General features: G+C 52.8%; 2 protein-coding genes and 1 long non-coding RNA gene across 5 annotated transcripts; 2 read left to right on the top strand and 1 right to left on the bottom strand.

Moving 5' to 3' along the window:
- Positions 1–27,474: 27,474 nt before the first annotated feature.
- Tekt4 (tektin 4) lies at positions 27,475–32,661 on the top strand. 2 transcript variants are annotated; one of them, XM_003478433.3, is made up of 6 exons: positions 27,475–28,106; positions 29,181–29,251; positions 29,457–29,600; positions 29,912–30,134; positions 31,239–31,393; positions 32,395–32,661. In XM_003478433.3, exons 1-6 carry the CDS (start codon positions 27,573–27,575, stop codon positions 32,609–32,611), a joined length of 1,344 nt encoding a protein of 447 aa, XP_003478481.1. In that variant the 5' UTR covers positions 27,475–27,572; the 3' UTR covers positions 32,612–32,661. The 2 variants fall into 2 exon arrangements, with proteins under 2 accessions (XP_003478481.1, XP_023416649.1); XM_023560881.2 differs by lacking the exon at positions 31,239–31,393.
- Positions 32,662–37,425: 4,764 nt separating this feature from the next.
- Positions 37,426–41,964, top strand: LOC134470703 (uncharacterized). Its single transcript, XR_010039780.1, has 3 exons — positions 37,426–37,503; positions 40,273–40,359; positions 41,451–41,964. It is a non-coding gene; the product is annotated as an uncharacterized LOC134470703 (long non-coding RNA).
- A 2,545-nt stretch (positions 41,965–44,509) lies between these two features.
- On the bottom strand, positions 44,510–57,499 carry Sstr5 (somatostatin receptor 5). Of its 2 annotated transcripts, none has more exons than XM_063226254.1 (2): positions 57,209–57,499; positions 44,510–47,874 (listed from the first exon to the last, which is right to left on the bottom strand). In XM_063226254.1, exon 2 carries the CDS (start codon positions 47,862–47,864, stop codon positions 46,752–46,754), a length of 1,113 nt encoding a protein of 370 aa, XP_063082324.1. In that variant the 5' UTR covers positions 47,865–47,874; positions 57,209–57,499; the 3' UTR covers positions 44,510–46,751. The 2 variants fall into 2 exon arrangements, with proteins under 2 accessions (XP_063082324.1, XP_063082323.1); XM_063226253.1 differs by lacking the exon at positions 57,209–57,499 and adding an exon at positions 52,354–52,586.
- Between the last annotated feature and the right edge of the window lie 4,889 nt (positions 57,500–62,388).

Here is a 62,388-nt window from a genome sequence, read left to right as displayed (position 1 = left end):
AAGGCCAGCTGCCAGCACTGTGTACTGCCCACTGGCCAGCTCTTGACGTGGAGCCTGCGTTGATTTGAAGAAGCCCAAGAGGGAGCCAGGTGGGAGGTGTAGGTGTCATTCTGGGGACCGTTGACATTCCATAGGCCATCAGATGGTAGGCTGTGCACTCCTCAAGAAAAAGGTACCCACAGGCCTCACTGTTTCCCTCCATCACTCCTCCTTCCAAACCAGGAAACCTGTTCTTCTGGCCCCTCAGAAAAGCAGCTTTTCCTCCCAGGTTCCCAGAAGTGTCAGTGAAGGACCACACATCTGGACAAGGTGGGGTGGGGCACCAGGTCCTGTAGCCTCCTGGCCTCACAGTCTCTCCATGACCAATAGTGGCCCCAGCCTGCAAGACTTGGGAAACCCACTGCCTTCAGTGGGGCAGCTGTCAGTCCCTGAGCTCTCAGAAAAGCCTCTCCCTGTTGGGATCTCTCTCTCTCTCTCTCTCTCTCTCTCTCTCTCTCTCTCTCTCTCTCTCTCTCTTTTTTTGTCTATCTCTGAATGAGTCAAAAAACTGCTCTGGGCCTCTGTAGTACTTGGTGGATCATGCCCCATCCCCCTCTGCCTAGTGACAGGACCCTGTAACTGTGGGCCCCCGAGGTGTTTGCTGGGGTCAGGTCGTTATGGGTGGCAGCTCCCCCCACAGAGCACCCCACGTGGCTGGCTGTGCTGGGCCTGGGGAATGTCAGCTCAGCGTGGAGGAAGTAAAGCATGAAGCAGCCCTCCTGACATCTCACAGACTCCAGAAACCTGGAGAGACCAAGCCCACAGCCTGGGCCAGGCCTACGGCTGCTTTCTGAGACCACCCTGGGCCTGAGGGTCCTGGGTTGGGCCCCAGGATACGAGCAGGGCAGGAGGATTAACAGGACAGGGAAGAAACTAAGATAGGAAGCCTGACCCTGGAGTACTCTAAGGCAGGCAGCTCATCCCCTGCCTAGGGAGTTCTGTGAAGCCAGTTCTGTCGGGCCTCCTTCAGGCCACTGGAAGTGAGGTCAGATGGATTTACCAGCTGTGTGACCTGGGCAGGTGAATTCACCTCCACCCAACTGCTTCCGTCACCCTGTCTGTGTTCCCTGAAGAGGGAGGCACAGAGAGAGGCAAATTGAACAGAGCCAGAAGGTGCAGAGCCTGGATGCTGGGGGTCTTCTGTGGCCTGGAAGGCAGCTACACAGCTGGGAGGAAGCCTGACCCAGATTCCTGAAGCTGCTAGTCTCAAGCAGGGAGACAGTTGCTCACTGTCCTTTGGCTGGCTCTGCACAATGAGGACCATGCCTTTTATGGAAGCCTCGCCCTGGTTCTGGGTCAGGCCCTCCTTGAAGAGGCTGGCCTGGGGGTCTGGCCCTCAGGCTGCCCACAGACACAGAGAAGGAGAGATAGGAGGTTGCCTGCCTAACCCCATCAGTCCTCTGGGCAGCAATCCAGCCAGGCCTGGGCTTCAGTCCTATCCAGAGGGGATCTACCCAGGCCCTGGAGCGAGGCCAAGACAGCTGGGGAGCTCCAGGCTCACCCAAGAGACTCACTGAAGTTGGGGGAGGGAGTCAAGGCAGGACATTTGGATGAGGCTAATATTGTGGCAAGTAGGTGCCCATGGTGCTAGAGCACAGCCTCCTCAAGGACAGGGCTGGGATGCTCTGTCTGGTTGGCATGTAGGGGAGCCCCAGCCAATATGCTTGGATAGACAAAGGATAGAGTGGGATGGGTGGGTGGACTGATGCATGGATGGAAGATGGGTGGATAGAGGGAGGGAGGGAAGGATGGTGGAAGTGAATGGATTCTCATCACCATGGCTGCAAGTCCCCCACAGGGAACGCTGTTGGTGGTGCATTTAGACAACAGGTGAGGGCCAAGCTTCCCCCAAGGACCTCCGCTAGGGTCTGTGTCCCTCTAGTGGTCAGCCCCAGTCTCAGACTTCAGAGGCCAGACAAGAGAGGCCTGGGAGCAGTGGCCTGTAAGCAGGAGTTATGATGGGAATCTCTACTGTCTGTTCCACAGGACTGCCTCCTGCAAAACTTGGCTTTCCTCACTCTATCTGGTGACAGATGCAGGTTTTAGAGGCAAAGGGCCCAGGTAACATGCAACCTGTTGTTCAAACTTTCTTGTGTTTGTATGAAAGTGCACAAGGTCAGTTTGGGTAGGCTAAAAGCCAGTCCAAGACACTGACTGAGGCATAGACAAGGTGGGTACCCTCCAGGTGGGCCACTGTTTGAACTTCCTCAGTAGATCTTGGTCCCCAGAGGCAGTCAGGGATGGTAGGTGAATGGTAATGCTTAGCTGGCCCTGCAGCAGAGCTAAGAGCAGCCATGAGGCCACATCAGCGTGTCAGCATGAAGCAAGCACCAGAATGTGTTAATCCTGAGGGCCCCCACACACAGTGAGCACATGAGTGGGTACCCAGGAGCTGAAGCCCCATCCCGAGCCTCTCTCTACTTCTGCTAGACCTGAGGGACAAGCCTGCTGTTAATCTGGTGGTTTCTGCATCAGGAGCACCCCCGCCCCCGGCCAGGCTCTTAATGAACTGTTTGATCTCATGGTTCTCTTTGATCAGACTGAGGAAACAAATCTCAGAATTAAGCAGGTGGCTCAGATACAGTACATCTTCTCTGCACAGCCACGTTGGGTGAAAGAAGTGGTCCAGGCAGACAAAGGGGATCCACTGGTGGGTTCCCAGGCTGGAGGCTGAGGGTGGGACGCACTGCTAGTGGGCTGTCTTGTAACAAGAAGGAGCAAATAGAGCACTGAGGACTGACACTTTTCTCAGAGTCATTCCTGGCCCTGTAGGGGTGCACTACATGGGACATGGAAGCTGGGGCATCTGTAGTGCTAGATCCTTCAAGGCTTAGATATAGATGTCAGGCCCTGGGCAGGGGACTCCCAGTCCCTGAATCCACCCTGCCCACAAGTGAGCTACCACAGAAGTGGATTTGGATCAAATCCCAGACACCTTAAGATTGTCTCCAAACCTGCCAGCTGGTCCAAACTGGGGACTGGAGTCAGAACCCTGAAGGGCACAAGGGATAGGAAGGCTGTGGTGGCCAATCCTCTCACCTTGACCACACTAACCTCCAGCTCCATCTGAGGATGCCTTGGCCCAGTCTGTGGCAAGAAAGATGATCCCCAAACCTGGTCCTAGGGGTATGGCTGGTGTCTCTATCCACAGACTGAATTCCTGTAGTGTTTATGACAAATGGCCATGAGCTTTGTGGACTGCATGAGCAAAGATGTAGTCTTTCCATCCCTAGAAGCCAGAGGTTCCTCACTGAGTCAGGGTCAGGGTTGGGCTTCTCATCAGGTGCTAGGGACTGAGGGAGGCTCTTGTCTGCCTTTCCCAGCTTCTTCTGGCTCCAGGTGTCCCTGGACTTGTGGCCATATGAGTCCCGTCTCTGTCTTTGTCATCACATGCCATCATCCCTCTGTCTGTGTCCTCTTCTGTCCTTTCTGAGGACACTGTCATTGGATTTAGGGCCCACTCAGATAATCCACATGATGATCCAGGATGATCCTACCCTAAGATCCTTAACTTAATTACATCTGCAAAGATCCCTTTCCCAACAAGGTCACATTCCCAGGCCCTAGGGGTCAGGATGTGCATGTGTCTGTCTTGCAGTCATCATTCAGTGCTCCGATGCTTCCCATCAGGGATGACACCCCAGAAGGTGCAGTCTTCAACAGCACCAGAGGCCTCCTGGCTTCAGACTTGGAATTGCTGTCTCACAGATGATTATAGTAGGCAATGGACACTAAAGCTCTATGACCCAACAGTCACTTGCAGTGGGATAAGGGGAAGGAAAGATATCACATGGCTTCTGGAAAGACTGGGAGATTTTTTTCCTTGATTTTCACAGACTGGCCTGTCATCATTTATGAAATATTATTTCATTAACTTTTTTTTTGTCTTTTTCATTTTTATCGGTACCAGGGATTGAACTCACGACTGCCTGCTTGCAAGGCAGGCGCTTATGCCACTGAGCTAAATCTCCAGCCCCATTTCATAAACTTTTTTTTTATTTTATTTAAGGAGAAAAAAGAAAAAAAAACAGAAAAAGGGTACAAATTATACAGAATTTCAGAAAAAGTAAACAGTAGGAAATCACTAGTTATTTACATTGTCATCTTAGAAATAGTTGTTGAAGTTACAAAATTAAAGCATATAGAGGGGACTTTCAAACAGTGAGACTGCAAACAGTTTTGTTCAATGATCCAACAAAACTCAGTAATATGGTTACCTATCTTATACACTTAAATATATACGCAGTTATATCTTTTAGAGAACTTTCTTTTCCTTTCTTTTGTACAATAACAATTATACATTTTGGGTTTTATTACTCCCACAGTTCTTACTACTTTTTTTTTTTGAAGAAAGTAAAACCAAATGTGACATGCCAGGACAGAGTCAGTCAAATCAAAAGGATGGACATAATACATAATGTAAAAACAAAATACAAGGTGATCAACAATGGTTACCATAATGCCTCTTGTTATATTAAAAAGAATTGCCTATATCATCAGTTATAATAAAATTGTACAAAACAGTAAAGAATAAGACCAATAAAACCAAAACATTGGAGACATTAGAGGACTTCAAAACAAGATAATAGTCAACCAAAATGGGCGTCACGATGAATCTTATTGTCTTCATAGTTGTTGCCTATACTTTCAAACTTGGTACTATCAAGCATAACAGAATAGAGGAAAACCAGTCAAAACAAGATGGTGAGAGCAATACAGAGTTTCAAATCAAGTTAATAGGAAATCAAAGTGGATTACTATAATATATCCTGCTATTTTTATTTATTTTTCCCTTAATTAAAAGGATAAAAATGAAACAGTAGATAATACAAAGGAGATTGAGATAAAAAAGAGGGCATAACAACAAAACAGCGCAGGTCAAAAAAAATAGCCATTTAAGCAAAATAGTGTTTCACCACAAGATAATCTCGACATAATAGTAGTTACCATAGTGTCTCTTCCCTTAAAATCTTTGGGTATAACTTTGTATACTGTAGCATCAAACATATCAAGACAATGTAAAACCATTCAAAAGAATGACAGTATTACAGTGTATTTAGAATCAACTAACAGAAAATGAACAATGGTTTCTGTATAACCTCCTTGTCTATAAAAGTTTTTGTTTATATTATCACATATAATAAAATCCAATAAGATACAACACATTAAAACCAATGGAGACAGAAGAACAAAAGCTTGATGGGACTTCAAAACAAGAGGCTATTAAATCAGCACTATCTATTATGATGTCTTGTTTTCTCCAAAATGGCTGTTCCTACCATCCAACCTTCTCTGCCTCATTTCTGTTGAGCTCTTTTTCTGTCATTAGTTGTCAGTTTGTCCTCTTCATTTCACTTTCTGCTCCATTCATTGTGGCCGCTCTGCCACTGTTTCTGGAATCTTGGTATTTTTCATTTTTAGAATATCCTGCAGTAATCTCTGTAGAGTTGAATTGGTGATTGCAAATTCCCCTAGTTCTTCTTTATCCTGGAAGCACCTTGTTTTTCCATCAATTTCTAGGGACAGTTGTGCAGGATATATCAATCTTGGCTGGAGGTTATTATCTTTCAAAGCTTGAATTATCTCCCCCCATGCTCTTCGTGATTTGATGGTTTGTGCCAAGAAGTCTGCTGTAATTCTGATGGGTGTTCCCTTGTAAGTGATCTGTTTCTTGTCTTTGACGGCTTTTAATATTCTGTTCTTATATTGGATTTCTGGAATTTTGATTATTACATGCCTGGGTGTAGCTCTGTTTGTGTTGTAGATGGCTGGGGTCCTGTATGCCTCATACATCTGAGTATCTTTACCTTTTGCTAAATTAGGGAAATTCTCCTGGATTATTTCTGTGAATAGCTTTTGTAGTTCATTTGTTTGAGTCCCTATTTCTTCTTTTATGTTCTTAATTCTTAAGTTATAGATCCTCTTATCTTCTTCTAGTCTTTGTATTATTGCTGTTTGTTTTCTTGTTATTTTTAAGAAGTTTTTCATTTCATGCTCCCACCTTACAAATCTGTCCTCCAGTTCTGATAATCTATCCTTAGTTTCTTTCAAGCTGTTATGCCAGCTTTCAATAGAGTTTTTAGTTTCCTGGTAATCTCTTTGAACCTGCTTCATGTATTCTGTTTTCTCTATTTTCTCCATCAAACAATTCTCCCCTTTTTTTCTGTTCTTCCATTCCACCATCTGTTTTTTCTTGGGTGGTTCTTAGCATTTCTCTAGCTATTCTACTGATTTCTTGCTTTATTTCATTAAATACTTCATTTTTGAACTTGTCTATGAGGCTCCAGAGATACCGTTTTATGTCTATAGGTGCCGTGTCGGATATTGCATGTTTTCTGTCTTCATTCTCTTTTGCATTTACCTTTTCTGGATCAGTATTCTCAGGATTGGGGCCTGAGGACCCTTTCTTGTTGCTCCCTTTTCCCAAACTTTTGTACCTTCCATACAAGTGTATGTAGCAGGCCAGTTTTTTTTTTTTTCTCTTTGTCTGTTACAGTTTGTTTGAATCTGCCAGCTAAGTGTTCCCGCCCACTGCAGTGTACTAGGGAGACACAGACCTGGGCAGCCTCTGCTGGGCCCACCCCTCCAGGTCAACCTACTGAATGCTTCACTACTAGGGTGCGCCGCCAGGCACAGGGACCTGATTTGGGCTAGCCTACTGGATCTTAGTCCATGGCGTCACCAGGCCAAGTGCTCCCCATCACTCCCGCTTGAGAGGGGAATATGCGACTAAAGTCACTGCAGGGCCCTTTTCCTGCTAGTCTGCTCGTCCCCAGAATGTCCTCTGTTGGAGCCTCCTGGTCTATGAAAGGGTCCCCGTTTCTCTCACTCACCGCAAGTCGATGCAGGGCTCCCTGCCAGTCCTGCTCTCAACACCATTTGGTTGGCTGATTCCAGCTCTCAGAGCTTTCGCGCGTCTTTCCCCCTGCCATGCGGATTGGGACACAGTAGCGGCAGCAGGAAATTCAAATCACGGCTTCCAATGGCGCAGGATCCAGCTTCCGCATTGAGATTTTATCTGTTCCTGTAATAGCATCAGGATTGCATTTCCAGTTGGTTTCTCTCAGCTTAGTTCACTCCTGGGTCGGCAGGGTACATCTCCCCTCGCGTAGGACTCCTCACACGGCACCGGCACCGCTCCTGGATTCTAAACTGGTAATCTCAGAGAGCCTCCATGGCTGCTGTTATTTGTCCACCATGTTCTCCCGGAACCATTTCATTAACTTTTGAGTGGTGCTCTTTGATCATTAGTAAATCTGTCTCATAGCTCACGTAAACAGTGACCACAGAGGGACATGTGTATTCAACACAACCTCCCTTTGCTCACACCAGCAAACTGATCTGCTGGTGGTTCCTTTCTGGAAAGAATGTTCTTTCAAATTCTTATTCAGTATGCAAACCCCCATGAGATCTGTACCCTTAAAATTTAGCATTTTACTGCATGAGGCAAAGAAGACTACAGAGATGAAGACACTGGGGAAAAAATATCGGGCAGAAAGTGACCTCTGTTCCTGGACTGAGGTTAAGTAGAGCAATGGACACCAGGGGCCTCAGAGGGAGGGACTGACTGGGTGACAAATGCTCATTTAACTTGTTATTGTTCTGGAGGTGTTAGGGACCAGACGGGGCTCCTGCTTAATGGTTAGGTGCTGTTTACAGGGGTCCTGGGCTGAGCTCAAACCAGGTACTGAAGGTAACCAATATAGTGCACCCTAGACAAAGGAGGCTTGGTAGTCATTCCATGTCCCCCAGAGCTGTAGAAATGCCAGCCTAGCGTCTACATCCACCTGCACCTCTTCCATGAGGCCCTGCTGCTTCATCTTCACATTCCTGGCTGTTCTGTGAACAGAACTGGAGTAGCCTTGTTGAGGAGGTCTCCACAGAAATTGCCAGCAAGTAACCAGCTCATGGGCAGCTGTGGTGAGGTGATCCTGACACCATCTTGGAGCAGCAAGTTGACCAGAATGTGGTTAGCCCAGGAGTTTGTGCCCAGAGTCCATGGTGGACCAGGGAAGATTGGGCAGGGGGCTGGAGGAGGCAGGCAGAGGCCCATAATACACAGTCTCTTGCCCCAGACCCAGGGAGTCCTGCCAGAGGGTGAAGGTCCCCATGTCAGCCTGATGGTCTGGTGTTGCTGATACCTCTGCACTTCAGAAGATGCCTGAGTGCAATGACCCAGCAAAGCCTCCTAGTGACCCAGATCCCAGCCCTCTTGGTGAGCTCCATTGAGAAGGAACATGGACTAGAAGGGAAAATGTAGCCACTACAGGCCCTGCATGCCCCTGGCTAGCAAGGCTACATGCCTAACCTGGGGCCTACAGGATGGGGCTCGGGGTCCCCAAAGAGCACCTTCTCACATGCTACATGTAAACAGGTGGTCCCTCTGGTCCCTTGGGAGAAGATGGTCTAGTGTCCCAGGGAATAGACCAAGCTGGCCTCAGAGGTGAAAGCAAACTCACTGAATTGTTGCAGAGCAGGGAGGCACTGCTACCCCTCCCTTTCTGGGAAACAGGCAGGGCTATGCTGGACTAGGCCTGGAAGTGGAGGATAATGAGGAGATTTGAACTTGCAAAGTCTAAATGGGGTCCCAGGCTGTAGAGTTGTAGAGCAAATTTCCCAGGATCTATAGTTCTGCCTGCTGTAGACAATGACATGAATGCGCTGGCCCTGTCTTCTTGGGGCTTGGGGCTGTAGAGATTCCCTGTCCTCCAGGACCCAGGACAAGGCTGAGCAAAAAGTGCCTATTGGCTCCCATGAGTTTTTGCATATTGGCTATGGAGCACTGGATGCCAAGTCTCAGGCCCATCTAGGGCTGCTCAGCCACAATATGGCCACATAGGCTGAACTCAATCTTAGGTCAAAATGCCGCACTCATCCACACACTCTGGAAGGAGATGACTTTTTAACCAAGCCACAGCCTAAGGACTAAGCAGATAACACTGCTGGGCTGGGGTGGGGGATGTCGTATCCCTCCCTTCCCTATAAACAGCATGTAACAGCCTTATCCTGACAATATACAGTCACTCATCAATCAGGCTTGGAGGACCCCTGAGTCCTGGGCTGTTGGAATTCACCATATGACCCTACTGTGGCCTTAGAGGTAAAAAACGGCTAAAATCTATGACGGGTTGGTTTTGGGTCAGCCTGGGCCACTTGAGAACTTCCAAGGACTACCTCAGGATTTCCAGGAAGGTATAGTTAGAGACCTGCGCCTGAGACCTGTCTCCAACCCCTGCCCCTCAGCTAGACCCCACAGACAACAGATGCACAACCAGCAGTACAGTCTGGACCTGGGTTTTGACTGCCCTGGAAATATGAGAGCTAAGGCTTGGGCAGACAGAGAAGCCACAAGGGAAGACATTCCCACTGCCCTTCTGACTACTATCAGTAGTCAGGGTGGGAACTCCCCCACTCCTCTCTATAAAGCCACTGAACCCCTAAAAGCAGGGAGGTGCTAGGGCATTGCAGGAATGCCAGGGGAACAAGGCTGGGCCATAGTGGCCACCCAAAGCCCTGCTGCTCCTCACCATGCCATCTTATATCTGCCCACTCTGAAGTCTTGACCTCCTGGAAAATTTCTTGAATTGGGGAAAACCCATGGTGGTCTCTGCTGGAGGGGCCACAGTGAGATTTAGCCCTTGGATCCTTGGACATTCTTCTGAGGATTCTGGAAGAAATGAGATGTCATTGGCATGTTCCTCAAAGGAACCCGAGGGATACTTTGATAGGTATCAGGCCCACAGTGCAGCCTGTGGCCCCTCTGTCCTGAGGCCCAGTGTGACTGACCTGTTTTCCTGTAATTACCAAACAAGGGACTAATCTCCCTAATTTCCAAATTGCCCAGTTCCCTGTCCAGGCCCCAGGAGAGGGAGGCTTCTGAAAGTTCCACATACTTGGGCTGTGTGCCAGCTTAAGAAAGTTGGCCTCCAGAATGGCCCTTAAAGCAGAGGGGAGGCCCCTGCAGACTGCCATCTCAGAGAGGCACTGCCTGTGACTGTCCTCCCCGCCACTGCACCTGGGAGCCAAGATATATTCATTCCCCTCATGGCCATAGCTGCCTCTGCCCAGGGTTAGCAAAACACTCCGATGCCACAGGTGAGCCTGACTACCCCACATGGACTAAACCTTGAGGAAGAGGTAGGAGAGCCTCCTGTCTGAGGTCTAGGAGTACCACACATACATCCTCAACTCAGAGGAGTCAGCCAAATGCCTTCCTCCCTCAACATTCTGCATCCTCCTGAGCAGAATCACAGTCCTGTGACTTGTCATCTGGTTTATTCCTGTGTCTCCATGGCAGTACTGCACCTGCTCTGTGCCCAAAGCATCTCCAGGTCCAGACTAGAGGATAGGGCAGCCCAAGGACAGTGGATGATGGGAGGCTGTGGAGGTGAACAGAGGCAAGTGCAGTCCCAAGCTAGGAGTCCTGGGGTGGGGAGGGGAATGTCTCTCCCTAGAGCCTCTTGGGATGGGTGAGACATGTCTGACCTGCATCTGGATTCTGGCCCTTGCTCAGTGTTGTTACTTCAGGTGACCTTAATCATCAACTGAGTGTGGGGTCACTTTCCCAGCTGAATCACCCCACCCCCACTGGGATGATGTCATTATCTTTAACTGGGAGCATCACACTGGACCAGGTGAACCTCAGACCATCACGAGGGTGGGGCATGTCACTCCTAGTCTAAAATTGGATTTTTCTCTTCTCAAAAAGCTGTTCAAGCTCTGTAGGCCAACGGCTGTGTGATCTTGGGCAAGTACAACATCTCTTCACTTCAGTTTCCATCTGAGGATGGTAAAGCAGCCTTCCCCAGGGGTATTTGGAGAGCTAATTGATGCCAGGGGCTCTGGGCAATATAGGGTCCCCATTTGCTCATCTTTTTAGGTCAGATACTCCAGACATCAGGATGCTGTCAATGTGAGCTTGATCTGCAAATGCCCCTACCTGCCCAGGTGGATTTGGCAGAGGCCTCCTCCCCTCCTCCATCAGGGTAAGCAACCTAAAACCTATCTAAGGGACAAGATTGGAGTCTGACCAAGGAAAACACTGGAGTGTCTTATACCCGCTCCCTCCAGCTGGCCTGGTGAGCAGGAGCCCATGGGCAGGAGGTGCTGAGCAAGGCAAGGACAGCTGCGTGGGCGAAGGGGCTCAGGCGCAGGCAGGGGGTTGCCAGGCAACCACCACGCGCATCCGGCGCGTCTCCGCACCGTGGGGCGGATAAGCCCCAGGTTCCAATATTTATGCTTTGCTGCTTGCTAAAGCACTGCTTCCGCTCTGAATGGGGGAGTCTGCCCAACCTCCCTTCCTCCACAATGGTCAGGGAGCCCTCCCCTGGAGGGGTGGGAGGCAGGCCCACAGCCAGGACCAAGGCTCAGGCTCCCTGGGGGTGAATAGAGCCTGCTGGTCAATAAGTTCTGCTTTCAGGAGAGGGATCTAAATTCTCTGAGCAGCTGCCTGTGACTTAAAGCTGCCCATGGCTTAGAGAAGATGTGATGGTGGACTCCCAGGCACAGGATGGGGATGAAAGGGGTCTTCCTCTTGGACTCAACACCAGAAATAAAATGAGAAGACACAGCTGGAGTTCAGCCTCTCCTGTCCCATCTAGTCTGGAATCAACCTCACTAAATTGCCCCTGCATAGTGCTATGAGCTCAACTCTGCAATGGGGACCTCTCCATAGGCCTCAGTTTTCCCAGAAGTCCAAAAGGGATGTTGGGTGGCTTTGTGATTCCTTCCAATTATGGGTGATCCACAGCCCAGGACCCCTGCAGACTGAGGACTACAGGGCACCATGGGCTCCAGAAAAATCAGCCTTACTCCGACAGCCCTCACCATCCTGACACACTGCCTGAGGCCTCTTGACGGAGAGAGCATCAGGATCTCCAGCCAATGTGGGAGGCACAGGATAGGGCATTGCCAAGCTCCACCCTGCTCAACTCTCACAAATCTGCACCTGGCCATATGAATGGGCCCACCAGCTGTGTTCACTGGGGAATGGACACCACCTTCTGTGGCTTGTCTCCTCCCCAACCTGGAAGGATCGGCACCTCCACGCACTTTGTGCTGACCCACCAAAAAGTGTTCAGGGCTGGATGGGAGGAGATCCTCACGTGGGTGGGGTTATGGCTGACCACAGGAAGTACCTAGCCTTTATTTCCCCACCCACCTCCTCCAAGTGGCTGTGAATGTGACTTCTTCCCGAGTTAGCCTCTGCCCTGTCTGCTCTGGGTGTGCCCACAGTTCTCAGTTGTCTGTGCTTTGATGACACATGGGCAGGTTATCCCCACTCCACATCTTTCTGCAAACTAGGCACCTACTAACCTCGTGGAGAAGCAGAATAGAAGAAAATAGAGGGCAGAATGGGCAGAAGGAGATTCTAAGGGGACCTAGACTTGAAAGAGATCAGAGAATGGGAACCCCTTTTATCCCGGAGACTCAGGTTTCTAGGCCTGGGTATGGGGCTGTCAGTAGGGATCTGTTCTACAGAAGAACAGCCTGCACAGCAACTCATGGTGTGACATTATTTCTCTTCCCACCTGATTGTCAAAGCTCCTACATTGGCCATCCTTCCCCTCCATAAATTTAAATTTTGAAGTTCCAGAGGCCATTCAGTCTCAGGATAGAGGCTAGAGCCAAGCCTCTCCCCCAGCCTTGCATCTCCTGCTGGAGGAACTTGAACTTGAACTTAGCCCTATCCTGGGAAGATCTGCAGAGCTGTCTCCCTTCCTGGCCTTCTCCAGCTCCACAGTCTAGCCTGGCACCAATCAGATGGATACCAGGAAGACACCCTGGTATTGATGGGGATACAGCTGTCTTGATGAGGATAGTTATAGGAGTAAGGGGATGTCCCTAGAGTGCTGCTGTACCTGGAGGGGATCCTGGCCTGGATTGGGCACTGGGAAGGGGATTTTATCAGCACAGAGTACCCATTGATCAGGAGCTCATCAGGGACCTTCTCAGCCAGTATGCTGGGAACCCATTGTCCTTCAGGATACTCCCAGGATCTGGTGTTCATTTGAAAGGGATCAGAGGCAGCTCTACAGATCCCTCCTGGGCCAGCACTGATTTCAAGTCGCTGGAATAGAAGTAATGGGCTAGGGAAGGGCTTGGTCCAGGCTCTTCTCTCAAGAATACAGCTAACTGGTCTGGAGGTCATCCCTGAGCGGGGTGAAGGACATCCCTCATGGGGGTGGGGGTGGATCAACCTCTTTTCTCCATCCATAGTCTCAGAGGCATAGGCCATCCTCTACTATCTCAGGGCAGCTGAGAACCTCAGAACCAGCAGCCAAGGCTCCCCTGAAGGTCCTGAGGTTTCTGAGGGGTCTTGAAGGGAGGGCTCCCAGCCTATGTCACTGCACCAGTAAAAATGAAGTGGATGTGGCATAGCACCCACTAAGAGATGGAGTAATGTACATGTCCAGTTTCATATCTGACCACTGTCCAGTAGAGCTAGGCTCTCCCCTTTACTGGCAAAAGGAATATGAGTAGACTGTAAGTACGGCATGTAAATGCAAGCTGGTCCCACACATTGACAGAACTTTAGGAAGGGGGGAGGCTGTCCAGGACCCACCCCTGCCAGCCATCCTGAAACCAGGGAAGGGGCTCCCTGAATCCTGAAACCTTGCCCCCCATAGCCCTCAACCTATGGGCCATAGAAGCTGAGTCCTCCCAGAAGACAGTGATGGTCCCAGACTAGACCTTGGGGTAGCCCTGCCTATCAAGAAGATATGTCCTGCTCTATGCTGGAAGCCCACAGCCCCCTCTCTCCTTGGGCCTCCCAGCTTCTAAACCCAATGACAGTGCCCCTCCAGAACTGATTTCCCTGGCTACTTTCCAAAACATTCTGGATCTGTTTTGGAGGCAGACAGGACCCAAGAAGGGGCCAGCTGGCAACATCCTTGCTGACCCTTGGCTCTTTTATCAACTGGGACAATTATCTCACAGTGAACCCTATAAGCCTCTCACACACCATTAGAGTTTAAAAATAATAATTTATCATGAATCTCATTTGTCAAAGTTCAAGGCAGAATGCTACAGGCTTACCAATCAGCATGGTGGCCTACACCTATAATCCCAGCACTGGGAGGCTGAGGCAGAAAGATTACCATGAGTTCAAGGCCAGCCTGTGCTATAGAGTGGGTTCAAGGCCAGCCTGGGTTACATAGAGAGACCCTGTCTCAAAAAAAGAATCAGTGCTTACATAGAAGGCACATCTTTGGTGCAGAGCTGGGATGCTTCTTCCATTGTGGGCACTTACCTTCCCAGAGGAGCAGGCTCCCTTCCCTAGACCTCTAGGGGTCCCTGTCCACTCCAGGGGCCAGGTGACCTAGGAAGGTTGCTATGGCCACTCCACATGTGTAGAGTGTCTTGTCCTCTCATCCCTTATGTCCATTCATTCTTTGGGTACCTTGGGACCATTGCTTCCCAGACCTCTCGGGCAGGTCTCGGTTCCTGTGGCCCCCTGAAGTGCATAGGGAGAGAGGGTTTGAAGGGACAAGGACAAGATCAGGAATTTCATTCTGTGGACAAAGAAGCTGAGGTGTGGGAATACTTGATCTCAGATCTGGAAGTACTTGTCCTTAAAAGGATACTTTCCCTCAAGAGAAATTGGGACAACAAGGCAAAGAGGCCCATGGGAAGGGGAAGTGCCTGAGCAGGCCCCCATTTACAGCCCCAGGGTGTCCTGAAGTAGGAGGGAGCCTGGTTTGACTCTTACCCCCACTTCCAAAGCCTGGTGCACAATCTTCCACCAAGATGGAGATGGGAGAAGGCCCCGTTGTCATAGAAACAAGCTGTATGCCAGAGTGTACCATGGCCATCTGCATCCCTCACTGCCCAGAGATCAGGGTAATGGGACAAGGCAGCCTCTCTCGAATTTGTTTCTGGGACACATAGGGTCAGTTCTGGCTTGCAGCTATCCCCTGCTAATGCTGTCACACAGGAATTAGTCCTCAAGTCCTATACCTCCCTGACCCCATCTCCTATGTCCTGTCATATGCCACACAGTCATCAGCTTCTACCAGGCCAGTGGACATGCTGAATCACAGCCCATGCATGTCATACCCTGTCATTCTTGAGCCACTGTGAGACCCAGGAGCTGGAGGAGGCAAGAAAAACCATCCCCTGAAGCCCTTGGGAGAATTGCTCTACAGGTCCTTGCAGACCTTGTGTTTAACTGTAGACATTTATTGTATTAAAGTTTGTGGGGCTTGGTGAGGACAGCTCTGAGAAGCTGGGACACCGTGAAAATCAAGGCACATGTAGAATGTACATCTTCCTAGTTCTGATTGCTTGTGTTGATCTGCAAGGCTGGACTAGCAGCTCTTCCAGGCCAGAGGGGCTCCAATGGCCACTCTCTGCCCAGCCAGTTATGGTCCCTCTAAGACTGTAGAAGTAATTACCATGATCCTTAGAACAGGGAAGCTGATGGGATTGCTGTCACCGCAGGCCTTGAAGGATTCTGCTTTGTCAGGTCCAGACTGTGCCACACCTCTAGGGCCACCTGAGATGGGAGATAGAGCAAAGGCAGACCCAAGGCAGGTGGGGGCTATGGGAGGGTTAAGGTTGGTGGAAGCTGGCTCCTCCAGGAGGGGTCTATATGAGTCCTGCAGATGGAGAGTGAGAGAGAGACAGACTTCAGGGTGGTTGCACAGTGAGGTCAGAATGACCGGGAAAGGAGCCAGTAGGGCCTGGCTATGGGTGGGTGTGGGGTTACAGAGCCCAAAGTGCTCATTCCCTGTACATCTGAAGCAACCAACTTAAGACTGCCTGCCCTTTGGCTAAGCAGTTCCCCAGGGCACCCTCCTCACTCTTGTTCAGAAAAGCAGAATTTACAATAATGCAGAATGCATTAGCACCACAGGGAAGAGTTTGATCCTGGCTCACTGGCACGGCAGTGTCTTTACAGGCCCTTTGTGCCAGTTGCAGGGCTGCAGGTCAATGCTCAGGCTAATATCTATTTAAAGCCTGCCCAGGGGGCCTTGAAGGGGAAGCACCGCTAATGGGAAGGTGGAGAGCCTCCCCCGCCCGGCTACTGTAGTGGCTCCACTCAGCCATGTTGGCCCTGCCTGAATGGCAGGAGACTATTCCTACTCTGACTTGCTGTTCTAAGAGGTCAAATCCCTATGTGCAATCAGGGCTCCAACTTCCAAGAGCCTCCCTACCCTTCTCAGGGAACCAAGGACACAGGGAGCTAGAAGATACTGTCCTGGATGGACCAGGGGTCAGACATCATCCAATCCTGCTTTGATTTCTGTGCCCAGTGACTGGGCTCCCAGTCACACTAGAACTCCCCATGGTTTCACAGATTGACTAGAATCTGGACACAGGTGGGTAAACATGGAAGCAGAGGCCATGCTTTCACAGACACAGGAAAGCTCATTTTCCCCTTTGTACCTGCTCCAGTCCCACAGTTAGGGTAATCACAGGTGCCAGCTGAACAGCCAGGCCTTGGGGATCTGGTTCCTTCTGGACTGTTCTGCATGGACCACGGTGAGGCTTGCAGAGATACATGCTCTGGGCCTGGCCCTGAGGCCCCCAGCTTTGCAGCCCATCTCACCTTCAGCTCTACCTTCATGCCCTGAGCACACTAAAACTTACCCCTCGACACCTTTGCAAACCCCAGCAACTCTCCCAGGGGGAAATGTGTACTCCTTCTGGCTTATGCAGTGTGAACCATGGTGACAGCCAAGGCAACGCCATACACAGCCATGTATAGCCACGTGCCACTGTGTGCAGCTGTGGGCCAGGCTTCTGCCAGATCATCCATATCACTTCTGGCTTCCTTCTCCTTGGCCTTAGGAACAATCTAACCTATTCCTGAAAAGCAATAGTAACATAATTTTATTACCAAGGAACACATGAAAAAGGAAAACAATGTATCTTATCTTGTCACTGATATTTTGATCTTTCACAGAGCCCCCAAAATCTAACCCCTAGAATGTGTTTTGTCCCTATCCTGCACTGTGACCTGCTGACCTGGTTTGAGATGCTAGAGAGTGGAGCTCTTGTGAGATGCTGGCCTCGAGCCTGGACTGATAGTGGTCTGAGCCCACTCTTGGAGGGCACAGGGTCTTTCTTTCTGTCTTTTCCCTGTCTTCTCTAAAACATTTTGGAGTACTGAGAAAGAAAATCTGAGTCTTCCACATGATTACATCCCTTTTGCTTATCATTTTAAGATTTGATCTCACTAAATTTTCCAGACTGGGGTTGAACTTGTGATTCTCCTGCCTCAGCCTCCTGAGTAGTGGGGACTACATATGTGTGCCACTGTGCCCAGCTTCCCTCTGCCAGTGTTGAGAACCTGGTGGACAGGCATTCTCAGTACAAGGTACAATTTTAGGCTTGTAGGGGACACAGTAGTGAGTGGACCTGAGGCCCCACTCCCCCTGGCAGGGAAGGGGAGGGGAGGGGGACAGGGAGGCTCTCCAGGGTAGAAAGTCATGCTCAGAGATCATCAGGGAAGACATCCAGAGGCTTATCCCTGAGTGGGAGAAGGGAGGTGGAGAGGAGCATGAATAGAGTTGTGGTGGTGGGGAGCAGGCCAAGTCGGTAGGGAGGGTAGAGGAGTAAAGAGGGCCTCAGTGACCTCACGCTTCTCCTCCCAGCACTTAGCGGCTGTTTGCTCCTGGTAGAGACGTGAACTCTGATTACCCCTGGTTCCATCAGCTAAGTGGCTCCAGGCTGCAGTCACTGGTCCCAAGAGGACCTCTGGGGGCCTGGTGTGCACATCCAGCCAACTTTCTCCATGTCTATTTTCAGGGGCTCTTTGGACTAAGTGCTGGGTGGAGCCCAGACCCTTCAAGCTATTTTCATCCTCAGGTGGTGGCATGGGAGGACTGGCCTGGGCTCCTGGCTCACTGTCCAGACACTAAATACCCTCCAGATGCCCTTGGGATGACCTTGGCATGGTGCAGGCCTTCAGGACAGCTCTGTGCTCTTCCCATGGGGTGGACTGAGAGGGTGCAGCAGAACAGGTGAAGGGGAGATTCAGCTCCTGGTCCTCTGTGCCCGCCCTCCAAACGACCCTGCGGCCTTATCTCGCACCAGCACACCCCTAATCGGCTCTGCTGCCGCAGCGCAGTCTGCAGAAGCTGTTGATAGAGCTTCACATCACAAGCGGCTGAGCTCCTGATGCTGAACACCCCCTCACACCTCTACTGGGACAGCTCAAGGTCACAGGGCCACTAACCTGGCTAGAGGAAAGAGAGAACAAAGCCAGGGAGTATGGCCTCCTAGGGGGACAGCCAGGAGGGAAAGCCAGGATAGGGCAGACCCTGGTGCAGCCTGAGTGTCTCCTCATTCTGTGGGGAGGGCTACTGTACCCTTTGAGGCCCCTTAACCCCTGGATCACCTGATCTGGCTTCTAGTCATGCTGTGACCACCAGATCAGATGCCAGGATTCCTTCTAACGTTGGACAAACTACATTTCTGGAAAATCTTTTCTCTGAGCTGGCATTCCTTGGCCTGCAGGGAACGTGAGTGTTCAGGTGATATGTGAGACTTGGGGTGGGTCCCACTGAAGGGGGTAGGTAGGTCAGGGCCTTGAGGATGCTAGCCAATCTGCCCAAAGCCTTAAGACCAAAGTGAGTTGGGTTCAATTTGCAATTCAGACAGGTGCTGGGCAACTTGGCTGGTCCCCTCCTTGTTGGCTGGCATCATTTCCATTAGTCCTAACCCTCTCTGTCCCCAGAAAGAACCTGAACTTTGATAGCCTCACCCCCAACACCAGCCTAACCCTCTTGTCAAGGAGGGGCTCATCCTCTGGTCCTTCCTGGGTACAGAGGGAGGAAGAGGGTCCTGTGAAGTCAGCCTATGAAGCAAGGCTACCCTGGCCCTGGGCCATATCCCATGTCCAGTGTCTAGCACATTCACTGTGGCTGTTCCAGGCTTGCCACGATGAGGCCAGGATAGGGAAGTTGCTGTCTGCCTGGGGGCTTCCCTCATGGGGCCATATCAGAACCTTAGTCCAGTTGATTACTCTCAGGTCTGCTGAATTCAGCCCACTGGTGAAAAGGCCTGAGCCCACTAGAGCCTGCATGGACAGCCTGTGGAGGACATAGTGAGAACAGAGTCCTTTGTGACACAGAGGCACTGGCCAGAGACAAAGGGATAGGTCAGAGTGTATTTTTCTCTTGTTATGAGTCCTGCCTTGAATCATGCCGGTGACCTTTGAGGGACCCAAATCCTAAGCAGAATCATAGAATGTGAACACAACCCCTGCTATGTCTGTCCCACACCCCAGCAGCAGGGAGCCTGGGGATGCTGGGCCTCATCCCACAGTATCAGTGACTTCTCTGGTCCCCACTAAGTTGGCTGGCACCCTTTCCCTTATTCCTCTAACCTAACTCTGACCCTCTCACCCAGCCCTACCCAGACTCAGCACTTTCCCTCATCCCTTCACTGATCCCCCCACCACCACCACCAGGGCTTCCAAGAGTGGGCAGAACCACTTCAGGGCAGACAATTCCATGTGCCTTTGGGGTCACTGTGGAGTCAGCTACAAGCCCTCAGGCATTGAGGGCAGCACAGCTGTGCCCATGCCTTGTCCATAGGTGTATTCCCAAGAGCCTCTCTGCTCCTCTGGCACCTCCCCGGGCTCTCCACCCCACACCCCTAGAAGACTGAGCCCTACACCCTGGCAACATCACAACAGGTACTGCTGAGTTAGCTGTCACAGGCATCAGAGCTGGCATCTTGCTCCCATGCCTGGAACTGGGGGTGCATGGCCAGAACCCCAAACCGGGGTTTAGAACAGCCCAGCCCTCTTACTTCCCTCAGGCTGGCTTGTTCCGATGGCTTCCCATCCTGTTGATCCACCCAGGGCAGGACATTGTCGTTGGGTGCAGCCAGACATTCTGCAGGTGTGGAGAGGAAGGGGTTTGCATACTGCTCCAGGTCTTTGCTCTAGCCAAGTCCTTCCTGTCCCCTCTGTGCCCTCTGGTACCTGAGTCTTGAGCTCCCTGGGTGTCAGTGCTTATAGTAGATGGCTAGCCAGTGCTGGGGCTGAGGGATGCCATTGGGTGGTCCCCCTCACAGAAGCAGATCTTGTCCCAGGAATTAGGAGAACAAGCAGCTAAAAGGATGCTCCATGCAGACCCCAAACCCAGTGTCCCCACAAGTCTCAAGTCAAGACAAGTCTCAGGGATTGTCTCCTCCAGTGGCCACACACAGGACCTGCCTTGGGGCTCTTGGCTGAGCTGATGGAGACTCACTGGGTCATCCTGGGCTACTCTGACCCTGAGACCAGCAGAGGCCATTTGAAAAACTGTCATCTCAGCCCTGATATAGTCCCTCTGCATTGACAGAAGGCACATGGCTCCATCCCCAGTGCCTTTAGGCCCTGTGCAGGGCCCCTCAACCCCATCCATGCCATGGAGTAGGGCTAGAGGTCAAGATGTGGTCCTGCTAGTAGTACAAGACCCCCTTGTTCCCTTATCCTTCCCCACTCATCCACTAAATCGTCCCACCATATTACTCTTTCAGTTCTATGAAGGTTGTGGTGGGGACACAGAACTGAGCAGCTTCTCTGATTACATCAATGAACTCTGCACACCTGAGAGTCATGGCAGGTCACTTCTGAGTCCACAGAAGCTAGGATTAGAACCCCAGCCGCAGGTTGTAGCCTGTCCTGGGCTTTTGGTCACACTACAGTTTCAGTGTCCATCTACCCTGGGGCAGGTGCTGTGAACTGAGCACTGTCATGCTGGGCTGTGTTCTGAGGCCCTGGGAATAGGCCTGGCTCCTCTGGACCTGTTGAGACCAGTGAGTCTCTGGTGGCTCTTTGGGCCCACCCATCAGGGACACAGCCTCTCTGGCCTCTGCTCAGCATGTGGTTTCTTTGCTCTACACTTTATGTGACCCTCTGGAACTAGGAAGTCTCCTAGGAAGATTTCAAAGTTCCTACCAGCTCTTCCCACTCAGAGTCATCCTCTAAGTGAGGGTACTGCCTGGCTCAGAGTTCTGCAGCTGACCAGTCCCTGGGGGAGGGTTGTATAGTCCCAGCGGCGTGGACAGCTGCCGGTAGCAACTACAGTACTCTTCCTGCCAAGGCCCAGGCCCCTCAGCCCAGGGTTGGGGTGGATTTAGAACCCAGGTTGGTACTCAGGAATTTGTTAGCATCATGCAGCAGTTGGAGGGTGCCACCCACATTACAGCCTTCCACACTGGCCTCTCTTCCCTGACCCCAGGGCATGTGGTCGAGGTGCCACAGGGTTCTCCAGGACTCCTCAACAGCAAATTCCAGTGTCTTCACCTCGAGGCATGAGTTGGGCAGGGTCTGGGCTGGGTGCCTTTTGCCTACTGGAATAGCCTAGAGACTACTCAGCCCTCCCTGGCCCAGCTCAGGCAGACACAAAATCTCTGCTAAATCCTCTATTTAATTTTCTTCTCTGGGAAGCTGTAGGAAGTTCTAGAGATAAAGCTGAGCTGATAAAGTGGGGATTTGACCATTCTTGCAGCCGATAGGCCCAGGATGCCTCCCCCAGGACCCCCAGCAGGCGTGGGAGGCCTGTGGCCACTGTGTTAGTGGACTCAGGCACCAGAACAAGAGCACTTGAGGTCAGGCCCAGGGACACCAGGCCCTGGGGGAAGGTGAAGACCCTGCTGGTTGGGTAGCACAGTGCCCCTGGGGCCAGCCAGGGATGATGCAGCTTCTAAGAATTCCCACCAGCCTGGGCGGTCCCAGGGACACATCTCTGACAGAGACCTTGTTGGTCTTCCGCTGTGGCAATGCTTCCTTGGGAATTCCAGGGCCTTTCCTTGTTGCCCAGCCTCTGTCCAGCTTCTATGGGGCAATTTCAGGCCTGGCCCTTGTACGCTCAGTGCCCTGCCTGTCCTTGACTCTCAAGCATCATGTGCGACTGTGTCTTTCTGTCTTGTCTGGGTTCCTCCACCATATCCTGACAAGCAGCTGTCTGGACTCCTCCACCGATGGGGGTGGGGGTCATTCTCTACAGGAAGCTCAGCCCTGTGCCCATTATGCTATAATCAGACATCAGGCAGCTTTCTGCCTACTTCTTAGCCCAAATTTGTCTTATGGACTTGTGTCTATGTATCTCAAATCTGCCTCAGATCCCAACACCCTGTGTCTACAGAGTGGGCTCTTCACTGTAGCTCCACCCACCCTCCTGCTGGGTGCTTGGCCTCTTTACACTTTTTTCCAGTGACAAATTTTGCTGTGATAAAACGGCGATTTCTTTTCCCTTTTGACTGCCCCTCCTCTTATTTGCAGTTATTTCCTGACTCAGTGATGATAAACCTTTTAGAGTTCTCAATGATACAAACATGCATGCATGCAAACTGTACGTCTGCCACCACTGCTATAGCTGGATTTCACAGACTGGAGCACCTAGTCTCAGCACAGAATGGCACTGTCTCTGAGTACCACCTTCAGGTATTTCTAGAAAGCAGGATGGACTGATTGGATTAGCGGGGCAGACAATGTGGGTTTATCCACAGCTCTGCCCACATCAGGATTTAGTGCTTTTATTGTTTTTCTCCAGGGAGTGTGTTTTTCTGTTGATGAGTGTGAGGTGGTGATGGGAGTTGAGATTTTCCTTATTTTAAAGCACCAGCAGGCACAGCTTAAAAGCCCCTCACCTGAAATGCCATGTCTTTGTTTCAATGTTTTTAAAGTCATGGTCTTTGAGGGTTTTCAAGTGGTATTTACTTTCACTATAACCATACAGCTCAGTGCAGCTCAGTGGTAGAGTACTTTCCTAGTGTACATGAGACCATGGGTTCCATTCCCAGCCACAGACACACACACACACACACACACACACACACACACACACACACACGCACATGCACACACACACACACACACAATACTAAATTATTGAAAACAGATGTTAAAAATAATAATGATCCCAGGTATAGTGGCACATACTTGTAACCCCAGCTATACAGGAGCCTGAGGCAGGAAGCTAACAAATTCAAGGCCATCCTAGGCAACTTGGTGAGACCTTGTCTCAAAATAAAAAATAAAAAAAGGCTAGGGATATAGCTCAGTGGTAGAGTATCCCTGGATTTAATCTCTAGTCCTGAAAAAAAGAATACAGGTGTGTTCCCAAGAGTCAAAAGACAGAAACAAGGTGCGGACCATTCACATGGCAGAATGTGAGTCAGCCATGGAAAGAGGGAAAGTAACACGCTACAACATGGAGGACCTGAGAAATAGCACTGTGTGGGAGAAGCCAGCTACACCGGCTACATGTGGGATTCCATTTCCCAGAACAGGAGGTACAGCGGAAGGGAGTCGAGGACTGGAAAGCAGAACGGGGCACCCCAGTCCCCTTTGGAGGAGTGAAGTGAATGTTCTGGAACTAGACAGCGGTGGAGGTTGTAGAGCCCTGGGAATGCACTGATGTCACCAAATTGTACATTTCAAAGTGTGTTAGTGATCGGGTTTGTCATGATTTCTGCCACAATGAAAGCAATTGTGTCGAGGCGCCCTTGTGGCTGATTGGCAGGTGGAGGGATTTAGGCAGGGGAGGCAAGGCAGGGACAGGGGGAGCAGAGGGCCTGCTCAGCTGCTGTCAAGTGTGCAGCCAGGCCTGCTGGGCCCTAAATCCCCCTCCCCTCTAACCCTCCCTGCCCTTCAGGTCCGTTGGACTTGGTTGGGTAGACGTTTCTTTGTAAATTGTTCCCACACCTCCACGTTCCCCCAGCTGCCCACTTCAGACAAGTGAATAGAGTCACAAGTGCCATGCTCCAGAGTGCCCCGCCTCTGTGCCCTGCCTTCCTGGGTGAGAGGTGGGTGACAATATCCAAAGTCCTCCGGGGAAGTGCTTGTCACTGGTGAAGGCTGTGAGGCCGAGCAGAGGTGACAGGCTTCACTCCCCATCTGATACCTTCTGGGCTGGGGACAGAGCAGAGGGAAGAGCTTTTGACCTCAGTTGGTTGGCTGGACCCAGCAGGGGGACCCACTATGGCCCAGGCAAACCCCAGCAATGAGATGTGGTCAGTGATGGGGATGGAATGTGGTCACTAACATTTCAGCCACCTGGCTGTATGTAGGAGACACAGCCTCCCCGCTTAGCCTGTTGCCTGCCTCACACTCCTCACCTCAGTCTACCTTTCAGGGACTGACACCTCCCTAGAGAAAGGGATGCTTCTGCAGCAGCCTTGGAGACCCTCAAAGAAGGACCGCCCCACAGACACGGGATGTGTAATGTCCCGTCCAGACTGCGCCCTTCAGAGACTCTTCCTCCGGGAAACTGTATCACGCCTGCCCTCCCCCTGCTGCTCCAGCTCTGGGGCACAGTGTCCTTCTCTGTGACTTCCTGCTTCTATGACCATGCTCATTTGGCCTCACTGATGGCCTGATCGGAGCTGCCTGAGCACTTCAAATCCTCCCATTAAAATGCTCCACTGTCCATAGGAGAAACACCAGATGTGCTGCCTACCATGCCCACAGGTAGCTCTTGTTCCAGCCTAGATGGTTCCTTGAGCTGTCACTTCAAGTGAGAGCCAGTGTGAGGCTGGTCCCAGGTCCGTGGAAGCCAGATGATTAAGTCTCCTCTAGCCTCTCCTCAGCTGGCACCATCAGGTCTATGTGACCTTGGGTCTATCTTGGCTACCAGGGCCTGCTTGGGAAGCACTTGTCATGGATGAAGGTTATGAGGCTAAGCAGAGGTGACAGCCTGCTCTCTCTATCTGGTACCTTCTGAGCTGCAGGCAGAATAGAGAAGGAGCCTTTGTCCTTGAGGGTGGCTGGACTCAGCAGGAGGGGTCTCTAGGAGCCCAGCCCACTGCAGGAGTGAGTTCCAGGGCAGTTCCCATGGGTATTTCAGAGTAACACCACTACATCTGAGCCCAGTGTGGGGACAGAAGGTCAAGGAGGGTCACACTGCTTCCAGGGTTGTGCCTGGATCACTGGTCCTGGTGCTTAAGGTCAGCTCCACAGAAAGTCAATGTCCCAAGCACCTCACAGCCAGCGGCAGCAGCTCAGCAGCCACCTCTGCACTGGCCTAAGGCTAGAAGCCAGCAGAACTCTGAATGAGGATGTGGAGTGAATCAGGGCCAGTGCAGCTGGTCCTCCAGCACCCAAGAAGCCCCTCGGTGCGTCTTAGTCGATCCTGTCACTGGACACACATTGCAGAGCCATGATGTGGAGCCCTCCACTCCTCAGCCACTAACTGCAGCCGCCAAGCTGTCCTTGCCCCTCCCCATCTCTCTAGGACCAAGTGGAAGCTCTGTTGGCCACCCACTGCCCTGGTTTGAGAGTCACCAGCACCCTGGGATCTGTGAGGTAAGACCTGACAGGATTTGTTTGCCAGAGGGTATTAGAGGATTTGGGGTGTCCTTCAGGACACCCTGGGAGAGGGAGCATCTTGATGGGGCCCAGTGCTTTCCTAGTCCCACTGATATCCACAGCATTGCTGGAAAGGAGGGCACTGGGGTCTGAGCCCTAAGGAACCGCAACATGGCCCAAGACTCAATTTTCTTGTTGCAAATGCAATTTGAAAGCAAACAAATCCAATAAGCCTGAACACCACCTGTCCCTACGCAGCTGGCTCTGTGCTTCCACAGTGACCATGCCTATGCTGCTGCCACACAAGCCTTGAACACACAGCCCTGATCTACCCATGAGACCTGCGCTATGCAGAGTTGGAAGATGTCAAGAGCCAGTACAAGGCACTGGCAGCGTGTCATCCTTTTCTAGGTGGGAAAAACACATGTGGACATTTTCACCCCATGAATGAATCTCCCCTCTGGATTGGAGATGAGTTTGATGAGGACAAAGGCCCAGACCCATGGCCAATCACAGTCTGGAGGGCCAGGGCCTTGCCTTGGGGGACTGTCCTGTTATCAGGAATCTGTGGGCCTCCCCTGTTAGCCTGAGAAGCACACTGGAGCAGGACCCTTGGTACCTGAATGCTAAGCAGATGGTCACTTGGGGTCATTGATCTTGGGTGCAGTCTCCTGGGCTGGAAGACCAGGGATAGATGCTGGCAGTACCTTCGCCTCTGCTATGAGAAAAGACAATGGTTAAAACACAGGCTCTACACAGCAGGTGGGCCCTCAGGTCCTAGGTATGTGTGTAGGGGAGGAAGGCTATGTCTGCTGCCATCTGGTGAAACTGAGTCACATCAGGGTTCAAGACGGTTGCTCAGGTCATATCAGTCCCTGAGGGTCCTGGACTTTCCATCCCTGAAGGACAGCAGGAACTCTGGATTGATCTGGATCAGTGAAGGTCACAGAGCTACTATCCCCTAAGCCCACATTTATGAAGTACCTTCTGTATGCCAGGCAGTGCAAATGCCATATTCTCCCTCCTCCGCCAGGTTACTTGTGGCCAGGCATACATGTTGAAGACTGGCCACTGAGGGGAGGGGACATCAGGAGGGACCAGCTGGGTGAGTCAGAGGAGCCTGGAGCTCCAGGGGCTGGAGTGTGGGATAAAGACAATGGTTGAAGACAAGATAGAAGGGGTGGCAACTGCCCACCTGTATTGGGTAGGGGAGCACAAGACTGGGATGGGCGGCACCCCTAGAGAAGCCAAGGCAGGAGGGAACAGGCAGGGAGCCAGTGCCAGGTAGCATTCCACAGCCAATGGCGCCCTCTGCTGGCCATAGTGAATATCATCCTAGGCTGTCTCCTCCTAGCCCAAAAATAGACCCCGTGTACTTCCTGAGGACCCCACCACAAAGCCCAGTCTTGTGTGGCTTTGGGACAACCACCCTGGACAGATAAGATTCTTCCCCATGAGGCAGGTGTCAAATCCAACATCCCTCGCCCAGGGATCCGCTGCAGGGACAAGAAAGGAGGAACAAGGGTGTAGGGAGTTCAGCCTGGCATTCGGGCTGCAGCCACAGATGGGCCAGGTCTCTTTTGGGTGCTGCCCTGGATTTGCCTCCCTCAAGTAAGGCCAAGAGGCAGAGCTGAGTAAAATTCCTGTCCCCCAGGATTGCAAGAGGCTCAAATGGCTCAGCAGGATTTCATCAGGAATCTACAGGGCAGAGAGCAGACTGTTTGGGCCACTGGGACTAGAAGAGGAGCCACCCAGGGCTGTGGAAGTCAGCAGCACAGTCACAGTTGGTACATGACCTGAGACCACCCCACAGTGCCAGCTCCTGTCCCCAAAAGACCCCAGTGGACAAGAGTCTTGTGCCTCTGGCTCATAGCTGAGCATAGAGGCTGCACAGGACAAGGACTGAGAACAGAAAAAAGTCTCAGAAGAAAAAGACAAATGAGCCAGTGAAGGGCTGAGGCCTCAGAGGCTGAGATTCAGAGGCCTGGAACTTGTCCAAGACCCTCTAGGTGATATGACCTCTGGGTTGCAGCTGCTTAGGCCATGGTTGAAGCAGGACATGAAGAGCTATGGCCATCTGTCCCTTTAAGAGGGCAGTTCTGCCACCCCATAGTGGGGGAGGGGGATTCTGTTGCCCAGCAACAGGAAGCCTGGTGTGTACTGTATCCCTGGGTGACCAGAGCTTTGTCTTGCTCTGGGACAGAGCTGCAGGTGCTGCCCTGCTAATCTCCCCTTGATCTTTCCCTAGATCCCCGCCCTTCCTGGGCTGGGCACTGGCATAATGGCACAGACGGATGTGCTCCTAACACGGCAGCCGGCTCCGCAGACAGTACCACCCTGTGCACTGCCACCCAAGGAGTATGAGGTGGCCTGTAACACGGGCGCCCACACATCCTCTGGCCTGGCCACCACTGGCTTCCGCACAGCCAAGTACCTGGTAGATGAGTGGTTTCAAAACTGCTATGCCCGCTACCACCAGGCGCTGGCTGACCGAGACACATCGGAAAGGCAGCGGCATGAGAGCAAGCAGCTGGCAGCAGAGACAGAGGCGCTGGCTGTGCGCACACAGCAGGACTCCACACGCAGGGTAGGAGAGCGCCTGCAGGATGCCCACTCCTGGAAGTCAGAGCTACAGCAGGAGGTGGATGCGCTGGTCACAGAGACTGACCTGCTGCAGGCCCAGAAACAGCGGCTGGAGCGTGCCCTGGATGCTACTGCCCTGCCCTACTCCATGGCCACTGACCACCTGCAGTGCCGTGAGCGTCGCCAGCACCCAGACCTTGTGCGTGATTACGTGGAGATGGAGTTGTTAAAGGTAGTGCCCCTTACCCCAGAGATGGGATGGGCAATCATGCTGGGGAGGCAGTACAGGAGGACAGCTCAGGGGTCCAGGGAGAAGAGCCCTACTGCCCACTCAAGACCCCTGCATGCAGGAAACAGGGGTTCTTTAGTCACAAAAGAGGATTTGTTTCCACATGTTTTGGGGATCCCTTCCTCTCAGCTCATGTGAGTCTGAAGAAATCAAAGCTGACCTTTATCTCCCTAAGTCTTAAACACAAGATTCTCACAGTTTGCCACACTTGGGATATTTGATGTTATGGTAGAAATCCAGAGACACAGTAGGTGGGGTGCTTATCTGTAAACCCAGGACTCAAAGGTTGAGCCAATCAAGAAGGTTGTAAGTTCAAGCCCAACACGGGCAACCTAACAACTTACCTAAATCCTGTCTCAAAATAAAGAGTAAAAGTGGCTAGACATGTCAGTACAAAGATCATGGGTTCAATCCCTAGCACCAAACACAAGAAGAAGAAAGAAAAAAGAAATTCAGAGGGGCTGGGGATTTAGCTCAGCGGCATAAGCGCCTGCCTTGCAAGCAGGCAGTCGTGAGTTCGATCCCTGGTACCGATGAAAAAGAAAAAGACAAAAAAAAAGAAAGAAAGAAAAAAAAAAAAACTCAGAGCAGGCCAGAGTACCAAGTGTAGAGGGTAGGGCTGGGATGAGGTGGCCTGCGGGTTTAGGCTCCTTAGAGGTCTCAGTAAGCTGATTGCCCTCACTGCTCTGGATGGACTTTGGGGGTAAACTTACAGCCTCGGGGATCTGTGCAAGAGTGGCCTTCCCAGTAGCCTCTACAAGTCCCTGGAAGAAAAGACCCTATCAAAAACAATGGACAAAAGCCTGGAGTAAACCTAACCAGAAAAAGCCGGCCCTGTTCCCGAGGGAAAAAAGACTGTGGTGGGGCAAATGGTGGTGGTCAGAGGTAAAGGTGTCATGGTTAAGCCCCAGTTTCTCTTGGTGTATGAGGGTTGACCGTGAGTGCCCCACATCCCGGGGACCAGGGGCAAGTGCAGCTGCTCAGCAGGGTCCTCTTCCTGGTTCCCTCTTCCCCAAGGAGGCTGAGCTCATCCGGAATATCCAGGAGCTCCTGAAGAGAACCATCCTCCAAACAGTGGACCAGACACGGTGGGTCGCAGCAGCCTCCAGGGTGGCTGTACATCCAGGGACATGACCATGTGGCTCTGGGGAAAAGGGCTATCAGGGTGGGAGCACAACCAGGCCTAAATTCTGTCCCCAGGTCCACAGCGGCGGGGCGAGGCAGGATCCTGGAGGTTGCTTGTTGGGTGGCTCTTGCCCAGGACAAGGTCTCATGGCAGCCTTCCCTTCCCAGGCTGAACAGGGAGCACAAGGAGACATGCGAGAGGGACTGGTCTGATAAGGTCGAAGCCTACAACATTGACGATACCTGTTCTCGCTACCACAACCAGAGTACCGAGGTGCAGTTCCACCCGCACTCAGCAGCCTTCGAAGAAAGGTGGGCCATGGGGACCCTCCTTACTCAGCCCTCTGGGCGGCGCTATCTGCTCAGAAAGGGCTCCTGCGCAAGATCACTTAGGGTGCAGTAAGGGACAGAGCGGGGCGAACCCGTGTTTCCAGGCACGGCCGGCAGATGGCGCGCGGCCAGCAGGTGGCGCGCGCCCAATGATAGAAGCAGTTCAGACAGCAAGAAGGGGCACAGGACACTGGAGAGGCGGATGGAGACGTGGGAAGTGGTGAGTAAAGAGACCTGGTGGGCTGAGGACTGCGGCCTCCACCTCGACCTGGCCGCGCCCTGCCTATCCGCAGCGCCTCCACGCCCGAGACATGGGCGCAGTTCACGCAGGACAACCTGCTCCGCGCTGAGCGAGAGCGCCAGGCTTCAGCCAACCTGCGGACACTCATTGACGCCATCCTTCGGGACACGGCAGAGGACCTGCGGCTGCAGTGCGATGCTGTCAACATGGCCTTCGCGCGTCGCTGTGAGGAGCTGGAGGATATACTCCACAAGTTGCAGTATCACTTGCAAAAGGTGCAGCTGGCTTGCGCCTAGGAATGCCCAACCCCAAGAGAGACACGCCCACCCCGCAAAAAAAACACGCCCACCAACCAGAGACACGCCCTGTACCGGACACTCCCTCTGGAACAAGCCCACCGCGGCCGCCCCAATGCCCACTCCTGCCAGAATATGCCCCGCCCTGGACACACCCACCGCCAATGACATGCCCCCCCACACACACACACGCGCCCGCCCTGGACATGCCCACCCTATCCAGGATCCTGGTGGCCTAGCAGCCTTTGACCACTCTGTGCAGTCACAGCTCAGTCCACTCGCTGATCTGCCCTGCTCACCCTAAAGGGCCCCAGAAATAGTCATCCATACCCCTGAACTCTCATTAAACTGGGGCAAACTCAGGTTACACATGGGAGTGGCCCGCTGGCATTGCCACCTGAGTGGCTAGCCTGGGAGGCCTGTGTGAGCATCATGCAGAGTGGGCAGGCAGAGGAGGTTTGGAATGTGGCATGCCTTATGGCTTCCCCAAATCCTGTCTGGCCAGTAGGGCTGACTCTAGGGTCTTTGCCTCCACATCTTGTTTTGTTTTGTTTGGTACTGAGACGCAAACTCAGGATCTTGTGTTTGCTAAGGCAGATGCTTGTGCCATGAGTAATATCCTCCACTGAGGGTTTTTGTTGTTGTTGTTGTTTTGTTTTTTTTTTTTGTTTTGTTTTTGTCTTTTTGAGACAAAATTTCACTATTCAGTTCAAACTGAATTTGAATTTACTTTAGCCCATGCTAGCCTCGAACTCACAATGATCCTCCTGTCTCAGCTTCCTAAGTGCTGGGATTACAGGAATACACCACCACACCCAGCTCCTTTGAGTTCTTGATCAGGGTTTAGGACCTACTGGTCACCAGGGCTGGAGGCCCTCAGGCCAGAGCTAGAGTAGCAGCTGCAAGGCCCTAATTGGAGCGTTTGGGGTACTGGACATGTCCCAGGCTCCGGTATCTCCAGTGAGGGTTTAGACTCTGGAAGGAAAAGGGGGCCAGCCTGGAAGCCTCTGTGTTGGAGAGGGGGCTCTGGCCTGCTTGCCCTGTCTCAGCCTGGCAGAGGGCTCATGATACTATCCTGCATAGACACTGCGGGAAATCACTGACCAGGAGCAGCAGATTGCAGCACTGAAGCAAGCCATCAAAGACAAGGAGGCACCTCTGCGGGTTGCCCAGACCCGCCTGTATCAGCGCTCCAAGCGGCCCAATGTGGAGTTGTGCCGAGATGCTGCCCAGTTCAGGTGCCTACCATGACCCCCTTGCGTTCCTGGATACCTAGTATCTCTACAGAGCTTCTCTCCCTCGGGTCTCCAAGCACCACCCCTAGAGAAGCAGGCTTCACACACCTGATCAGACCTGGACACTGGATATGGTCCAGAGAGAGGCTTAGGTGTCAGGATATGTCACCCTGGGCTGTGTCATCTTCTGGAAGGAGATTCAGGGACCTGACAGGCTGGGCTCCTGAGCAAGGGGCAGAGGTCCAGCAGGGTTCTGACATGACAGTCTGATCCACATTCCTGCCCAGACACAGAAGGATCAGGACTTTTGTTCCTACCTTACTGAGGACTCAGGTGCCTTCCTGAGCACAAATGCCCCCTTTTTTGTCCTTCATTATGGCTTCTCACTTAATTCCAAGAGTCAGTTGGTGTGCAAACAATAGGGATAGAACACGATCAGTTGCCACTGCTTTTCCCCCTTCCCCCGCCTTCCCCCACTCCTTGCACTGGGGAAGCTGGAAAAGGTCCTCCTTGAGCTGTTTGCAGACCCTTAATCCGTATCAGGTATCAGGCTCCCAGGGGTCCATTGAGGAGGCAATATATTCATTTTCTTTCTTTCTTTCTTTCTTTCTTTTTTTTTTTTTTTTTTTGAGCCACAGTCTCACTATGCAATTCAGGGTGGCCTTGAACTCACTTTGTTTATCTGGCTGGCCTTAAACACACAGCAGTCCTCTTGCCTCAGCCTCCCAAGGGTTGGGATTACAGGTGTGCCCCACTATGCATGGCACACATTCCTTTTCCTATTGGAAAAAAGTGCTGTGGGCCACTTCTCTGGTGGATTTCCCTGTGGGACTCTTGAGGTCCTTTTGTGGCATCTTGGCCAAGACCTCCTGCCCACCCTCCTCTGATTCCCTCCTCTGAATCCCAGGTTTTGTCCCTCCTGCCTGAAAAACCAGGCAATCTCAGACTTTGCTCTGCTCCCTTTCCTTGAACTTCCAAAGTTCATGCTGCCTTCCAACCCACAGGCTGATGAGCGAGGTAGAGGAGCTGAACCTGTCCCTTACCCTGCTACGAGAGAAGCTTCAGGAAGCCCAGCAGGCTCTGCACAACCTGGAGGACACTCGCATGTGCCTGGAGAAGGACATTGCTGTCAAGACCAACAGCCTGTTCATTGATCGCCAGAAGTGCATGGCCCACCGCACCCGATACCCCACTGCCCTCCAGTTGGCTGGCTACCAGTGACTAGGGACTGCTGCACTGTTTTACTCCAAATAAAAAGCACATTAGCTTTCTGAGTGTGTGATCCAGGTGGAGGCTGTAGTCACTGTCCACCCATGCTGGTGTCTCAGTCCCCTATGCAGCCGCAGACCCCACTGGCCCACCCAGGGAGATGAGGAGCCATAACTGAAGACCAAGAGTCCCCAGGCCTCAGAGGACATGAGAAGCACAGATGAGGACTGGAGCTCCCGTCAGCCCAGCCTGACTGTGGTTGCTGACACGTAACCCGAGGCAGGACTGCCCAGCTTACCTCCCAACCAGGCTGGCTCCTTTGACCATCACCAGTGATCTCAGGGTCTTGGGCATCAGTAGGGGTCATCACATTGTCCCTTTTGCCTGCACACCCAGTTCCAGCCTCAGCTCTTGTGTCCTCAGGGTGGCCTCTTAGTCCATCCAATGTCCTTCCACTACTGGTAGACTCCACTTAGAGAGACCCTTCAGGTCACACCTCAGTGCCCACTCTTAGTCCAGTTCCATCTTCCTTCCCAGGGCCCAGACTCACAGGGGACATTGGCCAGGACACATGGAGGTCTCCCCAGCGTCCCTAGATGAGACCCAAGAAGAGAACCTGGACATACCCCGAGAGCATGAGTATGGTGATATCTTGTCAGGGCTCCTTGGGCTGTGAGTTTCTCAGGAAGCCCCAGCCTCCTGCTTCCTAGAGGGGCTCCTTCCCATAGCTGTCAGGCCCCCAACCTATGGCACCTACCCCTGACTTGTGAAATCTACCCCCAGCCTCTACAGTGGTAGCTAGTGTGAGAGGCTTCCTTTCTACCCTCCAGTGAGACTATTCTGGAGCAAACGTCACCTCTGTCCCCAAGGAAACCATGCTGCTTGTTACAGCTGTTGGTCACCACAGTGACAGCCGGAGCCTGCTCCCATTCTTGAAATACCATTAAAATTCGCCCCCGGGTACTGCCACCACGAGGCCCAGCAATGAGACAATCTAGGGCCCAGAGCTGGCAGAGGATTTGGGACCTGTGCATCACATGGTCTGGCCCTCTGTGCCCTGTAGTGGGACATCAGTAGCAGAGGCTGCAGGACACATAGCTGCCACAACATCCTGTAGGCCGTGGGCAGTTAACCACATGTTCACACAGCTCCTCAAAGCTCTTGGGCCACAAGGCATGCCCAGAGACACAACTGCCTTTGGTCATTCCCTGTAATCTGTCTGATGTTCAGGGTGGACATCCATCAAGACATGCAGCTGGGGGCTCCACTTCCAGGCACATCAGACTGACTCATGCTAAGGGGGAGGTGTGGATGTCCAGAGCCTCACTGCCTGTCTCGAGAGGGCTGGTAATGCTGAATGCCATCCCTGTTCTCTGTCCTTTCTGGCCATGGTGAGGGGGCAGTGGCAAAAGCTTCGAGGAGGGACCCCCTCCCCCACCCTGAGGTTCTTGCGCACACTACTGGCTGCAGGAGGTTGCACAAGGGCTCTCTTAGGGAAGCCTGAGAGAACAGGCTGGACGATAATGACTCTGCCTCTCAGTTCCCATTATTGCCTTCTGGCGCACATGGTGCTCATCAGCACTGAGGGCCCTTGAGGGTGGCAGGCTGATTGGTGGGGGTGGGGGTACACTCAGATCCTGGGCCTGGGCAAGGTGCATTATCTTTGATGCTGGATGGGTGGCATGGATGGGGGAGGCATCATGCTTGGTGTAAGTCTAAGCACATGGCTATTTTAACTGCTGTAGGTACCTGGTAACTGCCATGGGCCTTTACCAGACATGCATTTCACAACTGGAGAAGGCAAGATGTAGAGGGTCTCTGGGTCTGCTGTCCTCCCACAGCAGCAGGTGAACTGGAGGCCCTGCCTGATGGTGGCAGAATATCTCTGGGCTCCAACACAGGAGGACAGGTGATCTGTGTCTGTGAGGCCTGGTCCTGCAGATAATAGTGATGAGATTCTCCTGCCAAACAGACCCTGAGCCAGATGCTGGACCACTAAGAGCCACCTGCCCTTATGGAATGACCCCTTGACTCTCAGACTGCTCAACCCCTTACTGCTGTGGCCATCTGGGTAGAGGCAGCTGCTACATACCCAGAATCCTCTCTCTGCCCCTATCTACTGCAGAGATTAGAGATAGCTAGGTCCAAGAATGCTCTCAGCCACTAGGAACAGTGAGAGAGCTCGGGGATGATTCAGGTCTCCCCACAGTGGGCCAAGGGTTGATGTCCACCCTGGGATATCTGCCCATACTGGCTCATATTCTTGTCTCCTTGAACAGAAAGCTCAAGAACAGAAGATGCAGTGGTCACCATGGCAGCCACCAACGCTCAGTGTCCTCATTAGGATGAGGGGGAAAGGGGGCTGCTCCTGACTGCTGTATGTCACCCTCCCTTTGCCACTATACCCATCAAGAGACACCTGCCAACAGTATTGTCCAGCTGAGCCTAGACATAGGTTGCCTTGTACACCAGTGTGGCCCTCATCTTTCTTCCCAGTTTCCCTATCTATGGAAACTCAAAACAAGGGAACATGGTCACTCTTAAGTAGCAAGTGAACGGTCCAAGACCCACTCTGGTGCCTCCGGCCACAGAGTCTATCATCTACCTGAACTGGCAACCTTGCTCAGAAAGCTCAGTGGAAGTGGGCACTTTTGGGAGACCACCATGCTGCTCTCTCCTGAATAACAAAGCCCTTACCACAACCTGTCCCTGACCTCTCCCTTACCCTATCTACTGAGATATAGAGCTGGCTATATTGAAACACATGTTCCTGGCAGTACAGGTATCAGCCTTACATATACCAAAACTACCTGTGCATTGCTAATTGGAGGTCTTTGCGCCTGGTATGGCTACAAAGTTTTTCTTCCTTATGCACTCTATGGAGACTCCCACCCATCTCCCTGATGGATACCAATAAAAACTATCAGCTTTTTTTTTAATCGGTACCAGGATCAAACTCACGACTGCCTGCTTGCAAGGCAGGCGCTTAGGCCACTGAGCTAAATCCCCAGCCCCAAACCATGAGCTTTTAGAGAGGAGGCCTTTTGTTCCACTGAGAACATTGGGTCATCCCAGAGCTCCTCAACTGCAGAATCTTTTCTCTTTGTCTTTCTTTTGCATTCTTGTGCCATATTGCCAGGTGGGCTAGACTGATACTCCCTCAAGGTTTAGGTAGACACTTACCATCATGGCCCATGCTCAGCTTATCTTTTCCTGGACATTGACACTGAAGTTCTGGCATTACTGAGCCCTCCCTGCTATCCTGGTTATCCTAGGCAGCTTCTTAAGAATGCTTGTCCCCCCTCACCATCAGAGAAGGATCTTGAGCCTCACAGCAGGGGGCAGATCCCTAGGGTAGCAAGGGTGCCAAGCTCCCTCTTCCTGGTGCCCTGGTCTTCACCTACAGCACAGGTTTCCACCTCCACAGGTGGAAAGCATAAACTTCCTGGGTTCCAGGTGGTAGGAGTCAAAGAAAGGTACAGATAGATCCCAGTAACACTGTAGGATTTCTTCTGCAGGGGTCACAATATCAAGTCAATTCTCCCATTGTCAAGGAGATGCCAGGAGTCACATCTGAGCCAGTCATTTCTGCCCTGAGATTCATCATCCTGTCCTCACTGAGTCACCCTCTGTGGGCTGACTTACAGGGCCTGGGCACTTTCCTCTTGAGCCCTTGCCTAGATAGACTCTCACAGACAAAGTACATGAGCAATAGGCTCCTACCTGGGCCACCAGGCCTGTGTGACCCATCATTTCTTTCTGAGCCATTCACTTGCTCCTTGAGGGTGATCTTTGCTGGCCCCACATGAGGATGCATAGGGGAGCCCCTGCTCTTCAGAACAGCTCTGGCACTGGGGAGAGGGACTTGGGCCCTGAACATCCCTGTAACTGGATGCTACTGTCCTGCCTGCTACAAAGGAACCTCCCAGCCACTGCCCAGCTGCCACTGGTATCCATCTCACAGAGGCAGCTAAGATCCAGACCTGGGAATTCATATTTCTCTGGAAGCCCCAAAACCCTGGAACAATACTATGGCAGTCTCAGAGAAGCCCTAGTCTTGCCCTTTTCTGCACAGGGCCTTCAGGGATGCCATGATGAGGACCTTAAACCAGCTCCAGCTGTTCACAATCAGCTGGAGCTGCAAGCTGGAGAGGGTTGGGTGAGTTGGCAGAAGGAACCCTGGTCTTCACACGGATTCCTGTCTATGCCACCACCATCACCACTGGGCAAAGATATCTAGGGGGGAGTAAATGTTGTCAGGCCTGCTGAGCACTCAGACTGATGTAAGCTGGTATCCTTTAGGCTAGCAGCCCTGGCCTCTCACCCTTACCAACCCCTGCTCTCCCCTCAGCCTGCCAGCAGGATCCAAAGCATCTACCCCATCTTATCACTGGCTCTTAGCATTGCCTCACCCTTGGTCATTAGTGTGAACAGCAAGAGGCAGGCCAGTGAGGGAGCTAGAGGCTTGTGGGGACAGGCTTCTGGTGATGCCAGAGGCCAAACTGCACCAGCCGATGGGTGAAGCTGTCCCAGCTCCTTGGCCACATCTGTGAATGGCCCCTAGGAGTTGTTGTTTCCTATGTTTGGGTCCAAGGTTCTCATCTCTTCCCTTGGGTCAGAGCAGGGATAAGGCTGGACTCTGAGTGGGCATGACTCCTGCTCTCAGTGGACACAGCCCCCACCATGACTAGGGACTGTGAGTCATTCCTGCTATTTTCTGCTAAGGGCACAGTCCTGATAACCCTGAAAGGCTGAGTTGGAGCCAAGACCTCTAGGGGTGTCATGGCAGGGGAGGGAGGGAGGGAGGGAGGGAGAGAGATAGAGAGAGAGAGAGTCCATGAGCCTGACCAGACACTACTTTCAGGGCTCCATCTGACTGTGGCTGGATGTTCTGCACCACCAAGGTAGGCTGGGGACCAAGCTTACTCCAAGGACCATGGTGGCCCTGGATACGTCCCTGCATTTTAGCCCCCTCAAATTCCACCTAGTCTAGTAGTTCTGTTTCTCTGGCGGAGGAAAGACACCAGCCAGAGGCATACTCCAATCCAGCCAGCCTAAGACACCCCAAGACTAGAACTTCATGGACTTTGGAGTGAGATGGGGCTAGCATGAGGACCCTGGAGGCCCATGGCAGGCTATACAGGCCCTGCAGATGGCTGAGGATGAAGGGGCCCTTTGAGTATTCTGCTGAGGAGATGGCCTGGCCTGTTGGTTTTGGATGGCCTAGGGAAAGCCACAGGCGCCAGGGGCGTGAAAGATCTCTTTCACCAGTTACTGGGGATGGTGCTCTGGGTGGGAGCCAGCCAGGCAGGCAGAGCTTTGCAGCCATGAGACGTAGTAACAGAGAGCTGGGAGTGGGGGCAATGATCTTCACAGTGCCTTTGGTGGGTGCAGCTTCTAGTTGAGTGCTTGGCAAGGATAGGCACAGATATAGGAACACAGAGCTCAAGAGATAAGTCCCCAAGGGGCAGATCTTCCCATGGGGCTCTTCCCACCGGTGGTCCTCAACCACACACCTGGGAGCAGCCAGGACTGTCTTGCTGAATCCACAGGGGCTGAGGACAGGTTAGATGTGCAGGGCTCTGGAAAGCTTTAGAGCAGATAGCTGCTAGGGCTACCTGGAGTGTGCGTATATGTCAGATCACAAAACAGGTGGGGTTGTCCCAGTCTGAAGTCCCTGAGGCTTCCTGAAGGAGGAGGTATAGGTCTTTGCCCTGCAGAGCTGAGTGCAGAGAAATTCCAGGACCTGTACCCTACATGATAACTTAATCCTAGGTGAACCTCAGGCAGCCTCTAAGCGTAGCCTGTGGGAACCAGATAAGGACCGCTTTCCATAAAGGAAACTGAGTCCCAGGCTTTACTGAGGGGAAGCCAGGAGGAAGCTTGGCTTGTACATGTGGAACTGACTGGCTTAAGCTGCTGGCAGGCGCAGGCTCAGATCTGGTGGAACAGAGGAACTAAGAACCACTTCCCAACCCTACGGTGGGGGCCACAAGGCAGCCTCCAATATGCCCCTAAGGGCCTTTTGTGGTGGCTTAGGAAGAGGGCAACCTGTCAAGATAGGGTTACACTCCACCAACTCTAAGTCAACTTTGTGGGGATCAGTCCCACCCTGAAGCACCTTAAAGCCCTCTTCAGGGACAGCACCTAGGTTTGGAGGGTATCCTGGGAGCCTTTGTCCACTGTCTCCCAGAGCTGGTTCCCCATGCTCCCTGCCTCTGGCCTGTCAGGACACGAGCTTCAGTAGAGTACAAAGGCCCATGCAAGTGGCCCTGGAGGCCTCACGTGTCCTCCCTCCCTCTCCCACTACCCTCGTGGAACTCTGATCATCTATCCCTTAGGTTGGCTCTATCCACTGTTTCCAAGCAAGGGGCACAGCTGAGCTACTGAGGGTCTGGGGGGCTCTGGCAACATCTCTTTCTCAGAGCTCTCCCTGTACCCCAGACCCCACTACAGTGACAGTCTCACTTTCCTGATACCAGTACTGCCTGCAGGGCCAGGCTGTCTGCAAGGCCCTGTGTGCACTGCTGCCACCCACTGTGACCCCTGCAGCAGGATCTAGCTGGTACTCCTGGGGACCTGCGGGTTGGGGGTGCCTGAACTACTGTCCACCATCAACAACTCCAACCTCAAAATGAGTGTTTCTGGAGGCCCCACCTGTGTCTTGCCCCAGCCCTTCAGATAGGAAGCATGCTGACAGGGGGTAGGGTTGACTGTGAACAAGCTGCGTGCTGGCGACCCTGGAGAGGGAGGGGCTAGGGTCCCTGAGATCCCTAGAACAACAGCCATTATGGTCAGGTGAGAGGTTCCCTTGGTCTGCTGGATAGAAGCTAAATTGTCCTGAGGCTCTTGTTCTGCAAAGCCCAGGTCAGACCTCACCTTGATCTTCCCAGGTCTCCATACTTCCTACAGTAACCATCTTTGTCACAGGCCTCAGAATGACTGTACCCTTGGAGAGTGGCTTAGTGCCCACCCTACAGATAAGGAAACTGAGTCTGGAGACAAGTAGGGCTGTAGTCATTATGCCCCTAGAGGCTGGGATCACCCTGACTGGCTTCCATTTCCTCCTTGCAGATGAGAAGGATGAGGGCAGGGCCAGAGGCCACTCAGGACAGACCAGGAAGGAGGGTTTGCAAGCTCCTGGTACCCTGGGCCCATGTACCTACCTGGCCTTCTCAGTGGGCCAGTACTTGGGGCTATAGCATGCTGACAGCTTCCAACCTTGCCACTTACAAGTGGGCCTGGAGGGTTTCTTCCATCTTGTGCTCGGTTACTTCGGCTACACTGTGCAGCGTTTACTTCCTGAGCCTACACATGCTCACCTGGAAGCAGCCAAGCCAGCAGTGTTTGAGTGCCATGGAATTTAATGGGAGCTACACAGAAATGTGACCTGTCCTATTGGGGACAGTCACAGATGAAGAGGGTCAGGAGGCCACAGTGAGTGGGGAAGGGGCCCAGACAAAGTCACCCCTGACCATCTCCATTGCAGAATCCAACCCCACTGACACCGAGGTTGTCTTTTGGCCTGCATCCTCTTATGTATAGACATTCAGCAACCACTAATGGAGATCTGGCAGTAGAGGGTTCCTTGGAGAGATAAAGGTGTTCAGTAAGAAGGAGAAGCCCTGGAGGTCGGGAGGATTCTAAGCTTTCCTTGGGCCTCCCCTGTTCAGGTCTTCCCTTCTCCTCAAAGCGGATGGCTAGCCTGGGCAGGAGGAGCCAGGAGAGAGGCCAGCTTGATCCTGATTGGGCATCCTCAGGTACTTTACCCTGACCCCTCTGAAGCACTTGGTTGCATGGCTGGCGCTCGCAGAAGCCAGATGGGCCCCTAGGCTGGACACAGTGGTAATTTGGCCTCTTTCTCAGGTGCCAAGGATTGCAAAGCCCACATAAAAAGAGTCGGGCCATAGCCACAAACCAGCAAGCTCCAGACACAGATAGTAATGTTCAGCTTTCCATATGGCTTCAGTTTTCCTGATTAGCAGTGTGAGGCAGAGAGTTTCTATCTGGCCCCAGAACTATTGGGCTGAGGCCCAGGAGTGCAGGGTCAAGGGTTAATCTTTCCCCAGACCCCAGAGGAGGCTGTAGCCCAGTCTAGCACAGTGGCCACTCTGCTTTCTCCCAGCATGAAAGCAGCTGTGCCCCACAGCTTCACCAGGGTCTAGGGTCAAGCAGAAGGGCAGAAGCAGTGCAGGTTCCATCTGCAAGAAGCGCCCTGTGATGGAGTCTGTGAGAGGGAAATGTGAGACCTGGCATCTCAGAGCAGGCAGGATGTCTGTACTCACAGGGTGCTGCCTGCATCAGGTCACAGGCAGGGGCTCCCAGAAATTCCAAGTAGCACCTTCTTTCCCCAGCCCTGGACTGGCCTCCGTGGGACCTGCAGCTTTCCTCACTTATGTGCTGACACTATAGGGAGCATCCTTAGTCCTTAGACCCAGACATACCTATGGCCAGGTTGGGGAGGCAGAGCCAAGAGGACAAGGGACCACATCTATCCCTACTGCTATACTGCCTTTTTGGAGGACCAGGGCTGTCACCATTGTCCATGGACACCAGCATGGGTGATGTTAAAATGGCTGCAGCATGGGGAGGACAGGGGAGGAGGCTTTAGTCTCTTAGGAGGCAGGGGTGACTAATAAGTTCAGTTGCCATGGGTGACCCCAGTTCTCAAAGGTCCAGGATGGGGGATGCCTCATTCCCTGAATGAGGCATGTAAGGACCCAGGCTGAGATGGCAGGGTTGCATCCTACCAACTCCCACCCTGTCGTTTATTTATTATTTATTTTTTTAAAAGATTGAGAATTGGAGAGGTACAAGATAAAGTCATGATTTAATTCATTTACTTTTTCAGGATAAAGAGCTGAGCAGCCTTTAGTACATTCACAACCTGAATGGAGTGGTCGCTATCCCTTCTGTCTTACTAGAGTGTTTTCAGCCCCACGGGAGTCTGCCCATCTGGCAACCTACCCTGTCCCTGCTGGTCTGCATATCCTGGACCATCTCCTGTCAGTGGAGGTCACATCAAGCCTGTCCCTGCTGGTCTGCATATCCTGGACCATCTCCTGTCAGTGGAGGTCACATGGAGCCTGTCTTTCGGTGTCTGGCTTCTATCTGAACATCATGCTTTTTGAGAGTCATCTGCATTGTACAGAGCTCCACATTGTTGGAGCTTTTTCCCTTTCATAGCTGAGCAGTATTCCATGGTATGGACAGAGCACACTTTATTCATCACCTGTTGATAAACATCTGGATTTTGTGAATAATGCTATTTGAACATGTGTGTAGAAAAGGTCCATTTTTTTAACTTTGTAAAACGTTAAAGATCCTGGAAGAATGGATAGGCAAGAGAATTCTAAAGCAATAAATTTCCATTCTTTAAAAATTTCATTCTTTATAAATTGTTATAGTGCACAAATAGGCTGAGGCAGTGGACACAACCTCCATTGATGATAACAGTACTACCCAGACACAAAGGAATTTCTTTATGTGGTATGGGAATAGAACCTAGGGCTTCCAGCATGCTAGGCAGGTGCTCAATCACTAAGCTATATTCCTTGTCATTTAAAAATTTTTTTAAATTTTGAAACAGGATCTCATTATGTTGCCTAGACCTGGCTCAAACTTGTGGTCTTCCTGCTTCAGTCCCCTGAGTAAATGGGATTACAGGCATGTACCACCATGCCTGGCTACAATGAAGTATTATTCAGGAAATTCTGATACCTGCTACAACAGGGATGAATCTTGAGGACATTATAAGTGAAATAGAACCATCACAAAAGGACAAATACTGTAGTTCCAACTCCTACAAGATATCTTATAGAGGTGGACATCATGGTGCACGCCTATGATCCCTGTATTTGGAAGGCTGAGGCAGAAGGATCACTGTGAGTTCAAGGTCAGCCTTGGTTATACAGTGAATTCAAGGCCAGTCTGAACTGCATATCGAGACCATGTCTTAAACAAACAAAAAATCTCTTGTCAGCCCCATAGTCAGAAAGTGACATAGTAGTTGCTGTGTGAGGAGAATGGAAGTCACAGCCAGATGTGCAGGAGAGGCACTGCAAACCCTCTCAAACGGGGAGCGGGGGGCGCTATCTCGCTCAGGCACCTGTGTCATGATCCTCAAGGCTGAGTTAGAAGTAAGGAGTAAGTGTGAATTTCTAAAGGTTCAGGCATGGTTGGGGCTCCTTCCTAAAGCTCAGAGGCCCATGGTGGGGTCAGCAACCAGTCAGGCAGGCTGAGGAGTGTTTAAGTGGCAGATTCTAGACTGGTACAAGGGCAGGTCCTGGTCACCCCTTTCCTGTCCACCCAGTCAGGCTAGATGAGCATCAGAACAAGGACTCGGAGGAGCTGGAATGTCTGTCTTGTACTCCCATCTCTGTCTTCCTCCATCCTGGGCTGATGGCTTATCTTGATGGGCCCCAATGACAGCTTCCAGGTGGGTCTAGGTTTGGGGAACCCAGCAGGGGAAGGGAAGGGGAGTGCTAGTCATTTTCCTTGTCTAGAGGTCTGTATTACCTCACGTGGCCCCTGCCACCCCTCCATCTCTGTATTCTGGTAATCCTGTCCCTCTATCATCCCAGGGCACTGGCCCAGAGCACCAGGTGACCTTTTATTAGATCCTCCTCAGACTGCTTAGTTGAGTGGCACCTGTTCCCATGACAGGGTCCAGAGCTCAAAAAACATGGGAGGTAAGGACACAGGAGTGAAGAGAGCCCCAACCCAGTGCCCTGGGAACCCACACTCTCCCCTGACTCCCATTCTTGGGGGCCCATCTGGTGAGAGGCAGTGATGTCTCCATCAGCACTCCATCGTCTTTGCCTGGTGCCCACTAGCACCCCACTTGCCCTCCTTCTTCCTCAGAACACCTCAAGGAGAGAAGCCCTTCTTTAGAAACCTGCCGGGGACATCTATATTGCTACTGGGAAAAGCTACTGCCCCTGTGGCTCCAGTGAAGTATTGCTTGGCCCCACAATAAGCCCCATCAGGTGCCCCTAATACAGGTATGGGGAGAACACCTCCGTGCATACACACCTGTGGGGGCTGCTTTGCCATCACCCTCCCTTCTCAACCTGCACTCCACCCTGCCGGGCAAACAGATACCTCCTGTCTCCCATCCCTGTCCCCATAGGCCGGATTTCCTGAGCAAGGTCACCCTGGGAGTTACTGGAGCCCAGAGGCCAATAAAACCCATCGATGCAGACAGAGAGCCCATAAAGCGGGTCACTTCTTGGGCCCTAGGTGTTTGCTCTGTCCCCCCGTCCCCCCGCACCTGTACACAGTGGCTGCCTTATGGTCCCTGTAAGTGCCTTCATGCCTCATCCCCAACAGCCTCTTAGTTCCAGTGGTGGTAGCTGTGGGGACCCTGAGGCCTGTGACAGGTGTGAGTTCGTGTGAGTTCACCCTAGGATCCCCCATGGCTTTTCAGAGTCCATTTTCCTCCTGGACATACCTGTTAGCTTTTAATACAGGTGCCCATGGGGTGCCCAGGTCCTTGTGTGTGTCCTATCATGTGTCCCCTAGCTACCCACACTGGCCACACCCAGTCTCAGGACTGGCAGGGTACATAGAACCTCCAAGAATATCCCACAGGCTCCTCAGCCTCCTGCACTACCAGACCGGGGTCTTACCCTCCCATATGCTACAGGCAGAAGCCAGCCTGAGCTGCATCCTCCCATCACACCAGGGACAATGATCCTGCCTCTTCAGCTCCTTTGGTCCTCCACACCCTACCAGGGCTATGCTGCCTGCCTGTCCCAGACAGAACTTCCTGCATCCAGCCTCTCCTACCCCAACCTGCAAAGACTCTGAGACAGTAGCTATTCCCCTCTGTTTCCAACCCAACCCAACCCAACACACACACACACACACACACACACACACACACACACACACAACCAGTGAAGAGTTTGCATGCTGTACTCCTTGGCCAGAGCTTTACTGTTGGGTACAGTAGGTGAATACCGTTGCTGTTCCAGGAGGACACACATCCCAGGGGTCTACCAGGCCCAGGGGCTGCAGGTAGTAAGAGGTGATCCAGCTCCCGATGGGAGCTTACTGACCCCTGTTGCCCAGTAAGGCAAAACCACAGAGGACGAATGAGGAGAGCAGTTGCACTTGACCAGGGTAAGGTCACAAGCAGAGGCCAGCAAATGAACTGCATGTAGCCTGGGGACCAGACTGGCCCTGTGGGAGGTTCAAGGTTGGTTTGTGAGACAAAAGGAAATAAGTCCCTGGGTCTGGCTGAAACCACAGGGCCCACAGGGCTTCTGGTTGACCAGGCGAGAAGCAGGGTTCGTAGGGTGCAGGGAACTCCCAGAAGAACCAGGATCCACTGAGAAGTATATTCCAGCTATTGCCAGGTCACTATGAGGCTGGTCTCAATCCCATTCCATTCCCTCCACAGATGACACATATGGACAGGCAAATGCCATGGTCTCAGGCTGGCCAACCATGAGGAAGGAGGGCTTAAAGTCAAATCAGTCTGCAGAAGGTGATCTGAGCAGAAATGTCTAAGCCATCTGCTTGCCCTCCTAATGCATTCAGAGCATATGCACTTTGCATCCAAACCCCAGAGGGCTTGAGGGTGATTAGGAGATGACAAGCCTTGGTTTCTCCATGGGAACACTTGTCCTCCATGGGACACCAGCCCCAGTGTATCGGAGTGGGTTTTGTCACCAACTACTGGTGACTTCGGCACAGACTCTGGCCGGAGCCCTGACAGCACCCACCTTTCAGTGAATCCTGTTTAACCACCTGCCTCACTGTTTAGCTGCCCTCCTCCCTACTTGTACCTGGGTCTGGCTACCCCTACCCTACCTTGTCAGGATTTGGCTTGCCGGGGCAAGGGAAGTCTTATATCTATAAAGTGTTCTAGTTTATGCCGACTTTGCTCAGTTACAGGGACAATATTTGCTTTGGGAAAGAATCAAACATTTATTCTCTAATTTATTCAGGGAGCAGTTTGTCAAACACAAGCGCCTTTGGTACGCAGAACATGTTCCAGGATCAGCCGTCTGAGTATCACATCAGAGACCCAGCAGCCCTGATCTGGCTTTACCCTGTCCTATCCTGCTACACCTGGCCCCTGCATCTTCTTGAGAGGCCTAGGCAGCATCAAGCAGAGCTGTCCTGAGCAAGATGACTATGCAGCTGACTTCTTCCAGAGAGAAGTCAAGATATCCTGGGGGCCCTAGCAAGGTCAACACACAAGAATTCTCAGGGCTCCACTCCTGGCCTTGGTAGCAGAATCCTGGGCTAGGGAGTAAGCCTAATACTGGGGGCAGATCCTCAGGGCCCAGTACTTGGCATTTGCGTCCATCCACACAGCACCATCTTCCCAGGCTATACCATCTGCGCTGGGAGGCAGGTTTCTCCCAAACCCCATCCGTCTGTCCTGCTCCTTCTTCTGGCCAGAGATCCTGATCAACCCAATGGGACCTGTAGGGTCCTCTACATGTCCTCACATCCTCCAAACCTCAAGAACTTCTATCAGATGCTGCCAGCTGGACAGAGCTCATCCCAGGGTGCCCATCCCTGTGTCTTCCCCATCCAAGTTGACAGAAGGGTAGCGCCCTGAAGACAGTGTTCCCTCTAGGACCCCAGGGGACCCTAAGCTCTCCAGAGTCAGCCTAGCATTGCACTTGCTGCCCTCTGTTGCCTGGACCCTGGGAGCTCCAGTGAATGGAGGCTAGAGCTGAGTGCATTCAGGTGGCTTTAATTCTACAGAGTAGCACTCAGGTGCTGACTGGGTGACACAGAGCTCCTATGATGAAGGGCACATGCAGCAAGGCCTCTGGGTGGGTGGTTACCACCTCATTCTAGTCAAGAAGAATGCTGCGACTGGCTCCTGTGGCGTGGACATTGAGACAGGATAGGCTAAGGCAGGGCTGGCGATGCCAGACATTTCTGGGGACAAAGCTGAGTCCCTCAAGGTTCCAGAATTGACCCACATAGGAAAAAGGGCTGGTGGAGTGACATGATCACTGCAGGATGCTGATTGCTCTGTGTCCACCCACGGCTCTGCCCCAGCAGCTCCTTTCTTTATGCCACTGCCAAGGAGTATCTGAGTTGCAGCCCAGGAATGGATACCTCAGCACAGTCCCTCACAGGCAGATGGCATTAGGTAGTCCCTGAAAGACGCAGGTGGCTCTCATAGCCGGCTGGTCTGCATGTGCCCATTTGTCTGGCAGTTGCGGGTGGGAGGCAGCGTGATCTCCTGTAGCCGCCCACTCTTGTCTGGCCGTGGCTCCATGGCATCAGCATCCTCCATACCATAGCTCCCACGGACACACAGAACCTTCCGGAAGCTCTGGCGGAAGTTGTCAGAGAGGAAGCCATAGAGTAGTGGGTTAGCGCAGCTGTTGGCATAGGACAGGACCACTACAAAGAAGTAGAGGCCGGCGGAGGCGGGCTCCTCAGGCAGTGTAAAGGCCAGGTTGACAATGTTGACAATGAAGAAGGGCAACCAGCAGCCCACAAAGACCAGCACCACGACTACCACCATGCGGGTCACCCTGCGCTCAGATCGCCGCGCCCTTGAGGATCCAGCACGCACACCTGCAGCCTTCACCTTCACCACAATGAGCAGGTAACAGAGGCAGATGACCAGCAGCGGCCCGAAGAAACCCAACACAGATGTGTAGGTGATGAAGGCAGCACTCCATAGTTCCGCAGGCTCTGGCCAGCTGAGGTTGCAGGTCCCCCAACCCTCCTGCACGTTGGAGAAGACCAGCAGTGGCAGGGACATGAGCAGCGAGAAGGACCAGACAGCAGCACTGGCCAGCTTGGCCACTCGTGGGCGGCGCCAACGGGCAGAGCGGAGTGGATGGACTACAGCCAGGTAGCGGTCAATGCTCATGATGGTCAAGCAGAAGATGCTAGTGAACTGGTTGATACCATCCAGCGTCATGACCAGACGACACAGGAAGGGGCCAAAGGGCCAATAGGACACAGCGTTCTGTGTAGCTAGGAAGGGCAGGCCCAGCATAAGTAGCACATCAGCCACTGCCAGGTTGAGGATATATACGTTAGTGACCGTCTTCATCTTAGCGTGTCGCAGCACCACATAGATGACCAGCCCGTTGCCGCCCAGCCCCACAGTGCACACTAGCAGGTACAGCAAGGGCACCAATATTGCCCGGGCCCCTGCTGATGGTGCTGCCCCTACCGGTGTCCCATTGTGGTTGTCTCCAGGGCTGGCAGCCGAGGTGTTCCAGCTAGGTGTAAAGGCCGGGTACAAAGGCTCCATGGAGGCCACCTGCATGTGTTCGTCTCTACAGGAGAAGGAAGAACCAGTGAGTTGGGCATATCCAGCATTCCTTCCTCCTGGCCCATCCCCAGCCCCGCCTGCCCCAATGGCGGTAGGTAAACACGATTAGTCATGTTCAGCTCAGCCGGGAATCACATTAAGCAAATTGTTTGGAAAACAAGCCCAGAGAGGAAGGAGCAGCCATCGTGGGGACAGCAGGGAAGCCAGCTGGTGAACTAAGACCAGCGTCTGCTGATGATACCTCTGTGGCTGCCCTACGACCTGAACTCCGTCACTCCCCTACCACAGCACTGTAGGAGGGTAATTTCTACCTAGAAGGTTCTAGTTCCCTGTGCTCCAGAGCACATGTATGTGGCTTGTGCAGAAACAGGTGCAGAGAGCTCTTATAGCCACTGGATCCCAGTGGGACATGCACTGATCTCCAGCCTGCTCTCTTGGGAAGCCACACTGGACTCCATTGGGGCACTGGCCTTCCTTCTTCAGGAGGTTCTACCACCACCTGGCAGAACTCAGGGAACGCCATCCCCTATGAGTATGTCTGCTCCCAAGCAGAGCCATTCTGAGAATGCATCAGTGATCATCCCAGAGGTTCAGCCAGTGGTGAACCCAGAGGTCCATGTCAGCGTGCTGTACTGACTTGAGGAGTGACCTGATGGGTATTGCTATCACAGCCTTGAGGGACACATATGGGGGCAGCTCCTCAGATGCTGGCCTGCGTAGGGTGAGATCCATCCCCTCCCCAGTGTGATAGATTTCTTTAGCTCCAAGCAGCAACACAAGGAGCAAGGTACATGTCGACTATCCTCATATAGCACAGTAGCCATGAACAAATTGACACAGATGCACAGAATAGTGACAACCAAGAAAATGCACAGCATTGAGGTACAACCTAGGGGCACCACACTCAACAGCCTAACACAAAGGCAATGGGGCTGGCATAGGGGTCATTGCAGACAGGCACTGAGGTAGGTATAGAGGATGTTAGTATCTGTTGGACAGGTGACAGGTACACACTCTCTTATTACAGTATCTTAAGTTACCCTATGTGTTTGAAAGTTTTCATTAAATACAATAAAAAGTAAATAACCCCTTCCCTGATGAGGAAGAGGGCACTAGTACCTTGCTAAATGGTGCTGGGGCAATCAGCAAGGAATCCAAGCACATGAAGGACCCAGAAAATGAACAGGTCCATGCAGAGACAGGAGTCTCCTGGTCTGAGCCAAGGCCACTATACTGTGCTACCCCAGAGCCTTGGACCTGTTTATTGACCCACGGTGACCAACACAGACAACGGACATCCATGGATTCCAGGACAGGACCTCATTCTAGAGATACCAGGGGGCTGAGCAGAAGCAGCTAAGATCTGGAAGACAGGGAAAAATGGGCTGGTAAAGCCCAGAAGAGATACCATGATTCAACTGATATGTTCAGGATTCACAAGTAAGTATGAAACATTATGAATATTATGGCATTTTAAGAGCAAAGTGAACAGGTCTCTGTTTCTAAAGCTCACAGATTTGGGGCACACAAAATAATACAGCCATTGAGACAAATTAACAACAAAAAACAAAACCTAAGCCCACAGAAGTCAAGACTGACTCCAGTCTGGAGAGTGCTGAAGAGAACTAAAAGACAGTGATCACAAGAGGGGAATGCAGCACATGGACAGAGAAGCAGGGACAACGAGTGCAGGGGCAAGACGTACCCCTCAGAGAGGATGCGGGCTCCTATAGCACAACTGAGTCCAATCCCAAGCAGAATACAGTCATGATAAAGTTGCATTACCACTGAGCTGCCAGGCCCCAGGAAAAGGGAAAATCCTGATGACACCAGTCAGGGACAAGATGGAAGCCTGAACAGGAATGACAGAGGAGTGGCAGGAGCGGGGGAAGCCCTGGTGCCAGCCTGAGAGACACGTGTCACCTTGAAGTCTTACTCTGAGGGAAGGGAAGCACTCTTTTTGATTTGCTGGACTTGTTCCCCAGAGTGTCAAGTGCGCTGGCTGGTGTGCTACAATCCTTTGTGAAGTGGGTGACCAGATCCTATTTAATAAAAAGGTTAAGTACCGGGTTGGGATGACTGCATTTTGTAACCCTGCCCAGGAGTCCTTCTGGTGGACCTTTGATCTGGGTTGGGGAAGTGAACACGTTGGCCAGGGCCTGTGATCACCATGGTTTCAGCCTACGTCTGTGTCTGGCCAGAAGCAGGTCTTTCCAAGGAGCCTTGGCAGTAGAACCTGGCCCCAGAGGGAAGCAGGAAAAGCCTACTTCTGAGGGAAATCTCTATAGCGTGGATTCTAGCAGAGGTGTGGTCTGGGAATGTGGGGGCACGTAAGAATCTAGGAGACCAGGAGGCACAAGCCATTTGCAGAGGCCTGTGGGTCACCCCTTCCCAAAATACCAAGGAGGGACCCCTGGTGAAAGCCCTGTGGGACTGAGTGGGGACTGGGTAGAGACAATAGAGCAGCTCCTACAGGTGGGATATCTGTCTCCAAGAGGGCAGAGGACCAGTGGGGTTCAGGTCCTGGCTAGCACAAGCCCTGAGCTTTCTAAGCAATAGCTCTTGAATGCATATTTGATCTTAAGTCAAACAAGCTCCTCATCTTTTATGGAGCTCTCAGCTGCTTGGGGCTCCTCCAAGGCATCCAGACCCAGAGAGGGGCTGGGAGGGGCTCGAAGACTGCCTGGTTGCTGCTCCTACTGTCCCTATAAACACTACCCCCCCCAGGTACGCTTCAGAGCAGGAAAGAACAAAATAGACGCAGTGCTCTGCCTGCCTCTTATAATTCTGTAAGAGCCATTATTTAGAAGCAGCAATCTTTTAGTTTCTAAAATTACATACTCATGAGAAAATTGCCCTGGGGACCTTTCAATAGTGGGGGAGAATTCAGTGAGAAAAGAGCTGAAGGTGGGTCCTTTCATCCCCAGAAAAGGACTTGCTTGCTAGCCTTCTGTTAGGGCACTGAAGCAAGCCCACTCCCACTCAGGCTTCCTGCCCACAGTAGCCTGTGATCTCTGAGAAGCTACCAAGCTTCCTGAGCCCTGGATTCAGGTGTCAGAAAGTCCTACTAACTGTGAAGTTGCTGAAGTGATGAAAGGTGTCAAAGCATGCAAGATGCGATGCAGAATGCCTGGAGCTCAATAACAGCTCTCACAAACTGTCCCAAACAGTCCACATCTCCTTACCAGCATCAGGAAAGGGATCTGGCTGGGCTCCTGGGGAGAAGGGGTGTGTGTGTGTGTGTGTGTGTGTGTGTGTGTGTGTGACTTCCTAGGGGCCTGGGAACAGAAGTAGGCCTCAGCACCACAGTCCCCCATGCCTAGTGGCCAGAGGTCAGGTCTGCATCTTGACACTCCTCCTGGGCCAGACCAGTCCCAGGTAAGGTGCTCAGAGCACCCCTGGGCCCATCACACCTGAAGGGTGTGGACATGCAGTGCTCCTCCTGTGCTGGGTGGAGCAAACATGGTGCTCAGCTGCTGAGGGTGAGCTTTCCAAGCTCTGCTTTCGCCTCTGTTGAGCGTGGAGTAAGGGCAGCCCCACTCCTGCTCCCCTACTCTACTGTCCGCAAGGCAACCTGGGTGGGGGCAGAATCTCCCCATGATAGGTAAATGAGGTGGGTGTGGGCTAGTCTGGGGCAGCAGCAGAGAGGCCAAAGCTGCACAGCCCCCCTGGGGCTCAGCAGGTCTGCAAAGCCACCTTCTACCCCAACACGCTGATTTGGAAATATCAGCTTTACCAGGAACCCCTTGCAGGTAGATGGTCACTGCTGCTCTCACCCCCTGTGCTGGGAGGCTCTGGGTCTCACCCCACCCTATCTCTTTTGCTCACATATCTTCAAAGGTCCAACTTCAGGCTCCTGGCCTCCTCTCCCTGTCCCGGGGAGAGGACAGCCGGCAGCCGGCAGGTCCCAAACTGGTAGGGTTCTGGGAAGGGGCGGATATTCGAGGGGTCAGGCGGGATCCAGGGCACAAATGCGGAGCTGTGAGTGGGCCGTGCCCAGAGAGCAGGGGTGTTCTGCATGCGACTAGGGGCGCCCTCCCTCCGCTGTTCCTAGTGGTCCTGCAACTCCATGCTCATTTCCTCATCCCAGGGGACCCACTCCAAGACCCCAAGAGCCTACCCGCCTAGGAGAGGTGGGCCGAGGCTCATTGGAATCCCTGGAGGCAGCTAGCCGACCCACCGGGCGGCCTCTGGGTCCCAGAGACCTGCGGACTAGGATCAGAGGGGTCGAGGAGTGCAGCTGCTGAGACTGGGAACTGACGCGAGGGGGCACTGGACAGCGGCAAGTGAGCCCCGCGGGGACCCGAAGGCGTGTGAGGGACTGGTCGCGCCAAAGGCAGGAGGTGCAGTGGAACGCCGGCCGGCTTCGCGGGCTATAGCAGAGCGCCAAGCCCCCAGAGGGGTGTCAGAGGCTGTGCGAGTCCCAAACGGGCAGGGCAGGAGCGCCGCGCGCGACAGGCTCCAGGGGAAGAATAGCACTCACCTGGTCAGCGGCGCCCCCTGGCTTAGAGCCCTGAGCCGGCGCTGTGCTTGCTGGCGCTGGGCGCTGGGCGCCGGGGCGGGGCTTGACCATCACCCGGGGCGGGGCAAAGGCCTGGGGCTGGGGCGGGGGTCGAGTTAATAGGCCAGATGGGGTTGGAGGAGCAGACCCCGGGTAGGGGGTCTTTAGGGTCTAAGAGTGAGGAGTCAGCATTCGGGGTCAGGGTTGAGTGTGTGCCTGGGGGCAGGGCCGGAGAGGCTAGTGCGCAGAGAGGGTGGTAATCTGAGCAGGTCACGTGCTGAGGGCGGGTCGAAAACTGTAGGGGGTGGGTGGACAAGGCGGGAACCACTGCCCTTGCCCAGCTCTCCAAGAGCCCAAGCCTCATCAGTTGGTCCTTGCCGGTTCTTTGAGCACCAGCCCACCCATCCTAAACCACTGGCAGTGACTCCTATGACGGTCTGTGCCCTCACCCGGTTCTCTTGCCTTCCATTCTGGGCTGCAGACCCCAGCAGAAGGCCAATGAGGCTTCACTGGGCCCTCCCAAGAGGCTGAGAAGTGAGAGATCCCCAATCAGAGGAGAAGTGCTGGGACCTACAGTGGCTGAGATCCAGTGGGGAGCGGCCAGAGGACCGAGGGTGGAATGTCAGAATTGGCTCCAGTTGGTTTGGTGATTTGGGGAGTACAGAACTTAGGCACTGGCTGAGCCCAAGTCTAAGGCAGGGTTTTTTTCTGCCTCTCTTAGCAAGTGGGGCTGCCTGAGAACCGGCACTTTGCACAGGATCCCAGGTAAACCACAGATGTTAAAAAGAAAAATTGAGGGCCTCATTCATCCAGCTTGGCACAGACAGGCGGGAGCGTGTCAGGTATTTCCCCAACCAGGATGCAGCCTCAGGATGTAGCCTCACCCTGCCTTAACTCCTGTAACCCAGCCAATGGCTGAAGGAGATGAAGATTCCCAGTTGATGGTGGGACCCCTGAGACCCAAGGATCCTTGTAATGGTGTGAAGAAGCTGCTGGCCATTAGTTCAAGGGGCATGGAAGACACAGGCTCTGTGGTTCCCTCAGGAAACTGGGGTACTTGGATTGTCTTTTCTTCTTTATGGTTTTCTGAGCTTCTGTGCTTTCTATGAGGACCATACGGTGTCTTTGTAATGGAAAACATGTGCTTAGAGAAACAAGAGGCCTCAATCCAGGGAGGCACACACTGTCCCTGGTGCTCACAGGACCCATCCTTAGCCTCCCTTCCCCACCCAGGCCATCTCCATGGTGACTGCTAGTTCCCCAGGGGGAGCTGCACAGATTCCATCTCAGGGTTACCTTCCCTGTCCTGCCCAGCCTGAAGAAAATGGAGTTGGAAAGTGGAAAACTGGCCTGTAGGGTGCACTGCCCACCTCTCTGTAGGCTGAGGTGCCTCCTGGGCCCACAGCTCTGACTGAGGCACGGTCACTCCCAGAGGCAGATGTCCTCCTCCCTGATGCCAGCAGGGGAGAATGGGGCAGGTAGGCTGTGTCCCAGCCTCCCAGGACCTCTGTCCAAGCAGCGCATCTCCTGCTGGGGTCCAGATGTTCTGTCGAGATGACAGAGAAGGCCACTGGGGCCCTTGGGTGGCTGTGAGCAGTGAGCAGGCCAGCTAAGTCTTGCTGTGTCTCACCTGATCTGCTGGCTGAGAAGGGGCCTGCCTGATCACACAGCTGTACTCCTAGCAGATTTGGATGAACCCCTCTGTATACTGAGAAAAGAGATACCATTTCTGAGCACTTGGATGCTCTGCCTGCACCCAGTGGGACAAACATACCTATGGACAAAAGGATACCTGTTCCACAGCTCAGAGTGTGGCAAAAAGAGGCGGCAAGCAAACAAAGCAAAACAATGCCCCAAATTAAAAAGCTCTTCAAAATCAACTCAGGGCCTCTTACTGAGCTATATGCCCAACTCTTTTAAAATTCATTTAATTTAATTTAAAACATTTTTTTGAGACAGCTTCCGAAGTTGCTGAAACTGGGTTCAAACTTGTGGTTCTATCTCAGCTGCCCAGAGTTCTGGGGAAAAGAAATCTTATTAAATGTGGGAAGTATTAGATTGTGACTAATGTAGAGAGAAGCAAGGTAACAAGAGTAACAAAGCATATGAGAGTCCTTGGGCAACCTCTCTAAGGAGGGCACTTAGCCTACTGAGGGGTGGTCAGATAGAGAAGAGGCAGGCAGAGAGTCACGAGGTGCAAAGGTCCTGGGGCAGAGAGAAGCCATGCCTGCACAGGTAAACCACAGGGTATGTGATGGCCCTGGCCAGGCCCCCAGGAGGGTCCCCTCACTATAGTGTGGGACTGAAACCAATGCAGTCCTCCTCCCACCAGCTAGTTTCTCCTGAGCCTCTCAATCAGAGGGAAAAATTCCACCTCCAGCTGCCTGGTATGGCCATGTTTAGAGGTGAGAGGGCAGCAATGCCACCAGCAGGGGACATTTAGTAGCCTCAGGAGGATTCCCATGTATATCCAGCCTGGCTGATGTTTGTTTGTTGTTTTGAGACAAGGTCTCTTTTATAGTTCAAACTGGCCTTGAACTCACTATGTAGCACAGGCTGGCTTTAAACTTGCAGTGATCCTCCTGCCTCAGCTTCCCGAGTGCTGGCATTACAGGTTATACCATCATACCTGGCAGCCTGGCTGCATCTTGATGTCCATGGTGTGCCCACTGTGGAAACTGGAGCAGCAGGGACAGGGTAGGGTCAGTCCCTGGCTCCAGAACCTGTGCTGCCCACACCAAGATTAGGACCCCCTTCTGCTTTGGACTGCTCAGGACTCTCTCAGTAGAATCAGGCTAAAGTCTCTCTTTCAGGCTGGCCTCTTCTCCGCCTGGCCATCCTCCAGCTTCAGCATCGAGAGGGAGATGAGGCCCAGCAGTGTCCCTGCTCGCCACCTTTTGGGCAAGTTAGGCTTCCCAAGCAGAAACAAGACAGGTTCAGCTGTGCACACTTGCGGCTCCACCTGGCCACACTGCTGGCTGGCTTTACCCCCGAACCTGTTTCCCATCAGAGGAACTAGGGACCCTGATCCGTACTAAAAGTGGAATTTTCCCAGCATAGAGGCCCAGGACACCTCTCCGCCCAAGGCACACAGTTGGGAAACTGAAGGCCAAGATAGGGGCCCATGAGGAGTCATGTCCTCTTCTTTCTGTCCTGGTACTCTGGAACAGGTGCCCAGTACTGACCCTGTGCTGAGACTCTTGGTCACAGGGAAACACAGGGGTCCACCAAGACTCCTCTAGGCTAGCCTGGTTCCAGGCTCTCAGGCTACAGGAACAAAACAGCCTGATGGAGGACACTGCCTTCAGCGCAAGTCCCCAAGACCCTCCCTGCCCCTTCTTCGGACCCCGTCTCCACCTGGAACCTTCCCTACCTGCCTGGAATGGGGACCCCCCCTGCTTACTCAGAGCCCCATCCGGTTTCAGGTCTCACTCTCCTAAGATCACTGGCATCCTAGGTCTCATGTAAGGCTCATCTATATACTTATTAGGTCCCAGCCTCCAAATCAGACAAGATGCTTGGGTCACCTTGGCGCTCCTGGGGACTCTGCTGGCCAGAAATATGGCTTTGGTGCACCCCTCCCTCCTGACTGGCCTCAGCCCCATGCCGGCCAGAGAGACATTCAAGGTGAAGCCTGCCTGGGACACTGCAGAGGTCCATCCTGTCCAGGTGAGGATTAGCAGCCGCTGGAAGCCATGGCAACAGGACAATGGCCCGGCAGACTCTTTATGGAGCATTACCATGCTCCTGCAGTGGGGAACCCACCCTACCTGTGACTCACACCATGGCCCATAACACTTCCTCCCTGGGGGCTGCTCTGTGAGTGCTGGGCACAGTATCCTCGACCTCCTTCTCTGCCTGGGTGGAGGCTTGGACACTGAGCTCTAGCTGCCTATGATTATTCAAAAGGGCGGAGGCTGGTGCAGATCACCTGGAACACCCTGAGCTCCCCTAAGTTGGCTCTAGGTAGGGGCGAGGAAGGCATGGCTGTATCTCTCCTAAAGCCCAGCTGCCCTCCTGCTCCCATCACCTCTGACCACTAGGCCTTTTCCTGGCTGCATCCTATGCCTTGGCATATCCAGCCTCCCTGTCTCCAGTCCACTCTGCATCAATTCAATGGCCTTCCTCCAAGATGTCCCTCCCCTGCTGCCAACTGCCCCAGACTGTTGCCCCCACAACCCTGTAGGTGCTGGGGGTGGGTGCTGTCTGGGCTTTGTCCTAGATTGTGCATGCAGCAATTGGCCAAGAAATACTGGTCTGCACACTCCCCAGCCCTGCTGCCAAGGCAGATACCCTGGAGAGGTCAAAGGAGACCAGTCTCCCACAGCCAGCACAGCGGGTCACTCCTGCCCAGCAGCTGGTGATGCTCCCTGCCAGGCTCAGACTAGCACAGGGCCAGCCAGAGCTGCAGGGTCTGTCTCAGGGCAGAGCCAAGAAGATGCGGGGTGCCTGAGCTTGCTCTGTAGGGGTCCCTGCCCAGTGCCCTCAGGAGTGCAAAGCACTCTGTGGTCCTGTAGCTTTCAGCCAACAGACCGCTCAGCAGGAGCTCCCCCAAAGGGAGTCTGAAGTCATGTCCTGGTACACAAAGAACCGAACAGTTTGGGCCCTGGGGATCAGGGCGGGGCTCGGGGGAGCAGTTGGGCTGACCCTCTTGGCTGTGTCACAAGCTCCAGTGAGTGCTCTTTCATGCCACTGAAGTGTAGTAGCCTTCAGAATGGGAGGTGGAGAGAATCAGCACCTGGGGTGGGGCCCATGTGCCTTTTGAGGCTCCCTCCCCTAACACATCCAGCCCCCTACCTGTTCCCTCCACTGCTGCAGGCCCCAGGTGCCAACTCACCAGCTGGAAGGGTTAGGGCTTCATTGCTCAGAATCATCAGGGATGGGCCATGGCCCCTGAGAGGAGGGAGTCATGTTCAGGAGCAGCAGAAGCAGGAGCAGGAACAGGAGCAAGAGCTGGCAAGGTATTCTGTGTCCACGACTCCAAACTCCCAGTCACTGACCAGGGCAGGGCATGGGTGAATCTTCGTGACCTGGAGAGGCTAGACTGCCAGACCCAAGGAAGCTTATCCGTCCTCAGGCTTCAGGAAATTGTCCATTAGAACTCCCCGTCAGACAGCCCATTTCCACCTCTGACCAACGCTGCAGCCACACATTTATGCATCATTCAAAAAGATCTGTGGGGAGCCCTGAGATCATCAGAAACCTGATGTTTCTCTGTTTAAAAAGGCCACAGGGGAAAGAGAATTCTGTGTCCCTGGGCTCATCCTTTTTCTTTCCTTACCCCTAGATAGAGACTGGATCCAGGCTTCTCTTTGGGATGTTGCACTGGACTATTCCTGCCCAGCACCAGATTTTAAGTCCCTAGCTAATGCTGTGCACCATTGAGGAGGCCCTAGACTGTGGAGTAGGTCGTATATCCAAGGTAGACAATTGTTCCTTGATCCCCAGAAGCAGGTGGGCTCCAAGGAGAGGCAGGGCCCACCTGAAAGCCTTTACCTTCTGGTGATTCTGGTCTCCCCTTACAGACTTAGCTGGAAGAAGGGCTGTATTCCCTGGGGCAAAGAGTGCTTTCTTCCCCTTCAGTCCCCAACAGCCAGTGTCCCCTGCCCCCAGACTCTCACATTTTGCATTTTGATGTTGACTCATGAAAAGCTCCTTTAAATCACTAATTTCCCACCCCAGGCAAATCAAAAGAGCACATTTCGCTTGATTTGTTCACATCAATCAACTGTTAAGTCAATTTTTTAAAAAGTCAATTTCACTCACCGGATGCAAATCCAGTGCTATGTTTTTTTTAATACATTAGAATTAGTGATTCATCAACTTATTTCATTTCATTTTCAATCTAAAAGTCTAATGACATTTGGAGACATAATTCCTCATCAGAGAACAAGCCATTAACCAAGTCAGCATGACAATTTAAGGCAGAGCATCCCTCTGACAATGACCCTAGGGAAAATAGGAGCTGGGCCCAAGCCCAGAGGTCCCTGAGGTCAGGCTAGGGTCAGTTGTGCCTCCTGGTCTGCACCCACTGTCAGCCACCCTCTGGGGGTACTCCCAGTGCCATGCCCACCAGTCCTCATGGAAGGGCCAGCACCTCCACATTCAGGCAGCAGATGGATAGCTGTCCCTGAGCTTGCTTTCTGGGTTTGAGAAGAAGCCTGATTCTCAGACACAATGACCTGATGGGTACATGCAGTCTGCACTGCAAAGATACATATGCAGTTCACAGCCCATGCAGAGTTCCCCAGGGCTTCCCGTGGCCCTGGATAATGCCTGCCGTGAATGCTGGGCCTCCTGCCTTTGCTGTGCCTAGTTGAGCCTGTGGTGTTGCTCCAACCAAATGACCCAAGGGTCTGACCAGTAATCACCTAGACCCTACATCCCAGCAGGTGACCATGCCCTGAGATGAGGCTGCCTGGGTGGCTCCAGAGGCTCAGGGAGTAGTGGAGGACTCTGCCTGGCCAGGTGTGGGCCTGGGGAGGGTTACCTTGGAGCATCTGTTTTCCTCAGATGTGAAAAGAGAATTTAAAAAGTGACATTAGTTACCTACCATGGTGGTAAGGTTTCCAGCCCATACAGTGAGGCTAGTCCAGGCTGCTCAATCAGATGTGAATCCAGGCATTCTGTAGATATTCCTGATACCTACAACCAGATGCTGAGCAAAGGAGATGATCCTTGATCCTCATAGTGCAGGTAGGCTTCAGCCATCAGCCAAAGGCCTTGAGAGCAAAAGTAGACCCCTGAGGCTGAGATGTGGCCACTCATGGAACAGGGTCAGGGCTCCCCCAACCATACTTCCTCAGCCTCTTGTGTCAAGAGTGGGTAGTGACCACAGGCCGATTTCCCACAGGCGGCCACATGTGGTTTCAAACTCTAATCCTGTAAGCCAGAATGTGATTGTCTTGTCAATATTCTGTTGCTCACTGGCTTGTCAAGGATGCCTGGGGCTCAGCCATCCACTGACCTTGCTAACTAGCCTGACATTGACCGGAGGGTGAGTGGGACGTACTCTGAGACTAGATGTGGGGGTCTGCTCTTTGAGATCTGTCTGCATCCGGTCTATCCAGTTCTTGTGAGTTGGGTTTGGGGTGGGGGGTCAGGATTGGTTCTGGAACAAGGCAATAACAGAAACAGGGAAAACCAAGGTTCCCCTCTGACACCTGTAGAAAGGGTAGGTGAGCCTCCTCCAATCCAAAGAGACTGAGAGACATAGAGACCTACTGATTAAAACTCCTTCCCGTGGAATAGGGAACTGCTAAAACCCCTGGATGAGATGCACAACCAGCCCTACCCCAGCACCCCAAAATACTCTGGTGAATGGTATCCAGGTGCTCCCTCCTGCAACTGGGCAGCCTAAGTGAGTCCAAGGGGCTTCAAGCAGATTGGGGTGACAAGAAGGGCTTGGCACATGGAAATAGTGCTCCCTTTCTGGGGACCTTGAACTCTTTTTTCTCCAAGTCAAACAGTAGGAAGGATGAGTGAAGACATGTGTGAGGGCTTCTTGAACTTCTGGGCAGTGCCTGGACTCTGGGCTCAACATGAGTTCTCTGTCCCTGACACACTGACATTATAAAAATTGGATGAAAGACAAAATTATGACATCAGCTAAAGAGAAGTTATGGCTCACAAATTGCAACACACATTACAATCTCGGAAGGGATGGGGTAGGGGCATCCAGACACAGGTCCCCAGCAATTCTGCTTCTTTCTTCTCCAGGCCCTCTTCCTGGTATCTGCCATGTCTCCACACCACCCCAATCCCATCAAGCCTGGTATTGCCCTACGGTCCCCTTCCTCCCACAGCAGGGCCCCTGCTGAGCAGAGCAGGGAGCCTGTGGGGCGCACTGTGGAGGATGACCACAGGAGCTCAGGAGCTCTGGGTTTCCAGGAAGGGAATGAAGCCCCTCTCTATACTTTCGGAAACACTCCCAGTGGACAGAGTATCCTGTTCACAGGTGGGAGCTGTTCACAATCTCCTGTCCTGCTTCCTGGAAGTCTGAGCTCCTGTAGGTCCTCTAGAGAGGCAGAGTGGCTTGGCTCAGATACTCTCTGCCCCCTCCCTGCCCCCACGCCACCCCCCCCCCCATAAATGCAAGGATTTGGCCAGCTTCTGGTGCCATCTGGTGGGTTGAAGGGTCACTGCATGTAGTTTAGGTGGGGAAAGCTGAGAGGTTCAGGGTTGAAGGCTCCTTGGGTGAGCCACATCACCTCTAACCATGATCCTTCCTCGACTCATTCAAGGTCAGAGGCTTTGGAGAACTAGCTTATCTGTGCCCAGCTGTGCCACCCAGCAAATCATGCAGCTTGCGCCTGCATGTCCTCAGCAACATGGAGCCATCATTACTGTCCAGAAGGGCAGTCCATGCTGACAACAGCTTCCAGGGCAGCCTTGCTCCTTCGTCTGCAGCACAGAAGCTACCCACCTCCATCCTCCCAGATGTAGACAGAGCAAGAGAGGAGGAATGAGGCAGGGGGTGGGTCCTGGATCAAAATAGCTCTCTGCCCTCTCTTTAGGGACTGGTCCCTGAGTGCCCTTGGGTGTGCACCAAGAGATGGCACTGACCCTGCGAAGGATCTGCATCCACTTATCCAGTTGCAGCCTCCCCCAGAGATTTCGTGTCCAGCCACCTCCTGCCCTGAATTCCTACCCAACCAGCAGCTGTGGCTGACCCCAGCCTTGCTCAGTGTTCCTGCAGTGGACTAGGACCTTCACCCTGGAGTGATCCACCCTGGAGGACTGGGAGAATCACCGACCCAGACTGCCTATGGCCTGGCACAGCCTAGCCAAAGTCAGGAGTGTGACACCTGCCCCTCCTTCCATGTCCTGTCCCTAGTGCTCCCCACAGGGGTCCAACTAAGGTCATTGTGACACTCCTGATGCTCAGTTGGCTCCTTCCCCACTGTGGCACTAAAGTCTTGTCTGACTTGAGGATTCTAGACCTGGAAGCCTCCCACATTCCTCCTATACCTTAGCCCCACTCCGCAACCCACCCCAGTCTTTGAGTTATATAGAGGGGCCTCTGCAGTTCTTCAAACCTCGGGACTCAGTCAGTTCATGTGATCTGTGGGAACAAACCAGTAGTGGCCACAGGGGGGCGCCCGTACAATACACAGCCGCTCTTGCCTGGCATAGAGGGATTGCCGCAGGGGCCTGGCTCCTAGGACCAGGAAGGGGATTCTTATCTGTGCCCCTTCTGCTTTACAGCCCAGATTTTCTACCTGGGGCTGAAATCCTGGGCATTCAGTCCAAGACAGGGTCAAGAGGTGTTTGCGGATCTCCCTAACCAGCCACAAGGGACTTCATGCCTGGGACAGGAACCCTCCTACTCCTCCAGCTCCATTCGCCCTCTGCTGGCTTTGCTGTCTCGGCAAATGGCCAGCCAGCAGACCCAGCCCACCAGCAGCTGGCTGGCGACCCTCCAGGCGGCCTGCGGACCCTGATCAGCCAGGCCAGCCACACCTGCTACAGCAGCTGGTTCAAAATCCCCAAATCCCAGCAAACCAGCCACTTGGCCCCACATCAGCCAGGCCAGCACGTCCTTGGCCCTGATGACAGGCCTGTCCCTCCCTGAACCGGCTGTCTGGGACGATGGCCAGGTGGGCAGGCGGACAGTGCCCAGCAGCCTGAGACATTAGGGACTGCATGGACATAGGCCTTGCATGGGGCAGTTGTGTCCCCACCCAAACACTGCTGGTATGGTCAGAGTCAGGGCCTATCTACAGACTTGCTTTAAGGGGAAAGAGTGACACATCGGGAGGGAGGGGACTCTGCAGTATGTTCCTGCCCCTGAGGTCAGGCAGTTGCTGGAGATGCCGGGGTATCCACCACTGACTTGTCATGCCAGGGGCCCCTGGAGCTATGACAGGTGTGATTGGGCTGGGTCCTAGCCTTCTGCAGGAACCGTGTGGCCAGTACCCACTGCCTGGACTGCTACTGGCCTGGGGTCCAACTCTACTCCCACCTTGGTGGATACCAGCAGTCAAAGCCAGAGGATAAGGAAGTGACACTTGCTGC

This window comes from Cavia porcellus, unplaced genomic scaffold (assembly GCF_034190915.1).
Source record: "Cavia porcellus strain 051 isolate PalLab524CR breed Dunkin Hartley unplaced genomic scaffold, mCavPor4.1 scaffold_16, whole genome shotgun sequence".
In the NCBI taxonomy this organism is placed as follows: domain Eukaryota; kingdom Metazoa; phylum Chordata; class Mammalia; order Rodentia; family Caviidae; genus Cavia; species Cavia porcellus.
Note: the sequence above shows the minus strand (reverse complement) of the source record. Positions and strands in the feature narration are given on the sequence as shown.

Bases quoted from the DNA above. Each gene is read 5' to 3' on its own strand.
- Tekt4 (XM_003478433.3), top strand. From the start codon at position 27,573: ATGGCACAGACGGATGTGCTCCTAACACGGCAGCCGGCTCCGCAGACA. The intron at 29,252-29,456 runs GTGGGTCGCAGC...TTCCCTTCCCAG, and splicing joins CAAACAGTGGACCAGACACG to GCTGAACAGGGAGCACAAGG. The intron at 30,135-31,238 runs GTGCAGCTGGCT...TATCCTGCATAG, and splicing joins TGCAGTATCACTTGCAAAAG to ACACTGCGGGAAATCACTGA.
- Sstr5 (XM_063226254.1), bottom strand. From the start codon at position 47,864: ATGCAGGTGGCCTCCATGGAGCCTTTGTACCCGGCCTTTACACCTAGC.